The following is a 52,343-nucleotide window of genomic DNA, read 5'->3' as shown; positions in this document are numbered from 1 at the left end:
TTCGGACACCTGAGGCGCCACTTTCTGGACAGCTCCACATTATCATGCAAATTATAATATTGTATTTAAAATAGGTCATGTGACCTCCGATTAAGGGCACGTGGCACCGGTAAGCCCGTGTCTCTGCTTCATTCGTTTCCGGGAACTCAGTGCGTCAGCTCTTTGTACCGCTCATTTCTCCGTAATCGGAATTAGTGAAATTGTGTCAGCTCATTTCTAAACCCTTATTACGGTTTATCGGTCCGCTCATCAATCATTGTGATTGTAATTATCTCGGTCTGCTCAGTGACTGATTGTGACTACCTATTATTTTTTATTGACAAATACAGTGTTTTTGTGAAACCACGTGCACGTGTTCTACTCATTTTTTGACCCGCTCATTCCACTTACGCAATCCACTCAAATCTCGCTCATCTATTAATTATTCTCACCGATCCAGGCATCTTATCGAACAATAGTTAATATGGAAAATATATAGTTATGCTTTAGCTATCCATGCACAATGCAATCAATCAAGTGAGACTATATACCGCTGAAAGATTGTGTTCTAAACTGGCCCGTTTTACAGCGGATAAACTTTTTACAGAGACTGTCGCGCGACAACAACCTTAATCATAATAAATTAGCTGGTGCAAATTGCATTCCCCACTGACAAATCATTGTATCATCAAAGTAACATTGTTTTTTTTATATGAGGGAAAACTTGGTATAACGTACACAAAAGTGAAAGTTTAATACAAAACACGACCTAATTGTATAAGATGTCGGTATGACCTACCTCACCATCGATTGTGCGAAGGAACCACAGTAAAAGAGACTACCAGGCAGGTAGACTGGTGTGGCCACTTGAGTACCTGTCATCATCATGCCTGAAACGGTGGTTAAGAGGTAAAAATCAAGAAAACCTCAGTTAGAAATCATGGACGATCTGGAGCAAGCCACATAATTGCTCAAAGGTATTTTCAAAGGAATCCATGTCCGTTCTTTATTGACTATAGTGGCAAGTGACTAAATAATCCTGCAATGGCAACGGCAAATGGGAACAATCCTGAAGACGACAAAATTGCGACAACGTTGAAATGGACCACCCCAACCATGAGTTCGTCAACATCAACAGCAGAAAAGGTAGGCCACTAGGGGTACATCTGCTCCCAATGCGTCCCCATTGATTACACAGAGTTGGCAGGAACCATGGTGTCAGCAGCAACACTTATTCAACAAAAATTATGAGATGGCTTTTAGGAGTTGCCACAATTCACGAAATGATTTCTTGTTGTCCAAAGAGCAAGCGTCACTAGCCTCGAAGGGTCCACTCCATTCCACAAGTGAGTGTTCCAATGAATAATAATTCTCCATCGCCAAAGGCCGTCAAAAATTTATCGGTGAGGAACGTCAGAAAAATGCGTAAACATGCAACTTTTCACATTACTAAGTCTTTGTTTCAAAAATTTCTATGGCACTTAGGCAGAGTGCCGATGGCACCAGGTTACGGATACTCCCGCTGGAAGCATTCCTTCTAAACACATTGCTACGTATATGAACATACTTCCCGCCGCACCTTGGAATCGTTGGACAACGAAAAATCAGACCTACCAGACACTGTCGGTCATATCGCTATCAGACCAAAAAAGTATATAAACGGTTGTCTGTCGTTTTATTAATTGTTCAAAAAGGCGTCAACGCTGCGCAACCAGCTTTTGTTGCCAGGATAGGCTTCAATCCTTAGTGGACAACTCCTTTTTTCTGCATCAGCCTGGTCAAGTGCTGGGTGTACAACTGAGCTTATCGCAAGCGTGCAGCTCAGTGTTCTCTCACCACCCAGTACTGACCTAGCCAATCTCTAAGCGTTCGACGGAGTTCATCCCGAGTGAACAGCTCAAAATTTTCTACAGCAAGCAGAGCCAAGCTGGCGAATCATTCAGTATTCAACTGAGTTCATCTCTAGCGGCTAACTCAGAATTTTCCATGACCAGCCTAACCAAGCTAGTGAATTGCTCAGCAGGCAGGTGAGTTTACCCCGAGCGTGCAGCTCAGGATCCTCACGATTCGGACGCCGAGCAGGCCGAAGCTAGTAAGTAACTGAGTGGACAACTTACGCTCATCGTCATCAGCAACATCTCCAAAGTCTTCATCATGTCATCATCACTATCACTGGTTAGCATGGTTGAAGCACACCTAAATTCATCACTGCTAAAAAACTAGCATATTTTTGGAGTTTTTTCGAAATCCTATGCCGAAAGGAAACACCGAGAGATCGTTCCCTCCCTTGTGCCGTGTTTTTGTAACCACAACTCTAATCGCACACAAACAACATTGACAAAATTTTTTTTTATATTTCTTTCTACCTCTAGCCTTGCTTTTATCTTGGAATTTTTTACTTTTCTGTATTTCAAGTGAAATGCTATAAATTAGAAATCTAATCAAAGAGAAAGTTAAGGGTATCTTCCTCTTTGTGTGCTGATTCCTCAATTAATAATTTTTGTATACGTCACTACTAAGTACCACGCAATAGGTCGCCTTAAGTAACATGTATGAAAGCCTTTTTCCTCCGACAATAACTATCATGAGTAGCTACGGTCAAGTCAGCTTAATGTTTCACCTCTTATTCGAAATTTTGACGCATTCAATGACCCAGTCTCCACAACACTACTATGGTATGTAGCCGCGAGAAAAGGCGACTTGTCCAGACAATCGCATGTTCTCGAGGGATAATGATGTACAATAAAAATAGTCATCATCCTGCATCTCGTCAACTCAAAATCGGTGCCAATAAAGCCTGAAGATCACTCAAGCAAAACAAATGCATTTCAATCCCAATTAAAATAATATTGTACAAAAGTTCCATCATTTGTGGCATGTAACAATACAAGGATTTAATTAGTTTTAAGAATATAAATTTTCAATGTCGGATACTACCGAGTCTTGGAGAGTTATCCCAAAATGGTGTGGAGTTTTTCCGTATGTCATCTTAGTATCGGAAGCACAATAGCCAAAATGTCATGGACAAAATTTTATGCCGCGAATACATCCGCAATTATAGGCCAGGAGATGCCAGAAGTCTCCATTCCATTGAAAGATATTCACTCGTTGAGGTCCCATCCCGTTTCATTTCGATTAAGAAGAATATGGCCGCAGTCGTCACATATCCCAATAAATGCTGCGAGTCGTTAGTACAGTCAGGTGTAAATTTTCTGCTGGACTTTCCAAATAGAAATGGGGAAAATCGTCGGCGGCCAATTGTGTAAATATTCCATGAAGAAGATTCTAAGGAAAAATGAAATACCAACTATGGTATAAAGTGAAAGCATAGCATCTTTAAGGTTATCAGGAACATTACCGTTGCTCGAGTTGAAAAGGGGATGAAGGCCTTAGACATTCTCCTAGAGTCAATTGAAAAACAATCGAAAATTTCCTAGAATTCGGAATATGTAATTTTTATTCATGTTCGACGTGTTATGGATTCGATCCAGCCGAGTTGTTTTGTGGCAAGGCTCTATGCATGTCGCTTCTCAAAGCTAGAAAGTTCGTAACTCACTCTTCGTGTTAACGATTACACCAGTGGGAGTTCAAGGGAGGTTCAAGTCTTTGTCGAGCAGCTGAAGGAACTGGGCATCATTACGATATATTTGATATTAATTAAAATTTATTTAGTACATGATGGTAGCGTCATAAGTCATAAATGATCATAATCCAAGCATTTTCTTGCTAATGTTGAATAATCAACAGTTATCGGTATTGTTAAAAAACATCAAATATTAAATCTACTAGAAAATAGTGGTAACTTTCATGAGAACCTCTGCCATTCTCTTTCTTTAGTCGCATAAAAATTCCCCAATTAAAATTCTCGACGGCCGCTGAATTCACTTTTTCTTATAGAAATCTAAACTTGTCCACACATGTATACCTTCCGGGCGTTTACATTTCCCATCCCCAGTTCCCCCTGTACCGCAATTACGCCGAGGGCCGAAGGGAAAACCTCATGGAAAAAAACCTTGGCCAGGTACAGTCGTTTCTTCCGAGACTAGCGCTCGTACGATGAAACCTGTCCAAGTTAGAGCGAATTCTATCTCTAAAAAACCCCTGGCATTTTCCCCGACTGGGAATCGAACCCACAAATCTCAAGTGCCAACCCCCTACGCTCTAACCACACGGCCACCGCACTTTTACCGGTTACTTTTTCTTATAGTTTTCTCGCTGTGAAAAATTGGCCACATCTGGCTTATGTGACTACCACTCACATTTGGTTTTGCAAAGCGGAATTTTTCATTGAAATTTCTTAAAAGTTTGGTCCGCAATATGAAACAAACACTTTGCTAACGTTATAGTGGGAATATAAAGATTAATGCGGTTAGTAATAGGATGGAAAGAAACCGTTAAACTTCAGTGTTGTCGTTTGTAACGCCCAAAAGAAAAACTACCGGGGAACCAAAATTTCTCACTTACGGTTCATTCCCCCCAGGATACGAACTTAGGTCTCCCAGTTAGATGCCGAACATTCTTCAACTAACCTATTTTCAATCTCGTCGATGATTGAGTCGCTACTTCTGCACAGTATGAACGATTTTTCAGTTTGCTCTCTAAAATTACACAAGTACCAGCTGATTGCAACTGCACCATTCATTACGAGCTTTTTCACAATATTGGTGATTTACTTTACAAAAATTTTACGGAGGACTTCTTGCGACATCCACTCCAAAAATAGTAAATATGGATATTTACACTGAGCATTGCGACTTTCGTGTTCCCTGCACCGCTTTTTATCTGCTTTATAGTGTGATTCAACTAGCGAGAATAGACCTTGGACCTGATGATACGCCATCTATTGCCAATGGTCAATGATGAATATGCGGTTCGTCATGCGATCCCTACTCTACTTCGCCCCTGCAATTTACCATTCGGGCAGTTCGCCAGGTGACGACCAGTGGTATAGTCGATTATTCGGTATCTCGCCTCTCAGCACCGCTTTTTAGTTCTTTTGTTGACTTTTCTCAATGCTGATTTAACTAACTCTCTAACAAATAATTCAATTATGAAAAATGAAAACAGACGATTTTAGTCGGAATAGCATTTTAATCCGCCATTGTTGTTGTTACATTGGTCTTAGAAAATTCAAGAAAGATTCAAAAGCAGTCATATTTTGATCTCCATTATCCATTATCCATAATAGTATTACTTCCTTGATAAAAGTATTACTACCTTGATTGTTACAGACCATGAAACAGCATTATACCTTCCGCACTTCAACTGCCAATTCCCAGTCGCCACTGAGATTTCATTGGAGAGAATAATGCACCGACTTTGTACGGGTAGTTACCCCTCCTACTACAATATTGATCATATTTCTTCTAAGTAAATGTGCGTAAGAAAGTGCTTGTTGCTTGATAGAAACATGTCTCTCTTTTGGGGTGGAAGCGCGAATATATTTATAGATCTCTATGCCATATGACATATTGGCGGAAATTTCTCTTTCTTACACAAAATGAGATATGGTGCAATGGATTTTGAAAGCGAGAGATTATGAAAATTGGTTAGTCCAATGGGTTTTTTTTTTCTACATGCAGAAGTCGCAAAAAACCAAAACGACCTTGCTCTCCTAATAAAGCGATTGATTGCTAATTCTATTTTGATGACTTATACCATATTGATTATTAGAAGCAAATGAATAGGATAAAGCATATGAATGAGGAAAACACCTGAAGTGAATAAAATGTACCTCCCGTTCTTCATACAAACTGCTTAGAAGCATAGCGATTTTGTTAACATTAGCCTATTGAAGGGAACCAGATATCTGATATTCATCAAATCAACATAATGAAATTCAAATATTTTTCAGATAAACTGAACGAACTATGCACAAATCAATTTGATTATAACTGAGATGGAGAGAAATGGCTCGGTGAACATTCCAGATATTCATAGTAGACCAACAAAATGGTCGTAAATGCTGAACTAGATTCTTAAGCCCATAGATGGAATACAAGTTTTTTGTTACTAAACCGTAAGCTGACTTTTTATACACTGACGTTCAACCGAATTTATTTTTTTTTCAATTTGCCTGCCATCCTTTTGAGCAGGACTTTGGCAAATGTGATTATGTGGGGTAGTTGACTATCTCATATTGCAAACGGGACATTTCAGGATAGAGGATCGATCGATCGATTGGTTGACACAATTCAAGTCTTTTATACTTTACTGGACCGTTAACTACAGAAATAAATGGACGAAATTATTTATATCTACGTTTGGCAATCAATATAGCGCGTAAGCTGAACGAAGCTCAAAATCGTTGGAAACTCAGCGTTGATATTCATCAGGATAAACCAATTTTTTTACTTTGCCTATCTTCACACGAACAAATTATACATGTATTTCTTATGCATTTCAGACACTGGAGCTCTGGAAATATTCATCTCGCGTTCTCTGAAAACTACTGTCAAATGATTAGGAATTAGCTATTTCTTCTGAATATTAGGTTAGACTTAGATCAAGTCACATTGGATTTCTAGATATTAGATATTTCGTTTCTTAGAAAGTCCAGTCTTCCGAGAGCTTTAATTCAGCTGAAATGAAATGTCAGATCGAAGAATTGTGTTGGGTGGTTAATGGAAGATGCTGTTAAGTCACAACACTAAGACAGTGACTGTGAGATACACGTCTTTCATTCATTTGCACAATATAACAACCCAGGCGATGCTAGCATGGACAAGGGAGTCAATACCAAGAATTACACGAAATTCCATCTCATAATACAATTCAGGAAGGACCTTCGACGGTTACGCAGGCCGTTGAAAAACAAAAGCCATATGGATCTTGATCATGATTATAAGGGAGCTAGAACAGATGTGCCCCATATATAGCGCAGGGGCTGCCAGATTACTGTATGGATGAAGATTATCAGTAATTAGCATGAGTAGAAATGCACTGTGTCACAATGGAGCGGACACCTGCGTCCCGATGATAATGTATTGCAACGATAACAGTTTACCTGTTCCATTTAAAACCAACTTGCTCTTACGCACGTCCAACGAAGTCAAGTGACTGAGAATTTGTGATAATGACACATAATCAAGCTGTTTGAAATTTGGACACTAATTTTCGCAACGGGGCAGCACCGTGCGGATAGTCCCCAATTTATATCAGCCAGACGTACAAATTTTCAGTCCAGCGTGAATCTAAGTAGAGTTGTGACACAATAACTTATTCAGTCGACAGTTAATTTCCCGTTTCGGTATCTATATAGATTAAGAGTCTCACCTGCTTCGCTTCACTGCGGGTTTACAAATCAGAAGTCGTTTGATATTCTGATGGACTACTGTTTAACAAATGTCGGAAAATCTACTGTTTACATCACAGGTATTTACCGTGAACAATTGGTCACATTCGACATCTAGGCATGATAAAATAGAGAGGTGAAAGGATCGAGGAATTTCTTAGAGCAGTTGTGAATCATTACACTGAACTTGTAATCTCCAATATATACATACAGTCATCGAAGTTCCGGTTTTTCAAGCATCTTTGTGCGGTCAATATTCTTAAAAGATGCGACATGTGCTGAGCACCCACCATAAGACTTATCCCATCCCCATTATGGGGGACAATGAAAGCGATGAAATAGGTAAGGCCCTCAGTCTACTCATTTACCCCCTTTTTTATACTAGTTTTATTCAATTAATTATTTTTAGCCTCCATTCTACAATTAGTGTCATGAGGATTCATTGATGATGCCTACTCTAGAGAAGGACATCATATCGCACTGTAATTCTCCCTGTATGGAGAATACTATTGAGCGATTTCCCGAAGCTAGTCTCCGCTCTTCCTTTAAGTACAACTCATAGTTTCCATCTTTTATCGCTCTGTCTCTGACCACGCCATGTTGAAGAAATAGTAACTACTGCGAATCTTAGATGTGCCTACGTGAAGCCCTTCCAAGACCCACAACCCTCTCGAAGCATGTAATCCATGTGCTAAGAGCATGTCGTCAGAGCAATAAGCAGTCGCCACTTGATCCACAGATGAAGAGTTAGAGATAGGAGAAAGTACCAAAGTCATGTAATTGCGATCGACATATTCATTGAGAGAGTCAGAGTAGAACTGATAAAAGTGGTGATCGGTCAAGATCCTAGCGAGCACTTAATGAAAACAAGCTAGAACTGAATGACACGAACTTCCTAACAACGAAACTGGAGATGAGAACCTGAAGAGACTCTACAGTGAGTCTGACGGAGATACTGTTCACATTTCAGCTCATCTGCAGATAGGTTCAAGATAGCTAGGTAATAAGACCGAACACAATCCAACCGTTACTTGTGAGCTGAGTAACTGGAGTATATCCCCCCTATTTAATGATGATGTGCTTGATCCCACTAATGACATCAGTACCAATGAGCAGATCTATAGGAGTAGTCAGTTGTCAATTTGGATCTGCTATATCCAGATCCTTGATACGATCCCAGTCGAGATCTCTTGCTGCGAAGGTCGAAGATGTAGATGTAAGGTGATCAAGAGAATGAGCTGTCATTTCAATGTGTTTTGCTGAGTAGAACCTGCTGAAGTGTGAAATTAATTTCACTAATCGTTGAGCCAAACGACGAGTCCCCTACACAAGAAATGTGAATCGAGCTACGCTACTGTTCCAGCGTCCACTGATGCAAGAGAGATTTCTAGATCAACGATAGCTCTGAATCTCGATCGAGGAATAACCGTATTTGCCGATGTTCAGAGCGTTCATTTGCAGATGCTCAGAGCTAATGAGCAGGACTAAACTTGTTGACAATCAAGAGATCTATGAGTAGAGGAAGAGATGACCGTTCGGAATTGGACTCCGCATTACTGTGCAGTAATAGCTGGTGTGGTCTGGATGAGCTCCTCAATACTGGAATAAGACACAGAGCAAGTGAGCAGATCAAACTGACTGCTGAAGTTGAGGGGCGTCTGATGAGAAATGTGTTGAGCTTGAGGTCGCCGATGAGAACGATTAAGGTGAAAAAGAGTGTAGTGCTTTTCTTGGAACATTCTGCATGTGCAAGCAGTCAGGCACAATTGACAGCTGCGCGTTCCAAAGTCATTGTAGCACAAGTGGATACCTGATTTCTAGCGATGAGCGATAGAGCCTGGCATTAACTGCAAGAGGCGATGTAATGTTCCCTCTTGGAGTACAAGCAAGGGTACCCAGCGTCAACCCAAGGTGTTGATTGAGTGAACTGTATTGAATGCCCTGAACTTTCAGATATCTAAGAGGACTGCTGACAAGAACGAGCAGATGCCACCTGGTTAACTTCAGCGCTCCGCTTAGTCATTGGCCGAGTTTGGATATTAGGCTGGGAAGGATGAGATGAGTTGGTCGGTGAGAGCGCCGACGATCCGACCTCCAGAGTCTCCATGGCTCAACGACCTTGTAAAAATTCGAGGAAATGGTCAAGTGTGCGATACTTAGTTGATGAGCCGAAATGATTCTTCCGTGCCTCGAAAAGCTTATTCAGTAAGCGACGAGGGATCACATGAACGATTACTGGACCCCTATGATCAATTGACTGATATACAGCTTTAAGGGCGCTGAGGATCCCACAAACTGAGCTGGTCAACAAGTTGAGATCCGAGCAACTATGAGACTTCATCTGCGCTGTATCCAGAAGGTGGTCAATGTCGCCTAGCGATTAACCAAAATTCTCAACAGGATGCTAAAGCAATTCTCAGAAACTGGCAAATTGGAAATTAATTTCCGAGGTTCAAGAGAGAGACATAACCAGAGGTAAGGCATCCTCTCGAGCCTCTCAATATCTGACCTATTCCTCACCAGCTAATGGGAAAAGATCTGCATGGCTTTTACTCCTGCTATATGGCTGAGAACTGTGGCAAGACGATGTCAGGTAGTGCACGTCAAATATTCACTACTGTGCTCTCGCATCACTGTCAAGTGTATTATTATTTATTTTATTTGCTCAACTTATAATCAATAACAACGCAAAATTGGCTATTGTGTCAGAAAAACTTGTAAAATATTTACACTTTGAAAAGACGAGACCACCAAACCCCTTTATTGTGTCCCGAGCTCAATCGTCTGTACGGCCGAAGGGAAAATGCCATTTATTCCCAAATAGGCGCTTCACGCGTAGGAAATTCAACTAACACTAGCCGATTTATAATACTGGTTACCAAGATCAGTAAATATTCTACTCAGTATAGAAAATTATGCACCTGTAATCGAGAAAAGTGTGCACAATTGAAAAAACCAGTGAACTCATAATTCTATTCACTGTGTTTGGATTGGAATTATTCTTCTGGACGAAAACGAGTCCAATTTCTTAGTGGTATCAGCATGTCACTCAATAACTAATGAAAACTTCAATCACCTATTAACTCAGTTCCGTGTACGGGAGGAAGTTCTCAACTTCCACCAATTTTAAGCTTTTAACTAACAAAATTGAAAGTGAAAAATTATTCAAACCGATCTAATGTAGTGATCGACAACAAACTGGTAAATATATACTGAAATTACCACTGCGTTTATTACTATCATTCGGAAAGCCCAAATCGAAAGCAAGAAGTTGCTTGATAAATTCTTTTGCAAAACAGTGGATAACAACAGCCTTCTGTCTCAAAGATATGCTGCATTTTTATGGGTGCATAAAGGCCGTAGATACATGAGACCTAGCCCACCCTATTCTTCAACATCGAGTAACTACTGTTTTCATCATAGAGTCTGCAGAGAAATAAGTCAAACAACACCATTGAAAGTTATGCTCGACGAGTCGAGCGGAACAAGAGAATTTCAATGAGTGCAGGAAACTTTCAATGAGTGCAGGCATACATGGGAACAAATACCACGTGATGGTCCCTACGTACCCATCTGATCGAGACATCATTACCTCATTTTCATTACAAACATTACTAAAACGTTCCAGTAAAATGAAATTTGTCCGTCAAATTGGTTGCTGTAAATTCGTTGAACTGATTTGGATGTGTCGCACGTGATCAGTACCATATTTAACTTTTTGGGATTGCCGTTCAACCGTGCGTTGAAAGCAAAACCAGTCGATTCCCTGCTTATAATTTCGCCTGTAGTGAAAAGATGAAATGTCGATGACATCGTTCGACGAGAAAATCCAACCCAAATCACCCAAAGAACTCAATGAGCTAGTAAAGTAGAAGAATTATACCTTGTGGGTAGTTTTCCCTTCGAGAGAGGCACAAAAACTGTACAATGTTGCAACTACGCATCTCATCAGAGGCAGTCACGCAAGACAAATGATTCTTGGACAATCATCAGTCCTCGATTCTTGGGGTATTCCGGGATACAAGATTGGATCAATTCACCTTCACTCCAAGTTTACGGAAAAACGATGATTGGCTTACCACCAAAAGAGTAATCTTATGAGAAATCGCACTGCTATTTGCTGCACGAAGATTGATATTACCTACATTCAATAATAAGAAAATATTATGTCGATGCCTGTGGTTAGAGATGCCGTGTTAGGATGATCACTGGCTTTATCAATAGGGCAACGGTGGATTGAATTCTGCGCGTGCTTATGAGGGCGGGTAGAATAGAAAATTCCAAAGTAGTTTGTTCTGAAAGCGGTTTCAACGGTGAACATTCATGGCTTTTCAAATGCCGCATAATTCGCTACGGCCGGAACCCTAAATTTACTATCGGAAGCGCAGAATTGACAGCTGCCGTGATCGTGTGAAACTCACCAGGTATCAAATAGACCAGGCATGGGCAAAGTGCGCTCAATGAATTAGCCACTCGGAATTGTACATTTCAACCAGAAATGAATCACAAAAGATTGGTGAAAAGATTTTTTAATTTTTGTTAATGTAGTTTGAACATTTCCTAAGAGGTCTTTAAACATTTTGAAACTTTGTTTACCTTGAAAAAGCACAAGGAAACAAGGAATTTGAATTCCATCATTTCATGTCTTACTGACTTTTTGTCGTTATATCGATCCCACTGTTAAACATTTGAAAATTCATCAATTTCCAGTTAACCACAAAAACTGATAATTACTGCAGAAGGACATAAAAATAATTAGCCGCAGAGGGTGATCAATTTTAATTAAAAAATGTGAACAGATTAAAATATGTGTGGTCTTGCCGACAATTGTGGAGTGAGTGCTTGCCAGACAAATATTTGGGATGTATTCCAATATGAATATTAAAACAATAAATGGACTCAAACCAAAAATGAAGTTAAAAGAATTCGTTCATACAAATCATTTAAGAGAAATTTTCTTGCAGAATTTTAATGGTAACATCGTTCTGAGTTGTCTTGTTTGGCTCATATATTGGCAAAAAATAAGAAAAATACGTTGAAATGTGAGAAATAATTCTATTAATTTCAAACCCAGACCTTTCAATGAGACATTGGTATTGAAAAAAAATTCTAAAAGAATTTAGTCACAAACTTACATAGTTTTCAGTGAAATCTAATATCGTTTCAATAGAAGTATTGGGCGAGTCCGATGATAGTTTCCGTTGAATTGTTTTTGTGCTCTCGAACCCAAGAAATTTGACTAAAAAGAAATTCCTGAGGAATTTCTCTTCAATATCTCAAAGATTGTTTTGGGCATATTCAAATGGTCTTTCTCCAAGAGTCTTGGAGCAAGACATTTCAAAACAAGGGTGGGTAAACATACATGCCTAAAGTTGCCTTAAATTTGAACGAGAATATTCTAAAAGTATTGTAAATGCATGACAATTTTTCATTTACATGAAATTATGAGATGTCAAGTTCATAAGTTGAAATGCTGACTCGTACGATTTTGGGCAGTTCCCAATTTTACGAAAAAGATGGATAGTGCAGACATCCGGTAAACCAAGTTCAGATTTATCACGAGATAATTCATTTGCAACGCGACAAAGAGCTTTTACACCTAATTTCAGATAACATTTGGCGACAAATTTCCGAAACAAATGCGTATCCGAATCTATTAATTGTTTATAAAGGAATTGTTTGTTTGTTCGGTACTTCATATTTATGTGCGGCTGGATTTTTATATATGAAGCAATTTAAATCGTCAAATCGCACAACTTTATAGGACTCTACTTTCAAAGATTCAATATTAATTGCAGAAAGTAATTATTCACCGGATGTAGAAAAGTTATTAGCTGCCATGGAATTCCACTTTTCTCATTAATGATTGTTTATGCAATGCCGCATGATGCATGGCTTAATAATCGGGGCATGAGGTTTCTATGCTGCTGTGCATGCAATTTTCTTATTCTTCCAATATTTTCCGCTATTCCTTCCCATTCCTCAACCTCCTTTCCTTCCAACACTGAGAGAAGCGAATGGTTTAGAAAATTATAAAAAATCTAATCGCTAACGATCAATTAGTTTACGGCTAAAATTTTTTTCAAATTATCAACACATTTTGTTCTCATTCTTTTCTCTCTGCTTTCCTGGCGGAATACGCCTACCACCTTCCCGTGGTTTCCGTTGAGCAGCTATGAAAGATCCTCGCCAAGAGTGGACCATACTTATTAAAAAACCTTTTGTTACGGCGAGAACGTCAAAAAAATGTAGAGCACTGGGATGTGGTTAAGGAGAGATTTGAGAGTCATAATTGTGACGCGAGACGCACTGGGTTTTGTCACAGAGAAATTCTTATATATTTCGAGTCAAACAAACGTAAATATTTAAAAATATGCCTAAATAATATGCGTCACATTAACCGCGAACAATACTGATTAATTTGAGCACGGTAGAGTATATGGTTTAATTGAGATTCGCACGATAATTAGAGATACAATTAGAGAGCGTTAGGTAACGTCGTTAACTTGAGAACACGCGACAGGTGGAGAGAGCGTTAATAATAATTATAATCGTTAAGAAGGTCAGTGCCACAGGTGCGTAATTAGGGCACCTATATAATCGCACGGTCGGTTAACCAGAGACGGTCCAGGAGGTGCTGCCACCCCGTGGCCCGATGAAAATGAGGCTTTCGCCTCAACATTCTCCCCCCCGTCAGGAACTTCGTTGCTGACAGAAGGAGTAGAGACAATCCGAGATAACCTGTGCATCCGAGATAAGCTAGAACACTAAATAGAGATTAATCAAGTTGATAGAGACCAGCTTTAACTGGTAGAGATCGGCAATAGAACCAGTTTGGAGATCGGCCTGGTCAACGTCGTCGAGGCGGTCCGGATTGTCACAACTCTGGAGAGACCGTCCTTCCCAGGGTGTAGAGCTGTGACACGAGCAAGAGGCCACTTGAATGGCGGGAACCGCTCGTCGTAGACAAGTACCAGGCTGCCGACTTTAATTTCATTGGACGGATGATGCCACTTAGAGATGGACTGAAGCTGCTGCAGATACCCTGTAGACCATTGCTTCCAGAAGAACTACAGCTTCTGCTGAATCAGTTGCCATCTTGAAAGCCGTCCAACGTTGAGATGTTCTAGGTTAGGCTCCGGGAGAGCTATTGGAGCTTCTCCGATGAGAAAATGTCCTGAGGTGAGACAGGACACGTCAGCAGGGTCTTCCGAGAGCGCTTGTAGAGGCCTGGAGTTGAGAACTGCTTCAATCTGGGTCAGCAGCGTTGAAAGTTCCTCGAACGTGAGAGTGGTATCCCGAACCGTTCGGGACAGATGATACTTCACTGACTTGACCGCTGCTTCCCAGTTCCCTCCAAAATGAGGGGCTCCCGGAGGATTGAACGTCCACCTCGTTCCATCCTTGAGACATACTGCAGAGAGATGCTGGAATTCCTTGGTACCAGCAGAGAACAACTTCTTCAATTCCTTGTCAGCTCCGATGAAATTTGTGCCACAGTCGCTGTAGAGATGTCTGCAGTATCCTCGGCGACTCACGAACCTCCTGTAGGCCGCGATAAAGCCGTCAGTAGAGTAGTCCGTAACAGCTTCCAGATGGAGAGCGGACGTGGCCATGCACACGAAGATCACTAACCAACCCTTCTGGGTCTTATGACCACGCCCTTTCCACGTCTTGATTGACACTGGTCCGGCATAATCCACACCAGTTTTAGAGAAAGCTCGATCCGATACAAGACGTGCCATTGGAAGCTGCCCCATCAGCTGCCGCGCTCTGATCCCACGATGTCGCGCACACTCAACACACTTGAGGATGAATGATCTTACTGGTAGACGACCTCCAATAATCCAGTAGCACCTCCTGAGATGCGTCAACGTGAGCTGAGTTCCGCCATGCAGCGTGCGCTGATGAGAGTCCCTGATGAGAAGCTCTGAGAGCACTGATCCTTAAGGGATTCTCGCCTGATGCCTACTCTCTGGCGCTAGAGCTGAGAACTTCAGACGTCCGCCCACTCTGAGAACTTTCTGTTGGTCGATGAAAGCAGTGAGCTTAGTCAACGGATGAGACCTTTTCAACTGAAATCCGTGAGGGATAATGTCACACTCGGCTTGGAGATGAAAGGCTTGAGTCGCCTTAACCCAATAAAGTCGAGCTGCTTCCATGCTTTCAGGGCTAAACACCGCCGGAACAACGACGTTCTTCTTCCTATCGAGTTTACGCATCAAGTTCCCTGTAACTATTTGACAAATTGCTGTGATCCGCAGCAATTTGTAGAGAGATGAGTATCGCGAGCAGAGACCCCAGAGACTAGACCTTGCGAGAGAAGCAGTTAAAGTCACCCCAGGCTTCTCCTCGAGATCTGTTGACGGGTCCAACTTTGCGCTCCCTTTTGGCCACTGAGAAGAATCCTTTTGTAGCCATTTCGGACCCGTCCACCACAAATGATGGGCATTGAGTTGAGCTACTGAAATGCCTCGAGACGCGCAGTCAGCAGGATTCTCCTTTCCGCTGACATACCTCCAATTTGCTTCCTGTACGAGTTCCTGAATAACTGCTACTCTATTATGGACATATTCCTTCCATCTGGAAGGATGAGCACAAATCCACGCAAGAGCAACAGCAGAGTCCGTCCATAAATGTACCATCACCGTACCACGGTTGAGCTGATCCATAACGTACTTTGTGAGCTTAGCTAGGATGACGGCGGCGTTGAGCTCGAGACGCGGAATAGTGAGCTTCTTGAGAGGAGCCACCTTGGTTTTAGCAATAGCTAAAGAGATGCTGACACCATCCGCACTCGTCACCTTCAAATAAACCACCGCAGACATCGCTAGTAGAGACGCATCAGAGAAGCCATGGATTTCCAAATGAGATTCCTTTCTACAGCCCAGCCAACGAGGGATCGAGAGTTGTTCCACTTGAGATAGTTCTTCACGGAATTGAGCCCACTTCTGGGCCAGATGTAGTGGCAACTCATCATCCCAATCCATTTTTTCCAACCAGAGATGCTGGAGAAGAGCCTTCGCACGGATCACTACCGGTGATAGCAACCCTAGAGGATCGAAGAGTTGAGCAATCTCGGACAATATAATCCTCTTCGTAAACTTCGCGTCGGCTGAGAGATGGATGGAGAACTTCAATCGATCTGTGTTGGGATTCCATTTCAGACCGAGAATTTTCGTGACGGAATCCTCTAGCGGCTTCAAACTCTGAGAGAATCCTCCAGGCAGCAGAGAACGAAGTAGAGATGGACTATTTGAGTGTCACTTCGCTAGAGGGAATCCGCCGGCCCAGCAGAGCTCCACCACTTGCTGAGCTACGACATGGAGATCATCTTCTTCCTCAGCTCCACCACAGATATCGTCTACATATCTACCACTGGTCAACGGTGAGACGGCCAGAGGGAAACGATATCCCTCGTCCGTGACCAGTTGGTTGAGAACCCTACAGGCGAGGCATGGAGCAGTCTTAGTCCCGTAGGTGACAGTGGTGAGCTGATAGGTGCAGATCTGACCCCGAGAATCACGCCACAAGATTTGTTGAAGAGCCCAGTCTTCCCGATGCACCTTGATCTGACGGAACATCTTCCTGATGTCCGTCATGAAGATGTACTTGCTCTGTCGAGACCAGAGAAGCACGTCAGAGATGTTCTTTTGTAGTTTGGCTCCAATATGCTGAATGTCGTTGAGAGACACTCCTGAGCTAGTTTTACTGGAGCCATTAAACACTACTCTCAGCTTTGTAGTTTCATTACTTTCCCGGAGAACGCAATGATGAGGAAAGTAGTATGTAGGAGCAGAAGAGTGAGATTGCCTGAGAGACGAACACCGACCGGAATCCTGATATGATTGCCCCCCTTCAGGAACCCTCAACCCTCCTGAAGCCGAAGCTCCATGTGCCAAGGTCATCCCGTCAGGTTGACAATCCAAGACTCGAGAAACGCATGAGACAGGCACAACCGGAGCACGCACCATGTGCCCCAACTCTTCATACTCCTTAAGAAAATCACTATAAAGCTGTAAAGAACTCTGACCTTTTCCTAACCTCCTGAGCAGGCTCGTAAGACACGCCTTTGCGCGGCCTAGAGAATCACCGAGCTCTGAGGGAGAACGAACTAGAGGCAGAAGAACAATATAGCGCCCTGAGCGATCTAGAACATGGGTGCGCTGGAAGAACTCCTCACAATCTGCCTCTTCTTTCGTGAGACCGCTTTCATTGCCTTCAGGTTTTGAGACTTCCTCCTGCTGCCAGAACGAGGTGAGAAGGTCGCCAAGTTCCTCGTTGCTGACAGAGACGTGATTTGAGCTTGCCGCTGAGATTACTGCGGATGTAGGTCCAAAAACCACCCACCCGAAGAGAGATAACATTGCTATAGGGGAGTCTGATGGCCCCTTGATGATTTACGGCTCCACAATCGATCCAAAGAAATCTGCGCCAATGAGAATGTCAACAGGTCTTGGTGTCAGATAATCTGGGTCGGCTAATTGCAGTCCTCTGAGATGATCCCAATGTCGAGGCTGAGAGACTGAGAACGAAGGCAATGAAGACGTGAGATGATCAAGTCTGTAGGCCTTGACAAGAATCTGATTACTCGAATGCAGAGACTTGAGAGAGAATCGAGAAAAACCATTAGAGGAAGATTTTCATCGGCTAATACCAACAACCGGTAGCACAGCTGGAGAAACCATCAAGCCGAGCTTATTAACGAGGTCTTTTGTAGCAAACGACAGCTCTGAACCAGTATCCAACAGCATCCTAACCTCGTGAGAAGAACCATCATCCGAGACGAGCGAGGCTAGAGCTGTGGCGAGAAAGACACCTGGCCTGAGCTGTGGAGAGATATCACGATTGATCGATGCTACAAACGGAGATTCATTCAGCAGAGTCGGCCGTAGAGAAAGATCATAGAACGGCGAGGACTCTGGCGCAGTCGTTGGCAGAGCAGATCACTGTGGAGACATGTCAGGCGTTGAGGAAGTGGACTGTATCGACTGATTGGACTGAGATACCTGCGATGTGTGAGGAACCTGCTGAGTTGGACGAGGCTGAGAAGATCCTTAAGGTGTCGGTCGAGGACGATTGACATGAATCATCGAATGATGATTCTGACGACACACGACACTGGTCTTGCTGAGGCTCCAACAATTCTCCTTATTATGTCTCCCCAGACAATTGAAGCATCGACGCTTGAGCACTACAAATGATCTCCTTTCTGTAGGAGATAACGCCTTAAATTTCGGACATTTGTCGAGAGAATGCTCATCCTCACACATCGGACAGGCACGGAAGCACATATCTGCCCAATCCTGAGGCTGAAACCCCTGAGCTGGTCGAGACGTGTTGATTGTAGAGGTTTTCACCGATGCAGGCTGCGAAGTTGGACCAGCGGAGACGTTGAGCACCTTGGTAGGCTGGACTCCTTGACTTGGTGGGCTTCGAAGCCTGTTGAGAACTTGAGGAGAGAGATCGTGAGACGACTGATTGAGGCATGCATTTCAATCCACTCCCTGGCCCTGGCTCTGCTGAGAACGAATTCCTTGAGCGCTGCATAAGTGGGAAACTCCGTAGACGAGCCTATTTTAATCTCCCAATCCTCCAACGTCTTAGAATCTAGCCGACTTGTTACCAGGTGTACAAGCATGTCATCCCACTGCCTGACAGGACTTCCGAGAGACTCCAAAGCATTCAACGCTTCAGCTACAGAGTTGAGAAGTGCGTTATATTCCCTGGCTGAGCGATTGATGACCTTTGGAGTAGAGAAAAGCTTCTCCAACTGGGTGGAGATGAGCAACCTCTCGTTGTCGTACCTGGCCAAGAGAGTATTCCACGCTGGCATAAACGAGTCTTGCATCACTGGTAAGGTAGAGATGAGCGGCTTAGCCTCGCCAGTGAGAGAAGTGAGCAAATAGTAGAATTTCTCCACAGTAGAGAGAGAAGGATTCGCGACCACCATTGAAAGAAAGAGATCCTTGTACGGAGTCCACTCCGAAAAGTTCCCTGAAAATGTGGGTAGAGAAATCTTAGGCAATTGCCTATGAGTCGCTTGCGTCGTTTGAGCAGTCATTGATGGACGACGAAAGGACTCAGAGAGGTCAATTGACTCGTCCAATCCTTTAATGAGTCCCATAAAAGTCGTTCGAGCAGCTGAGTACATCACGAGACATTTATTGTTTACCTCCTCCTTCACGTAGGCATGGTCGAGAAACTCCTCATTGTCCTTGGCTGTCAGCAGTTTGAGATGTAACGCGTCAAACATGTTCCAGTGATTCTCCAGCATGTCCAGTTTTGACTGGAGCTCAGTCACCGTGAGTTCCTGCACACTTTCTGCGACAGATTCTGCATTCAAGCTCTCAATGAATTTCGCCCTACTGGCCTGGATTAAAATTCTCCCCTTAAAAGACATGCTGACGCTAGAGAATTGCAATGGAGCGAGAGAAGAGAGAAAAGGTCAAAGCAAAATCGCACAAAGCAAGCAAGAGCAGGGAAAACACAGCCAGCAGCAAATTCAGCAGCTAAGAGTTACTTGAGAAATACAAAAAAATAACTCAAAATCACGTAGAGAAAAGCAACAGCTTCACACTCCAGGCAGCAGGGAACAGTAGCAAAAGCAAGAAAAGTTAATAAAAGAGAATAATATTATTAACTTCCCTTTGAGAAGATCTGGTAGCTGTAAAGATGTTCCGTCGGCAGAACTGTAGGCCTAAAATCGGTGGCAGATACAGTAGGCAGTGTTCTCCGCTGAGGGTGTGGCCAAGTGGGTGGAGCCTCGTAGAGCTAGAAATGCACGGAGCGGTAGGCGGAACGGTGGGCGAAACAATTGAGTCTTGACGTAGCTTAGTCTTTTTCCGCGGTTTTCACTCAGATGCACTCCAAAAACTCAGTTTTTCACAAAAAACACTTAATTAACCACTGAATCCGGCTCGAAGGACCAAATGTTACGGCGAGAACGTCAAAAAACCGTAGAGCACTGGTATGTGGTTAAGGAGAGATTTGAGAGTAATAATTGTGACGCGAGAAGCACTGGGTTTTGTCACAGAGAAATTCTTATATATTTCGAGTCAAACAAACGTCAATATATCAAAATATGCATAAATAATATGCGTCACATTAACCGCGAACAACACTGATTAATTTGAGCACGGTAGAGTATATGGTTTAATTGAGATTCGCACGATAATTAGAGATACAATTAGAGAGCGTTAGAGAACGTCGTTAACTTGAGAACACGCGACAGGTAGAGAGAGCGTTAATAATAATTATAATCGTAGGCAAGGTCAGTGCCACAGGTGCGAAATTGGGGCACGGATAAACCCGCACGGCCGGTCGGGCAGAGTTAGTCCAGGAGGTGTTGCCACCCTGTGGCCCAGTGCCATATGAGGCTTTCGCCTCAACACCTTTAGATACGTAATTTATTGATTGAATTTTAAAGAACTGTCATCTCATATTTTTTGGACTTTCAATAAAATAATTATTCATTATTAAGGTAACCAAGGAATAATCAGTTCCTGGCACCATGATGTTTGGACATTTGTCCTCCATATAACTAAGGATTTTTCACGTTGAATTGGAGAAAATTTGTTCGAATTGTTAAAAGGTAAGGTTTTTTAAATTAAAAAAGCGTGCGGCGCTCTCTGTGTCTAACTGCCCCCACTTCCTGCATGCTGCTACTACTACCCTGACTACGCTGGGCTCACGTAGTTGGGGTATTGTATTTCTAATGATGGGTCTAATAGAGTTTTATGGCCCCGGCTCCGAAGGTCTGACTTTGCACAGGCCTGGAATAGACCAATTGGAATGATGAAATAGGATTATTTTTTATAGACGGATTCAGCATATACTCTATTGGATCAAGTCACATCCATCAAGGTGTGAGGGGTCGATGCGAAATTGAGCTCAAAGTATTCACGAAATCATCGGATATTTCATGAAACTTCGTGCCTGGGAATGAGAACCATCGGATTCTGCTTTAAGAATAGGTACTGTTCAACAGTTGGTTTATTACATATTGTGCTAAAAGGAATTACGGTGATTGCGTAAAGATTTATTAATATGGCCATCAAAGCGACCAGTAGCAGATTAACAGTGGACTTTTCAAGAGAGCTACTGCGAACTGCCTCCTCTGCTGTTGCACGATTCATACTCGTAACAGCGATACATCTCGAAGATTAAAAATAAGCTAGACTATACTGGATCAAGTTGATATGAAAATCTCGATAGACCGGGGAGCTAAGAGGAAAACAATGTCATACCAAGTCCCATTTACTTAGGAAGTTAACGCCATTATTAGCCAGGCCACGGAGGTTTACGACGTCTAGGACGTGTTTGATTTACTCCAATGACCGATGAAAATTAACTTGAGGTAATTGTGTTGGCGGAACCAAATTTTGCTCCATGCAAGGATGCATATGGAACAACATTTCATGAACTTTATTCGGTTTTCCACCGAGTGCACTCATACGCATACACACTCATGAAACGCTACGCGTTTCTGCTCTGATCGCTCGCCTCAGATGGCCTCTCACCTCAGATACATGAGGCGCCACTTGATGGACAGGTGTAATTGACCATTGCGGCGATCGACACCTCCCACTTTGTGGCTTATCACTCACTCTCATTTGCATATCGACCATTCGAGAGCGTTTACGCACTTTTCTAAGAACTTAGCATTACATCCTTTTAATCATGTCATTTCTATTTAATTTGACCCTCGATTCGCCAGAATTTGTGAGGCGCTTAATTTCTTTGATTGGCTCAATTAATTATAATAATTCGAAGTGTCTAGTGACTTTTTATTAACAATTAAACTGACTCTTTGGGACCAACGTCACGTGAGTGTTTATTGGACCTTCTTCGTATTTTCAAGTCATCCGAACATATCTAGCCCATCTAATAAAAATATCCCTAAAACAAGATCTCGCTAATAATCCAGATTAATTCAGCGTTCTGACTTCAAGACCGTTGGTGATCCTCGATTCATCGATAACATCGCCAGGACTATCACTAAAGCAGTTTACGACTAGACTTCTGGGGTGTTTGAAGCTGGTTAAACCCTGCTTTCATTAGTTCTGGAAACAGTAATATAGTAGTTTTCTCCGACAGTATCAAACAATCAAAAAAAGGAATTATCATAAACATGAAATACAGGTTGGTTTACTAGTTTTAATCATCCATGAAAGATTCTCACCATTGAAGTGCCAGGTATACATGTTAGGAAAGACTTGCTAAGCGGAGAATGAGAATTTCGTGCAGCCAATTCAACCTTCCAGCGACCTATGAAAAAACTGACGATCATGCCGTTCTACCATTTAGAACAGCAAAGCTGTGACCAGTTGTGTTCAGATTTTTATTCCGAACTTAATGTTTGCAATTATATCCTCACAAATTAAGGCCTACGCTGCCAGAAACCACGGCGAGAAAAATACAGTCTATTCGGTCAATCCAGTTCACTCAGTCTTAGTCAGCTAAAATTTTCCCAACCGTGTCCTCATCGTCAGCGTTTGGAATTCTTTTCAGAGTTCAATCCATTTTTGTTCCACCACGACTATCCATCCTCGAATTATTTGCTTCAGGTTATTGGATCAAGGTATCGCTCCACCTCGGTATGTTGGGCAAACACTTGATGTCATTTATTGAGCTGCTGACAATATCGTCTAGATATGAAAGCATTTTTATAGGCAATTCCTCATAACGAAAGAACTACAGGTAAAATCTTCCTATTGCTGTTGTTATTGATACTATTAGTGCCTATGTTTAATTGAAAATTGACATTCATATTTCAACTTTATAGAAGGCCCAAAATGATCCCGTTAGCTCGCGAAGTCGTCTTCTGCCCGTATCGGTCGTACTACAGCTCAAGGAGGAAGAAAAATCGAATTAGAGTAGGTAGCCTCATTAAGTAGATAATGCCTCTCTCTGAGCTCTCCCTAACAAAGATCAGCAGCCGCCTGAGCCATATTACATGAATAATCATATTGGGGAAAGACAATATCTCGAGTGTAGACAGCTTACTTTGATGAAGTAGCTGGCACCGTTTTGGTTCGAGCGGATGACTGCTTAGACTACTGAGAATGGAAGGATGAGTAGTGATAATCTCCACAGCACTGGCAGCTCAGCCTTGAAAGGCCATTCTTCACACAATGACGTACGAGATAATTGTAGCAGATGTCGCGACCTTCATATATCTCCATACGAGCTGCGGTGAGCTGTTTGAAGATTGAGCCGAACGACAGATACAGGTCCACCTTACATAGAGCATGGCTGCGTAACTTTTCCGGCTGGAATTAAGCCATGAGCCGACCTTTGTTTTGGGTCAGGTTGAGTAAAAATTGTGTGAATCGTGGCCTAGTTTGACGTTCGTGGTGGAGTCTGGGAGTTCAGTCAGCTGGACCCTTCAGACATCGCAGCTGGCAACGGCACTCGTGCTTACAAGTTAATATCAATGTTCTCCATCGCTTGACTTCTCCCTGTGGTGAAGTTTTCAAAGTATGTGCAGCTGGAAATTTCGGTGGAGTACCCGCTCGAGCATCACCACATTTTGAGCTGAGCCTTTCAGAAACAATATGAATGATACCGTGATCTGACGGCGGTATTAGATTCCAAGCCATTGTAGCACATTATATGCCTCAGAAACTAGAGTCACCACAAACTCTGCTCTCTAGCATTATGAGTTGTCATCGGTGGAGGGCGGAAGAGCTGTTCCAGGTGTGTAGAGATTAGCCATCGCTAGCTCTCTTAGCAAGCGAAAAGCAGATCCCAAGCGGTGGAAAACGACTCATCCGAGATGATCACGGTGACGATGCCGCGAGCACGCTCCTGGGTGAGAGTAGTGCGAAGATACTGCTTCTTCCTCACGCTTGAAATATCAGAGTTCGAACCGATTAATAAACACAACTGAGACTCTGAATCGCAATCGGCAATCAGTGGCCGGAAGTTATCCTATTACTAAAGTCGGAATAATCTTCAAAGCCTAATGGATACCCAATTGGCCAATCTTTGGTCTGTGTGTAAGTCCCAGTAGTGAGAATATTCCCGGTAACCATACAAAGTGGCATGCGAGTTTAACGGAAATGGCTGACCTGCCAGAATTGGCACAAAATTTCGGTTTCAAATTTTAAATATTAAATTAAAAAATGTCAATTTGCAATGGATAACCTGGAAGAATACAGTTCGGAAATGGTTTTCGGCAATTTTTATAGTTCTTCGAGAATTGCAGCTGTAAATATGAAAAATAAAAATTTGACACGGTCAACCTTGGAATATATTCCTGAAATTTCCATTGCAGGTTTTCATATGCTATTTTTCATTTTCAAATGAAACTCAACCTCGAGAAATGAATTTTTACATTTATGCAATGAAGAAATAATCGCTCTCTTTATATCTGTCGTAAACCGTACCTTCAAACTTGTAATTTCGATGAAATGATAGAATTTGTAATGAGAAATACGTTGCAGGTATGCACGTGTCAAGTTTTTGTTGCAAAAAATATTTCGTATTAAAAAATTGTATTTGTATTTCAAATTATGATTAAGATCAAGATTAAGAAACGCGGATGATCGGACCGGCCTTACCAGTACCACCAAATCGAAATTAGAGTTATTGTAGCTCGGCTTGTTTGAGGAACAGATTATCTGTCTTTGCTACCAGTATTAACAAATCTGTTGACTTCTTGCTCTCACTTGATTTGCGGTGGGAAAGCAGTGCCCCACCAACGCAGTTTCGTCGGTGCTATCGCCGCACTGTCATCCAGAATTTGTAGACTGTTCTCTTTTGCTTCATTGTAGAATCTGCACCACCAATCAGAATTCGCGCCGACGATTTTGCAGTGTTCTTTAAATTTGCCATGTCCTGTGAGCAGCCGGATCGTGATGGCCAGACTTTCCCTGTCCATAGCCAGCAAGTGTTTAGATCTTTTCTTGCTGGATCCAAGCATGGCTGTCCTGGCCTTCCTGCAGGTCTTTTTGACTTTCCAGCAATTAGGTTGCTTTCGTGTGAATTTTCCCTTTATGTGGCTTTTACCCACGGCCTAGCGGACTCCCACTGGCGAAGCCTCGTCTGCATCTGTTGTCCTTTACTTCGCCAACCCGTCTGTCATTTCGTTGCTGTGGATCTCTTCGTGATCTGGGACCCAAGCAAGAGGTACCCTGTTGCTGGTCCAGTGTTTCTTTAGGCTCTCAATGGCCAACTCAGAGTCAACACTGGGCTTAACGAGAGCTTTTATAGCGCCTTGATCATCTGACCATACGAATATTGTTTTTTCGGTTGTCATCCGGGGCACCGGCAGCTCTGAGCACTTTCTGAATGCCAGAACTTCCGCTGGGAATACTGTAACCATTGTCCTTACAGACCAGCTCCGCTTATAGTTTTTCCCTGGCCCATACAGTCCTTCTCCAAAGCAACCTCTGTATCCTAAGCCATCTTCCAGCCTTTTCTCTTGGTTTTCGCCATGGATTTGTTGTATTGCTTCTACGGTGATATTCGTTCCGCCGTGGCCTTCCTCGTGCGTAGGTTACCGCAAGAGTTTTTTACTTTGTGCCACGCTCTCCGCACCAGGTCCCTTAAGATGGCTAGGGTTGTGTTCCACCAGCTCACCTGTTTGGTTCCTTTGATGGGGCGCATTGAACAGTTGTTATCAGAACACCTTCTAATCCACTCTCCGAAGGATTCGGCAGTATATTCTAGTTGCTCCATGTTCTCGAATCTGCTGGGTACACCCTGGATTCTCAGTAAGAGCTCCTTTTTGTACCCCGTCTGGTCTGGTTCTGTCGGGTCTCTCCTCCGAATAGACTCTCCTCTGCCACTCAGCTTAAGGCGTATTTGACCATGATCAGAGCCCGAACGTTCTTTGGAGACCCTCCAGTCTCTAATCAAGTCTATTAGGTCTGCTGTGCATATGGTCATATCCAGCACCTCCTGCTTTCTGCAGTCCATGAAGGTCGGCTCCTTTTCCCTGTTCAGGAGTAGCAGGTTGTTAACGATCAAGAAGTCGTGTAGGGCATCTCCCTTAGTACTGGTGTTTGAGCTTCCCCACCCCTGATGGTGAGAGTTTGCGTCGCAACCAAGCTGGAGTTCTGTTCCCTCGTCTTTCACTCTGGCTATAAGCGACTCTACCTCAGGTGTTGGGGGAAGTCCTTCGGAGTCGTAAGGTAGGTAGGCTGAACCTACCATGCATTCCAACGTTCCATTCTCGCTCATTTAGGCTTTCAGCTTGGCTACGGCCAAGTCTCATTTGCTGAGGTGTGATGTGAAGGTAGCTTCCATCCCTTTGACCAGGATGCATGCTATTATTTTGTGTTCCCTGGGGCTCACGTGGACTAATCTCCTACAGCCTCCCAGACCTCTGATAGTCACATGCACCAACCGCGCTTCTTAAATAAGAGCTGCTTGCATCCACGCAAGTATCCCGCATAGTATGGCCGAAGCACTTTTACCCTTATTCAAGTTAATCTAAACGATTTCGATCGACCCGTGAGCCATTGGAAGGCTCACTTGTCTGTCTCAGTCGCTCCTTGTCCCTCAATGCGGTTCTTATCGAGCATCATAATCGATGCTCTTTGAGTCTTGCAGTGAGGTCTAAAGTTGCAGGCTTTTAGACATTGCGGGGTTTTCTCATTGACAAGAGCAGCAAAATGGGGGCTCGCGGCTCCGTTGCTCACCTAGATGAAGCGGTCTCACTCCAGAGGTTGCCTGTTATAGGCGTGTGGGGGGGGGGGGCACCGTTAACCACGGAGCGTCACCTGCGTGACACTGCCCTTGATTCATTAGCTAACGCCCTGGATTGAAGAGTAAGTCTGCAACAGGGTTTTGGGCATGTATTTACACGCCCTATCATCACCGTTAGCCAGCCTTGTCCACCATCCCTTGGCCAGGTCAGAAGCATCCCTGCCCGTGTCCTCTCGTGAGCTGGCTAATCAATGCTCCTATCCATCGCCTGGACACGTGCCCGGTTGGCACTCGACCTTGTTCTCCGCACCCTTTAGTAGTGTTTAGAGCACCCGGGTATATTTCAAAGTCAAGACAAGAAAATTCCTGTTCGATAGCAGGGCTACCCTCTGTCGGTATCGGTCGAAGCACGGCTCAACGAGGAAGAAAAATCGCATTGGAGCAGGGAGCTTCGATAAGTTCGTAACGCTTTTCTCGGGTTGGACGCTCCTCCGGCGATCCGTATCCATACCCGTACCACCCTAGCCCTATGCTCCCCTAACCGCTCTTTTAATTAAGTATTCGTCAGGCGCCAGGTGACTTTGGTAACCCAGTGCCACCCCTGGACGAGACCGGGCTTTCAACCTGCGGCTCGAAGAAACCCTTAACTGCGTTTCGATTTTTACGCCAGGTCCGCTAACTGGCCCTCGATGCTCCCACTTACCCCTGTACTGCGTTTTATCAGATCCGCTAACTGCTCTCCCCGGGGTCGCGAGGCTAGGATGGGGTTACGTGCCCGTGCTGCTCAGGATGTAGGTTTTGGTGAGAGCGCGGGGTCCGGGGATCTACTTAACTGCGCGTGATTGATCGTTTATTATAATTTTATTCTCCTGCTTCAGGTGTCACCGGGTCAGGCGGGATCTACACTCACGCTCACATTTTACACTCTGCACTTGCTTTGTCAAATACTCCTAGTCAATACTCTCGTGTCGGCGGCGAGGGGACGGGGCTTACCTGTGGTGGCCCCAGCCCCTGCCTTTGGGAACTAATTTCCTCCCCCCCCCGGGGGGGGGGGGGGGGGGGGGTTGCCCCCGGTACCGATAAAACTTCCCAGGGTTGTTCGGGGTTACGAAGCCTCCTAGGCTACCCTTGTGGCCACTCCTCGGCTCGAGGGTCCTTCCGGGCCTCGCGGGCTAGGAGGGCGGGCGTCCCGGGCACGACCTCGCGGGCTTCAGGGCCTCGCTGATCGACTCCCGTACGCGTGAGCTCCCCATCGCTGCCCAACGTCGACTCTCTCTCACGACTCCGCGACCGGCGATATCCTATGTCTCCCCCCTCTTCGCGAGTTGCTCAGGAGCGGAGAAGGGTCTGCGCGGCTTGCCCCCGGGAGAGTTTTCACCTGGTACTTTTCTCTGCCGGGTACCCTCGCGACGATGTGTTTCGTATCGCGACGAGGCCTCCCATCTTCGGTGGTCCATCCCCCCGACAGTTGGGGGTGCGGGTCATCACTCCGACTTAGCCGCGTGTCTCCTCCTCCACAGATTTGTGCCTGGTCTGCCGTTTATCTCGCCTCTCGCGAGCCGGGCCCTCTCCGGGCGGGTGATCTCGCGGGGCACGTATTCGCCAGATAACCCCTGGCAGCTCCACGATATCCTCCGGTATTTCTTTTCCGCTGTTTCTCTCTATCCTTTTCTGCAATAACTCCTTCCCTATTCATTTTGACCTAATTCTTCACACACTCACCCATTCCTCCGTTCCCGTCTGACGGTATTTTATTTTACAATTACATTTTATTATTCTCACCTGCTTTCCTCTTTTATTTATTCATACGGGTGATCAACATTCACGGGGTTCATCACACACCCCCCTCCTTAGACGAGGCGTATGACGAGCAGCACTCGTCACTCCTTAGCGTAGGCTAGGTACCGGGGTCCTTCCCGGGTTCGGCTTGGTGCCGGCGAACTCCCGCCATCGTGGGACCCTGGGGTGGTCGCGGGCAGCTAATGCCTAGGTGGCTAGGTCGTCTTCGATGGGTCGGGGTTTCGGCAGTCCTCTTGGGCCGCCACCGGATGGGGCGGCTTCGTCGGGCTGCCCGCCGCTGGTGGATTTTATTTTTCGGTAGGTGGTTGGGCGGTATCCTGTGACGGGGCGATAGGGTGGGCGACACACTTCTGGGTCGGCCGTCACCGTCTTTTGTGGGCTTAGTCTCGGTACCCCCTCGGGGGAACGGTGGCTAGCCGGGGTTTGGGACGCTCAGCGTCGATGGCTTCTGGCCTCGGAGCGCTGGCGGGCCCTGCGGCGAGAGAGATCCTCGCGGAGGTCTTGCCGATGGTCCTCTGGGTTGGCCTCAGGTCGTCTGCCTCTCCCGGCTCGCTCCCGTCGTCGATAGTCCTCCGTCTCGGTGATTGGCGGCACGTTGAGGCCGAGGGAGGGCACGTACTGTCGCCGGGCCCTCCAGGTCCTTGCGCAAGCAGGGCAGTTGCACAGGCGCTTCTCCTTGCGGCCGCAGCGACGGCAGAACTCGCCCAGGGTGGCCGGGCACGTGGCGTACCGGTGGTGAGGCGACTTGCAATTCCAGCAGACAGGCGTCAGGGTTGGCGGCCTGCTCACCGGAGGCTTCGAGGGGCTGCCCTGCTCGCCGACGCCTTAGTGGGATGCCGCTGGGGTGGCTTGGCCGGTGGTGGCGTGTTCGCGGCGTGGCTCGGTGGACGCGGTAGTGGTCGGGGCGGAGAAGGCCTGGCTGGAGCGGGCGCCGGCCCCAGGTGGGTGTTGGCCAGCAATGATCCGCTCGATCGTTCGCTGGCGTCGCAGCCGTCTCTTCGGGCTGCTCGAGAGTTTGGCTCCCGGCTTGGCTTCCTCCCCACCGGTAGACCCTGCCGCAATTCCAGCCGCCTCTGGGTGGGTGGAACGGGGGTTCTCCTCCATATCCTTTGCGTCGGCACACGAGACGGTATGCCTTGGGCCGCTGCTCTGCTCGACCTCAAGGTCCATGGGGCTTTCCGTCACCGGGTGCCTCCCGGGCTCACGAGGGAGGTCAGGGGCTCCTGGCTGACTCTCCAGGGAGTGGGGCCGTTGCAGGTGCGGTATGGAGGCGTCTATGTCGGGCTGCACCTCCATGTCGGAGGGCGACCTCTGGCCTTCTTCCCCCCTCGCTTGGTCCCGGTTGGTGCTGGCGGTAGTTGACCTGGGAGGGTGGGGCGATAGCTCCTCACCACCGGCCAGGTCGCACTGGACTCCGACCTCGGTGGTGAGTACCCCGACGGAGATGGTCTCGGTAGCTGCGTCCCTCGGTATCTTCCCTGGCACTTGGATGGGCGCGTTTTGGGGACCGGGATATCCGGCGATGGTGCCTCGGTCCAGGTACCAGAGCTGCTCGGCGAGGCAGCAGTGCATCCCTGCCGGCGTCGTCCTCAAGACCTACTGGATGAGGTCCTGGAAAAAGGTGGAGAACTGCTTCCCCAGCCAGCGCATAGCGATGGCGTGCTGCTGCAGGGGTGCCCATAGGGGGCCTGTGGGCATGGGCACCAAGAACCGTAGGCTCCCGGCAGCTCTGATGGCCCGGTCTGTCTCCTCCAGGATGGAGCCATGCTGGTCCCTGCGTCGGTGGGTGGCCCTCACCACGAACTCCCATAGGCTGATGTCAAAGCCCGGGACACACTCCGTTAGCCATCGAAGCAGGCTGCCGTGCTGGGCGAAAGGTCGCCAGAGGGGCCCGTCCGGGAACGAATCGCTGAATTCCTCGAGGTGCGCCTGCAGGAGGTCGTCCAGCGCGTAGAACGCGTTGGCGTCGTCGGCTCGCTGGGCGCGGGCTAGTGCTTCTGGGTCCGGGGTTCGCGTGGGGGCCGAGAGGTCCTCGACGATAATGATGTCGCCGTCGGAATCCTCCCTCAGCAGCAGGTCCTCCATCTCGCTGCTGATCGACCAGTCCTCCGCGGGTAGGTCGCCTGGGCAACTCATGTCGATTCTAGAACAAATGGTATAAAATTTATTTCGGTACCTTATCTCCGGGTGCACGGGGGTTTTCCTCGGGCCACACGTAAAACTTCAGGTCGTGGGTGGACATTTTGCCCCTGGGGCGTCCGTGCAGATCCACGAGCTCCACGACGGTAGGGGAGACTTTCCTCTTTATCACCCATGGCCCCTGGTATAGGGTGCATAAGGAAGCGGTGAAGTTCTTGGCGGCGTTGAAGAGCGCGTGTCTCCGGGTGAGGACTTGGCCTCCCTCTTGGTAGGTGCTGGCCCTTCGCCGGAGGTTGTAGTAATGGGCCTGGCCCCGGTGGGCTTCTTCCAACGCGTGAGTGATGACTACCCTGACGGTGTCGATTCTCCTCATGCGGGTCTCCCACTCGGCTGGTAGGGGAGGCGTCGCCTCGACACTCCCTACCTCCTTCTTCCAGGATCTTGCCGGGATGGGTTCTCGCCCGAAGTTGGCAAAGGCGGAGGTCATGTTGGTGGAGCAATGATGGGCCGTGTTATAGGCGAAGCGGAATTCATACAGGTGTTCATCCCACTCCCGATGGTCCTCGCCCAGGAACGCTCGGATCATAGTCTGCAGTACTCGGTTGACCCGCTCAACCGGGTTGGCCTGGGGATGGAAGGGCGGGGTGGTGTGTAGCTGGATTCCCGCCTGCTGGGCCGTCGCTTTCAGCTCCCGGTTGACGAACTCTGTCCCATTGTCGGTGAGCAGGATGTCCGGTGTTCCCCACCGGTTTATCACGACACCCTCCAGGCACTCCCTGATTTTCCTCCCGGTGGCCTGTCGCAAGGGGCACACCTCTATCCACTTGGTGTACAGGTCCTGGACCACCAGGATGTAGCAGAATCCTGCCTTGCTGCGGGTGAGTGGCCCCACTATGTCAGCTGCTACTGTGGATCACGGCCCTTAGATCCTCCTCGGGTTCATCAGCCCGGTTGGGCGGGAATGGTCAGCTTTGGTCAGCTGGGACCGATCACATTGGCTCACGAAGGCTAACACATCCCGGGCCATCTTCGGCCAGTAGTAACTCTGGGCCAACCTTCGATATGTTTTATCGGTACCTGGATGGCCTGCCTGGGCTGAGCAGTGGCTCTCCTCCAGGACTGGCGCGCAGTATTCCCTCGGTACGACCAATTTCCAGGCCTCCAGGTCGGGTATCTCTCCGTCGTACATCTCGTTCTACGGGTGGAAGTACAGCTGATTCCCGTCTACCCTCCAATCGGAGAATTGGAGAGGGCGGCGCTCGACGTCTCGCCGCCGTCGGAGGTAGCACGCGTCTTGGATGTGGCTCCAGTTGTCGTCGGCCTTCATGGTCTGGAGGTTCTCCGTGGCTAGGAGCCCCTCCGGGATGCGGGAGAGGGCGTCTGGGACGTGATGCAGGGCGCCCTTGCGGTGGATCACTTAGAAGTCGTATTCCATCAATTCCAGTGACCATATCGCCAGTCGGCCCGTCGGGTTGCGGAGCTGGTGGAGCCACCGGAGGCTGCTGTGGTCCGTGATGACCGTGAAGTGGTACCCCTCCAGATAGCAGCGGAACTTCCGGATGGCCTATATGAGGGCTAGGCACTCTTGCTCGGTGGTGGTGTAGTTTTTCTCGGGGTCGATCAAGGCTCTGCTGGCGTAGGCTATGACTCGCTCTTCCCCGTTCTATTCCTGCGTTAGGACCGCCCCCAGTCCTACGGTACTGGCATCGGTCTGGAGGACGAACTGCTGGGTGAAGTCGGGACACGCTAGGGTTGGGGGCAACGCTAGGGTTGGGGGCAACGCTAGGTGAGTCTTTAGCAGCTCGAAGGCTCCGTTCTGCTCGGCGCCCCACTGCCAGTCCTGGTTTTTCTTGGTGAGCCTGGTCAGTGGCTCTGCTATGCTGGCGAACGTCGGTATGAAACGCCGATACCAGGAGGCCATCCCCAGGAAGCGCCTTAGATGCCTCATCGTCTGGGCAATGGGGTAGTCGACGATCGCCGAGGTCTTCTCGGGGTCGACCTGGAGTCCCTTCTCGTTGACTATGAACCACAGATATTTAACCTGGGAGCGGCAGAATTCGCTCTTCTCCCGGTTGATAATTAACCCGGCCTCTCTGATCTTCCTTAGTAGCCGCTTCAGCCTCTGGAGATGCTGGTCGAAACCCCTTGTGACGATGATGATGTCATCCAGGTACACGATCACATGTGGATACATCTCCGGCCCAATCAGACGGTCGATTACGCGTTGGAATGTGGCCGGGGCGTTGATCAGCCCAAAGGGCATCCTCCTGAACTGGAAGAAGCCCCTCCCGGGCACGAGAAAGGCGGTGACCTCCCTGGACTCCTCCGTCAGAGGCACCTGGAAGTATGCCTGGCTCAGATCCAAGGTGGTGAGGTACCGGGCCTGCCTCAACTCATCGAGGATCCCTGTCATATTGGAGATGGGGCAGGCGTCCTTCTTGGTGATCTCGTTGACCTTTCTAAAGTCGATACAAAAGCGGTACTTGCCGTTTGGCTTCTTGACCATTACCACGGGGCTGGCCCACTCGCTATGCCATGGCTCTATGACCCCGTCCGTTAGCATCTTGTCCACGTCCCGTCACATGATTTCTCGGATGGCGGGGGTGATGGGCCTGGCCTTTTGCTTGATGGGCGCGTGCCCTCCGACGTCGATGGAATGCTCCGTTACTGTGGTGACGCTCAAGGTTGCGGTAGGGCCTGCGAGGCTGTCGTCTAACAGGCCTTCTAGCTAGGCTGTTTGCTCCCTGGTCAATGTCCTCAGGCCGCAACACAACAACACCCGTAGGGGCTGGTGAGCCGGGGTAAACGGGTAAACCGTCTCCGGGTTTTCCCGGTACCATCGAGCCTGAGCCTGGAAGTCGATGACCATCCCGGTATCTGCCACTGTCTCCAATCCGAGGATCACGTCCTCCGTCAATGGGGCCAGGGCGAGGGCTCCGAGCTGGATCCCTCGGTCATCGAGGTAAGCGGTGGTGTGATATTCCTCCACCGCGGCCTCCTGCTGGCCAGCGGCTAGTATGACCCTCCTCGGCGGCACTGGCTGCGGGCTCACCCCCATGTCTCCCAGGTGTTGGATCACTTTCTTGCCACCAATGATTGCGACGCGCCGGAATCAATCAGCGCGCGGAATGGCTGGCCCGTGATGACAATCGTTGCATGGAACGCTCCGGTGGTCTGGGCGGTTGCGCAGGAGCTATTACCCCCGGGTCCGCCCGCTGGTGAATCGGCGAAGTGGACGTGTGGGGTCTCTCCTTGACAGTGGGGACACCTCCGCGTGGAAACTCCCGATTCCCCGCATAGGCGCCAGAATTGTCGCAGAGGTTCGCGGCATCCCCGATACAGATGCCCCTTCTGGTGGCAGTTGAAGCATTGCGCCGTCTCGGTACTGGTCTCCCTAGGGTTCGGCCTCGGAGTCATGGGACTCGGGCCGACACTAGGTGGGGTGGCTGCTCGCCCCGGGGGAGTGGTCACTCGGGATCCCCGCTGGGCTCGGTATGCCGTTTTTCCCTGTTGGCACTTCAGCGCCTTGAGCCTCTGCTCTAGCCAGGCCATCTCCTCTTCAGGGTCCCCCTCGCACTCGGTCTCTGTGTCCAGGGTGATATTGCCCGCCGACGTACAGGCGGCTGGCGATACGTACGTCCCCATTCGCCTCAAGTGGAGCTTCAGGGCAGCTCGCCCCTTGTCTCTTGGTGGGCGATAGGCGTATCCTGGGCACAGGGCTGCCTCAGGCGTGGGGGTGGCCTCCGCTTATCCGTGGAGAAATAGATCCTCTCCTGCCGCACCGTCCTGTCCTCCAGCTCCTCGAGGCTCGTCTGCAGGTCCACCTGTACCCAGACTCGGTAGGCGGGCAGCAGGTTGGCGTGGATCGTCTGCACCTGCTCCTGCTCGGTCCATGGGGGATTCAAGCGGGCCATGAGGCCTCGCATGCAGGCGAAATATTCCCCCACGGGTTTCTGGTCGCCTTGGGTTCGGCTGTCGATCTCCCGGCGCACCGTGCGTTGATAGTCTGGGTCGCCGAACCTCTTCCTCAGGGCGGCAGTGGTCTGGTCTCATGTGGTCATTCTGCCCACGTGGGCCCTCCACCAGGTCAGCGCGATATCCCTCAGGTAGAAGGGGAGCACCTTCAATAGTGTCTCATCGCTCACTGTGAAGCAGGCTAATCCCTGCTCCACCCGGTCGATAAAATTCTCGATATCCTCGCTTCGGCGTCCCGTTAAGGGGGTGACGTCCCACTTCTGCATGAGGATTAATAACGCGCCAGTGGCCAGTGACCGTTCTCGTGTTGGCCTTGTGGGGCCCTTGAGTTCCTCCTCGGAGGTCATCCTGAACTCGTTCGGTTCCGGACGCACAGGTCTCCGATGCTGGCGGTAGTCCAGGTCCCTCTCCCTTGGCTGGTGACCTCGCGGGGGCCCGGGGTACTGTGGTAGGTCGGCCTGGCCTGGTGGTGCCTGTCCAGGCCATGGCGGCCCTGGAAATGGCGGCGGAGGCTCCTGGAATTGTTGCCTCGTGTCCGATCGGACCGGTGGAGGCTCCAGGAGCGGTCGCGGTGGTATTCCCTGGTATTATTCTGGGGTGTCCTCGAAGGCCAGTGGGGGGTCCCTCCCTCGCTCCTCTGCTCGGCGAGAGGTCCTAGTTGACCTCCCCGAGTGGGTGTCCGAGGCGTCCGAGGGGCTGGGCTCCTCCACTCTGAGGTCGGGCAGGTTAATGCTCTTCTTCGGGCGTCCCCGCCCGCGCCGCTGATCTTTCCCTGTCGGGTCTTGCTCTTCGGCCATGGTCCGCCGCGTTAGGCCCTGGGGTGACTCAGGCTGGCCAAAGGTTTCCCCTGGGCTGGCTCAGGTCTCCTCGGCTGGTGGCTCGTCGATACCTTGGTATTATCTCCCCCCGCGGTTGGCACGGCGACTCGGGCCAACGGCTTCCGGGGGTGTCTCCTTCGGGAGCCTGGCTGAGGGCTAGCTCTGAACAATGTCGGTTGGCCCTCGTGCTCCCTTGGGTGATCTCGTAATAGCCTTTCGGCTCGGCCTGATGAATTTCGCTTCCGACCTTCTCGGACCGTGGGTCGAACTCCGCTCTTCGGCAGGTCTACCCCCTCTGGGTCTCTTCGCTATTCACTCAGGCCTCCTTGGCCTGTTGCTGCCCTTATGCGTGGCCGATCTTTCCCTTGGTTATCCCCCACCCCCCCGGGGGTTTTCACTGGTTGATCACTATAAATAATAGTCGGTACTTACCGGTAATCCGGACAGGGGTACTCTCTGCTGCTCGGTGAATGTAGCTCCTTTTCTATCTCGTGCGGTGATCCTGGTGTTTCGGGGTGGTTGGTGTATGCGCGTTGACTCTCCTCGAAATTCGGGTAACGACTACTGGACTCGGCGTGCCGCGTCTAACGGGACTCAGGGTGTCCAGTGTCCAGTCCCCCGCTCCGGTCTCGAGGGTGTCCAAAATTTTTCCTCTGGGATTTATTGTCTCGCCTCATTTTTCTCGGGGGGTCACCTCTAGTGTAAATAAAAAAAGGCAACCCGATCCCTTGAGTTCCGGGAATTATTTGGCCGCCGCTGTTGTTCCCTGGTCTCGGTGTTGTCAGCGGGCCACCCGTGCTGTAAACACGGTTGACTCTCGATGTAAACACGGCGGATTATTTCTCCATTCCTTGTTTCCTCTCGATCTTCAATTCCGATGTTGATTTCGACAATCTTTTGATCGTTATTACTCGGCGCGGTAACTTCGCCCGTCTTTAGTGGAGATTAATTCTTTTCTCCTTTGTTCCGTGGAATTTTCGAGGCGCGATTTCTTTTAGGTAATCCTAATCCACGTCGTTAATCTGTTGCCATTTGCGCTCGGTATTTATGACCTTGTTGATCGCACGCTTCGACTCAATAGCGTCTATTGCTTGAGTCGCCCGTCGCGGTATTTATCCTCGTCGTTATTTCCCCGAAGTACTCGTTGCTCGGCGTCGTCGGTATTTATCTTGGTTTATTTTAAATTAATTTGTTCTATCCTGTTCCTCTCTGCCTTCCGTCTTCCTCCTTCTGGCTGACCTCTCTCTTTCCCTCGGCGTTGAGTGTGCGATCCCCCTGGGCAACTGCTCGGTGATGGCGTCATTCAATCCTTCTGTTGTTTCGTTTTTCTTCGCCAATTACCCTCCTCACGCGTATCAAAGCCGCCCCACGTCGGGCGCCATTTTGTAACGCTTTTCTTGGGTTGGACTCTCCTCCGACGGTCCCTGTCCATACCCGTACCACCCTAGCCCTATGCTCCCCTAACCGCTCTTTTAATTGAGTATTCGTCAGGCGCCAGGTGACTTTGGTAACGCAGTGCCACCCCTGGACGAGACCGGGCTTTCAACCTGCGGCTCGAAGAAACCATTAACTGCGTTTCGATTTTTACGCCAGGTCCGCTAACTGGCCCTCGATGCTCCCACTTACCCCTGTACTGCGTTTTATCAGATAAGCTAACTGCTCTGGCCGGGGTCGCGAGGCTAGCATGGGGTTACGTGCCCGTGCTGCTCAGGATGTAGGTTTTGTGGTGAGGGCGGGGTCCGGGGATCTACTTAACTCCGCGTGATTGATCGTTTATTATAATTTTATTCTCCTGCTTCAGGTATCACCGGGTCAGGCGGGATCTACACTCACACTCACATTTTACACTCTGCACTTGCTTGGTCACATACTCCCAGTCAATTGTCTCGTGTCAGCGGCGGGGCGACGGGGCTTACCTGGGGGTGGCCCCAACCCCTGCCCCTGGGAACTGATTTCCTTGTCTCCCGGGGGGGGAGCTAGGTTGCCACCGGTACCGTTAATACTTCCCAGGGTTGCCCGGGGCTAAAAAGCCTTCTGGGCTACCCTTGGGGCCACTCCTCAGCTCGAGGGCCCTTCCGGGCCTCTCGGGCCAGGGGGGTGGGCGTCCCGGGCACGACCACGCGGGCTTCAGGGCCTCGCTGAGCGACTCCCGTACGCGTGAGCTCCCGATCGCTGCCCAACGTCGACTCTCTCCCACGACTCCGCTACCGGCGATATCCTGTGTCTCCCCCCTCTTTGCGAGTTGCTCAGAAGCGGAGAAGGGTCTGCGCGGCTTGCACCCGGGAGACTTTCCACCTGGTACTTTTCTTTGCCGGGTACCCTCGCGACGATGGGTTTCATATCGCCACGAGGCATCCCATTTTCGGTGGTCCATCCCCTCGACAGTTGGGGGTGCGGGTCATCACTACGACTTAGCCGCGTGTCTCCTCCTCCACAGATCCGTGCCTGGTCTGCCGTTTATCTCGCCTCTCGCGAGCCGGGCCCTCTCCGGGCGGGTGATTTCGCGGGGCACGTATTCGGCAGATAACCCCTGGCAGCTCCACGATATCCTCCGGTATTTTTTTTCCTCTCTTTCTCTCTATCCTCTTCTGCAATAACTCCTTCCCTATTTATTTTGACCTAATTCTTCACACACTCACCCATTCCTCCGTTCCCGCCTGCCCGTATTTTATTTTACAATTACATTTTATTATTCTCGCCTGCTTTTCTCTTTTATTTATTCGTACAGGTGATCAACATTCATGGGGTTCATCACAAGTTAATGAGGCCCCGTCCCCTGCTCTTACTAATGAACATCAGGAGCATCACGAGCTCGATGAGCCCAGGTTGCCAAGCCCTCCTCTGAATGGCTGCTATTGCCATTAGAGATCATAAATCGTCGGTATCTAAATATCTGAAAGAGAACGCTTCAGCTGGTTACATGGTGAGCTGATTAATGACGTGAAGCTGAACTTTCTTCTTGATGATCTGGCTGAGCAGGTCCAAGCGGTGAAGTATGCGAAGAGATCTTCTTTGAAGTAGAGAAAAGATGTAACCCCCTCTATCTGCCCGCTCCTGGTTACGCGTTTATCGTGCATAGCTTCAAGTTCAGGAAAATACATCTCTCTGGTCTTCATTGTGGGCTCCAAGCTGGCCTGCCCGAACTCATTTTTTCTTCGGAGATGAGCTCATCATGAGTACATTCGTACAATGAAAATCTCGACATCTTCAGAGCGATCGTAATCTCAAAAGATGTATTATTGGTTGGAGGGGATAATAAAAAAAACAACAGAATACGCCAAATGAAAACACCAAGGCACGACGCTGTGAAACTAACCGAAAATGCATGATAACAAGAGATTAGCTGACTATAAGCAACCCAATGACGAACGCGAAGAAGTGCGCAAGCAAACAAATCCAAAAACCCGATGACATTTCAAAATCAAAATAAAAAAAGAACTGACAAAAATCCGATGGACTTAGGGGATTGATGTGAGCAGCAGCAAGTACGAGCACAGCAGTGTGCTACTATTGACGAAGAAAAATTACTCTTTAATTTTTTCCATGTGTCGACACGACAGATTCATGAAACGGTGTGACCCCAATTAATTAAGCACCAGTGGAGAACCACCCGAAAGGTAGTCCCACATTTCCTTCTATGTTAATTCATTCCAGAAACTACTGTGTTGATTTCATCTTCTGCATCCTGCAAAAGAAACTGTTTGCCGTTATTTCTGCCTGAGGAGCAGGAGCAAATGGAATACTTTCTGAAATTGGCAACATTTTTTTACCCAAGTACCGCAAATACTCACCTTCCGGCCGCTCGTCAGGGAGCAAAGTGCGAACTTTCGTCTGTTGGCATTTTGAAAAATAGCAGGGCGGGAAAAATGACTTTTCGTCCTTGATGCACAATAAACTATTTTTAATCAAATAGAAAAAATAGAAATAAAATCCACTCATTCTTGGGTTGGCGAGAATAACGACAGCAGAAGTTTACGACTGAAGTTTAAAATAAGATTCAAAAAATCGAAAATGGCCAACTTCAAAACAAGATGGTCTTTTCTTGTGAAAGATTAGAATTTCATCGAATTTAGCATCTGACATTTACGTCAGAAAACTTATTCCAAAATGGAAAATCCCGAAAAAAAGGACCTAAAAAGTTTTGGACAATTTACGAGTATTTCGATATGAAGAAGCCATTTTTTTGAAAAAATCCCGTCTTGATGATAAAAATGTTTGCCGTATGAAGGACGGCGGTGCTCCATATATAGGCAACAAAAGTGAATAGAAGAAATGGCTACGAGCCGGATAGCTCAGTTGGGAGAGCACCCGATGCATAATCGGAAGGTCCCGGGTTCAAGTCCCGGTGTGGACTATCCATTTTTACAGTAATTTTTCTCGCAAAAATTTGTAAGAGTATTTTTCCCGGGTCAACACTTCGGGATAATCCTCAAACTATTCTGGCTGCCGCCTCTATCGTTCACGATTGGGCGCCAGCCAGGTTTTTCTGGAAAACCTGACGGAAAACCAGCCGCGAAGGAATTTCGTCAACTCCGCGGACTTTCGGTGGCGGGTCTCACAATGCCGAGCCAGCATCAGCATGACACGGTAGAGTGGGCGAGGTTCACCAACGTACAAGTAACTTCAATCACTACCTTCTGCCGTGCTCACGGCATCGTCAACGATATCTCTCGGGGAACGTATCCCTCAGACTCTCGTGGAGGGATATGACCATCCCTCTCACGTGGTACTTTCTCCTCTGGGGTGGCTCAACCCCAGACAAGACACAGATTACCTGCGAATCCTTCTCACCCCGCAGGGCGCCGAACTGCTCGAGGCACATGCGACGTAGGTATCCGGAGACCTTTCTCACCCACCTAACGTCCACCCCAACTCGAGAGCTCGGTAATAGCAATCTCATCGCGAGTCAAAACTAGAGTTACTTCCCATGGAGGCGCGTGTGACCGGACCGACGGGAAACACCTTGAATCCCAGCCCTTAGTCCACCCCAACACCATGGATTTCGCCCTAGAGATGGATCTCTGTAGCCGCGGACTCTCGTCCGTAGCCTCAAAGTAATCCATTTCACTGATCGGGGACACATAAGTGTCCCCTTCTCTCGCTATTCCAAGATTCCTTGGAACCACGTACCCTTCATAATCCCGGCAGGGATTATTGCCACCAACTGATCCCGAGCTCCTAAAACATCCGCTCGAGACCAGCACTCAACGCGAACTGTCCTGAAATCTACCAGGGGCCGGATTTTTACGGCACCTCGTCGGCCTATTCGGTACTTTAAAAAAGTACCAGGAGAGGGCTATGGTTATCAAAAAATTAATGATACAATTCCCCCTATAACATCGTGTAACATAATACTGATATTAAGGAGTACGGTTAAATTTAAAAATTCATCCAGGTACAGAGTGCTTCAGTATCTTATTTTTTAATTTGGGTAGAAAAATTTATTTTTTATATATAGAAGTGCTATGAATATTCTGGGAATAGTGGGAGCTGCCGCCGTCTTACTCGACGAGGAAGACTGTGATGAACAGAAACGCATAAGAATTGCAAATAGACGACGAAATATGATGATTCGACATTTACCAACACCATTTGAAACCCTGAATCAACGACAATTCCTCAAAAAGTTCAGGTAATATGAATCCCCATTTTGTACAATGATTTTTCCCTGGCAATATCCACAAGATCAAGGAATAATCATGTCTTCTACCCAGATTACCAAAAGGACTCGTTGGATGGTTGTGCGATGAAATTTCACCGCATATCCCCGATGAAGGAAGCTCTTCTCAAATCCCAAAGAAAATCCAAGTAAGTATGAGAAATAGAAGCCATCAATCGACGATATCGTAAATATGCCGAGTGTACGGAGCAATAAGCCAAGCTTTTCACCAGAAGCCTGAATGTTTATACGAAGAAACTGTCCATCCTAGTTTTACTAAAGTCGTTTTTCATGCGCAATAATTCCGTCCTCGTCGCAAAATGATTAAAATGCATTCCCATCTTTCCACGACTCTCCTGTTAAGTTGAGTCGAATTTTTTTTTCAGATCTTAAGTACCCTAAGATTTTATGCAACAGGAGAATTCCAGGAGAATATTGCCGACGCGTCCTATGCCAGTACCTGTCAAAGTGCAATGAGTACAATAATTAATAATGTAACTCTTGCAATACTCACACTGCAGGATGATTGGGTGAAATTCTCAGTTGATCCTCAGGAATTAAATAGGATCTCTGAAGCGTAAGAATAATCATATCTATATTTATGAATAAATATCGTCATCGTGCTGCGAAAAGATCGTGACAGCCATGCAACGCATATAAGAGTAAATTCAGCCTTATAAACTTCGCGTTCGTTACAGTTTCCAAGAGCACATTGGCTTCCCTGGAGTAATTGGCGCCATCGATTGTACACATGTTGCGATGCGAGCACCTATTGAAGAGAAATGGGTTTTTCTGAATTACAATCGATACTATTCGATTAACGTCCAAGTTACTTGTGACGACAAATATCGAATAACATCGATTGATATTTATCCCGGAATTACTCATGATGCCCGAATTTGGACACAGTCAGAAATCAAGAGGACTATTGACCAGCGTAATGGTAGAGGCCCGGGACATTATTTCTTAATCGGTAGTTATGACAACTGGTTATGTATATCTCTCTTTATTTCTTTTAAATTTCAGTAAAAAAATACAATTGTAATTTGTAATGTCCTTATTTATAATAATTTTCATTTTGGAGATCTTCAAAGTCCAAGTCTTCCACATAATATTGGTAGTCTACACTGTGAACAGAAAAAAAAGTATGTTTCAGTCGATTCAGGCTATCCATTGCAGCCGTCACTTCTCACACCTATAGCAGATGCTCAACCAAACACGCCTGAAGAAGCGTATAATAATGCATTCACTCATACTCGATCGACTATAGAAAGAGTGTTTGGTATGCTGAAGGGCAAATGGAAATGCATTTAAAAACATCGCACATTATTTTATCAACCAGAAAAATGTGTTCAATTTTTCAAAGCGTGTGCAATAATGCACAACTTGCTGATAGCATATCGGTAGGAACAAAACATAACATACGAGAAATGAGTGAGGAATAGTTAATTATATATGTAACATATGTTATGAAAAAAAATGACGAAGCAGAAGATGATAACGAAGAAGAAAGTGACGGAGAGGATGGTGGCCTAATTGACGATGCCAATGCTGATTACCCAGAAGACGACCAGGAGATTGGCAATAACAGGAGGAATCAGTTAAGAAGAGGGCAGGAAATACGCGCAAATATTGTCCAACAATATTTTGTTCCCCATTAGTTTCAAGCATTTTTGTCAGTGCTTTATCACTGTAAAATATTTTTTTTTCAATAAATACATATTTATTAGTTATACCCAGGATCATCGTTGTCATTATAGTCAGTTTCCATGCCTGCATGCACGTGTTCATCCACTTTTTCAATGTCAGGAGATTGATTATCAGACGAATTGGTTACAAAATCATCCTCCAATTTATCAAGTGAAAGTCTTGTTTCAGATCTACCGTAGAAATTCAGAAAAGATTAGAAGAAGATATTACACAACGACCTCACAACAACTCACCTTTCTTTCTCTCTTTCATTCTCCTTATTCCTCATCTAAAATATGTGGATAAAATTATAGAATTAAGTAATCAATACTACAGTGATGAAATTAAGTAAGTTAATTTACTTGGTAAGTAAATAATTGATAAATAAATGGATTTAATGTACGAATATCTTCAGTAGAATTTAAATGGAATTGTTTGAGAACAGAATAATAAATCTTGAGAAAGAATCAAGAGATCATCTCCATACCACATTCAGATATTGCGCGTTATAATGAGGTCCGATGATTTTCTTATCGTCAGCTGTAGCATTTGTTCTATTATATTTTAGTTTAAGCTCCATTCTTTTAAGTTTATTTTGTTCCTAAAAAATGGAAATTATGTCCCAATTAAAGGGTTAAGAAATGAAGACAACTGATACCCATAAATTCCTTAATTACCCGTAATTCGTTTCGAATTCCAATGAAGACGTGAATGGCTTCAGACATCAATCTATTGGATTCCTGGGTAAGTCAACAAAAAAAAAATATATCAGATAATAAAGGTATTTTTATGAATCTTCAATAGAAGTATTTAAACAGGACTGACTTTCAAGTGTTGGTTGCTTTCAGCTGTCGTTGTAGTAAGTTTTTCGAAATTTTGTTGACGAAATGCGTCTTTTGTCATGAGGGTATTATCCAGGCCTAAAAAAAATGAAAGAATGTGTATGTGAATAAGATTCCCCCTAGTAGAAGAATTCTTGCTTACGTTTTTGCTTAGGAGTACTCAGAATCACGTGGCTGTTTTCCTGTTTTTTTAGCCCTGCTTGACCATTTGATAATGACAAGCCACTACTGGTACCAATGACTGACAAAACCTTAGCAGATAACTCTGACAAAGGGCTGGTTCTAGTTACATTTCCCGTCTTATTGAGGGCTTTTACGCGATCGGCTTGTTCAGCTAGGGCTTTTTTTTTCAACCTGGACCATGCCTGCAATGATTCAATTATGAAATTCATAATTATAAATTACAAAAATGAATTTCATGAGTGAAACATAAAAATATACATTATTACATTGATTACTTGTGTGACGGTTCTTTGGATACCACAGTTACTCACGTCTCGTGTCAGCCTGTAACAAATCAATAATTATCAAAATAACTTGCATGCAAATCATCAATTTTTCGATTCCTAATAATTCATTATCTTACAGCACCCACAGCTTTCCTGATAATTTCACTGCTTGAGGTCCAATATTACCATTTCGAGCGAACTCTTTGTGGTTAATCATAAAATCAACTATCGCATTTAGCTCCACTGCAGTGAAGAATTGTGTTTTTGTTTTCCTGCAATTCAATTCGATGATTGATTCGTGCTTCTTCTTCATTATGGAATCTTATAACGGTGTGATTGGAGATGATAATGTCAAGAATATTTCCCAACCCCATTTTCAAAAATTTAAATTGATATTTTTGGTAATTTTTGAATTATGAACCTTAACTTCAATGTTCAATGGTTATATAGAATACTTACAATTTTTCAGCTTGCTTGACGGTTTCATCTGTGATTTTCGTGAGTTCTTCTTCGTTCAATTTATATAATAAATTCCTGCATGGAAATAAACAATCAACATTCAATAAAACATAACCAAAAGCATCGATAGTGGTAATTCGATAGAATACTCGAAAAATAGACTCCAGTAATAATAATGGATTGGTAGATTTTGTAAATGAAAGTATCATGGATGGTTTATGAACATACAATGGACTTTCCCCAGTTAGTTTAGAATAATTCATCATAAAAAAGTTCCATAGAATTGGTTCGCTTTTCTGTTGATTTATGCACTGGCGGACATCACACTGGTGTTGTTAATCAAAAATATTTTGCTGCTGAGCTTAGCAATTCTGTTTCAACTGTTTCATTATTCAAGGAAGTGAAATTTTAGAAAGACTTTAAAATATCCATAAAAAGTCTTTGACATCGTCAAACCTAGGTTTAGTCTGGTGTATTAGTGAAGAAAATTGCGTGAATGCGGAAATACAATATCACAAGGAAATTTAGTTTGAGACTTTAAAATTCCTTTTCCAGAACATTCATGGGTAATTTAATGAGATGATTTTAACGGAATTCCTCAGAAAAATGAATGAATATATAATCCACACTTTTATACATGCAATAATAACTCTGAAGTAGTACATTGATAACGCATAAAGGATAAAAATGAAAAAAAAGACAATATATACAGTGTTCGTATGCAAAGAAGAGTGCATTATGTTAAAAAAAACTGTTAATAAATGATGAAAAATGAACATATGCATGAAATGTCAAAAAAAAAATAGAAATGTTACATTTAGAGAGAACTTCGACAATTTGCCTTTCATTCAGTTCATAAATGTATTAAAGGCTTTATTAATGGAGGTGTCCAATATCCCTCCACACAGTGCTTTCAAGTCCTATGTCCCTCCAGGATGAGCCGACTGCGAAAAATTGCCATCTACGGAGTAACGAAAAACGAAAATGTGTTACCGAAGTCTACATAACTGCCATTTATTAACAAGTCTACTGTGACACAAGGAAAAATTATCGATTACTTTGATATTAATCAGCAGTGTCTAAAATTCAATTGGTATTTGCTAATTCAAGATTCTGTAAAGGATTTTCATACTATCTAATCTGCACATAGAATCAGTTATTTTTTGAAATTCTTGGTAGGAACAAATCCAAAAATAAAAATTTATTCGTTGGTTATTGAACGCACAGGAATCGGTTGCCATTTATACACCGAAATAAGCGGAGAATTTAATCAATTGAAGCATAGTCACCTTGTTGAAAATTAAGACGATCGTTGAGGTCGAGGAAACTGCAAATATGTTCGATGCAGTCGGTAGATAGGAATAAGATTGATGCCTTAAACTGCTCCATGTCGTTTTAACCTCCGATAAAATAAATTTTAAAAGAATGATTAACGATAAAATTTTGATATTATTCAATAATTGAACATTTTCATACCTTGCTTAGTTCACAATCTTAATAATTACAATTTCTATTTTTGAAAGTAGATAAGATAATGTTGTGTTATCCTTAATATTTATAACAATATACGTTATATATTATATATATAAATTATAAGCGTAAAGGCTATGCGAAGTTAGTCGGTTAATGCCATTGAAAACGTAGGTATAATGGGAGCGTAGTACGATGGTGATTTCGTGCTGTGCAGCCCTCTTCTGGTGAAAATTTTAAGTACTTTTCCGTGCCCTAAAGATCCGGCCCCAGGGCCTTCTCCCCCTAGTCTGAGCATCTCAGCGACTGTGGGTCATCCGTTACCCCACAGCCACCAATCAACTCGACGGGATCCCGGGGGCGCTAGTCCTTTCACCTAGCCGTTGGTCCCTGGTCTAAGTCGGCGCCCTTCGGAACCACCCAGTTGGAACGCCTGTACGTCAGCCCTGGACTCCCTAACACAGCTGGGTGGATTTCCGAATTGGGAAACAGCAATCGTCAGTGTCATCATAGTGTTCGGAAACATGGTCTCACCCTACCACGTTTCTTCCCACTATGTGATCGGTCTAACTCACCTTCGGAGCGGCCTGATTGGCCGTCGTCCGATGTCATACTCATCTTTCGCTCAGCTCTTTCAGCCGGCGTTAGATGTCGTTTCCCTTCACCTAGTTATTTTACTAGTGATATTCTCTAGTAACGAGAAAATCTCGTTACAAATTATATGGAGAATTATCCTGTTCCCCTTCCTACCTCATCCAAAATCCTATCCAACGATAATCTTTGGCCATATCGTTCAAAAGTGGTGGATTTGGGATGGAATATGACGTATATATGTACATGTCAGCAAATCCTCAGCAGACACTATGGGCAGAATCACCAATTATGCAAAGATCACGCAGAATTTTGAAAGTAATGGAGAGCTTTATTCAACACACTTAACTACATGTTCAAAACGTGACTGTTTGTTACGGTAGCGGAGTGCTCGGTCTGCAACTAACCGAGCCTAGGCAATTATTTTTTGTTGATCGACTTCACCACAGGATTTTAACGGCGACGACCAATTACCAGCACAGTCAGACTCGCTGAAGGCGTAAATTCCGCAGATCTAGACTGACTTCCGCTCCAGCTCAGGCTCCAAGACGAAGGGCGCAAATCTTCATTAAGGTCAGTTCCAAACGGAGTAACGGTGAACCCCGCCTTGGAGACGAACTAATATTGAGCAGCTTGATGTCCGTGAGAAGATCTCAATGCGCGGGTTCAGAAGATGAAATACCGCTGGTCGAGACTGTTTGAAGGGCGAGCTTAGCGATGGGCCGTTGAAGAGTATAGCTAGACATCTTGATGGACCCACCCTGGTGGGTTCATCTCGGCCATGATAGAAATAGGTAATTCTAGCAAGAGACCTCTTCATTGGTGGAAATCTGTCGTCGGTGAAGTGGACTATGGAGCTGATCTTAATGTCGTGGTACCACTGAGAGATGGACTGGAGATACTGAAGGTAGCTAGTCGACTAGCGATTGCAGACGATCTAAACTTTATTCTGGATGAGCTGCCAATGAGTTAATCGAGTGATGTTCAAGTGATCTAGTTAAGATTCAGTCAGAGCTGTTAGCGCATGTCTAATCAGGAACTCTCCTGGACTGCCCGCTGAGACGTCATGAGAGGCTTCCCAAATAGGCTCAGGTGGTCGAGAATCGAGCACAGCTGCGATCTAAGCAAGCAGAGTGGTTAGTTTCTCAAATGTGAGCAGGTCTTCTCCAATCGTCCGTTTGAGATGGAACGTAACCGACTTAACTGAACTGCTGCTTTCAACTTTTCAGCAAAGTGAGGAGCGCCTAGTCGGTTGAAAGACTACTTTATGCCGTCATTGATCGAGAGATGAGCAATCTGTTCCGATTCCGTAGGAACTTTCGGGTAGGAGCTACAAGAAATGATGACTAGAGGCGCGAGAAATCCGAGAGGGCTGTAGAACTGAGCAATTTTCACGAGAACTATTCGTTTTGAGACGGAGGAATTCTGCAATACGTTAGTTGAGAAGACAAAATTATCTGAATTGGGTTGCCAAGACAGTCTGAGTATACGACTATCTGAGTCCTTATATGTACGCTGGTCATTGGAGACGCTGTCAGGATCGAGCCATTTATGAGGAGCTGCGCTATTACTGCCCCATTTTGCGAGAAGCATTCCTCCGGTAGCTTGGCTCATCCTCAGCTAGCCGGAGAAGAACACAGTTTGCGCGGAATGGAGCTAATCTAGTCCCATACATGACGGTGGTCAATTGATATGTTGATATGGTCTATAAAATCTGCTGCAGAAGCCAGTTATCTTCATTAACTTTAATCTGAAGGAACATCTTTATGATGTCCGTCATAAAGATAACTTTGTGCTGTCTAGTCCAGAGAAGAAGATCCAATATATCGCGCTGCATCTTGGCCCCTGTATGGAGAATATCGTTGAGCGATTTCCCTGAGCTGTTCTGCGCTGATCCATTGAAAACAACTCTCAATTTCGTGGTCTCGCTGCTCTCCCTGACTACACCATGATCAGGAAGGTGGTAACTTCTGTGAATGCCAGATGGTCCAACTTGAACCGCCTCAGAGACCCTCAACCCTCCTGAAGCCTGAGCTTCATGTGCTCATAGGGTCATCCCGTCAGAACGACAAGCTGAACCGAAGACGAAGAACTGGAAGGAGAAGAAACGACCAACCTCATATGATCGAGATCAACATATTCCTTGAAAAAGTCAGAGTAAAGCTGAAAACATCGCTGATCTTTCGAAATCCTAACGATCATCCAATGTAGACAACCTACAGCTGGGCGATACGAATTTCCTGACGGCGAAACTGGAGAGGAGAGGGGCAATCGGACAATGTAACGACCTGAGCTGTCTCTAGAGTGAGTCTGACGAAAGTGTTATTCACAGCTAAACTCGTCAGTTGACAGGTTTGAATGAACTCGTCCAGGAACTTCCTCCGAACCCAAAATTTAGGAAAAAGATCTTCGAGCTGATCATTGGAGATCTTCTCAACGCCAAACACATCTGGCTACGTGACGTGACTCAACTCCTCTTGGTAGAAGTCACCTTCGATTGCATCATCTTTCCCATCATCTTTCCCGCAACTAAATCATCAATGGTACCAATCAATTTGTAGATTCCACGAATTGAGAACTCGTCCCACATTTTATTTTTCAATCTTCTATTAAAGCGTTCGGATATCGATGCATTGACGTTGCTGAAGATCGAGTACATGTGTATGTTACGCTCTTCGATAAGACCTAGAAAATTTTTATTGTAAAACGATTTGCTTTGATCCACATGGAGTTTTTTGGAATACGCCCCACTTGTAAGATGAGACGCATGGCATCATTGGCACTTTTTGATTCAACACGAATGGCCCATGCATGCTTGGAGAAAATGTCGATTACTGTTAGAAGATATCGGCCTCTCCTCGCTCAGTGAAATTTGCCTGCACTGTTGGCCGCCTCGACTAGGCAGTGAGACAAGACCGGTATCAGTACGTGTACTGAGTCAGATCCGTCGGATTTCATGATTAGTACGCGCACGAATCCCGAATCAGGTGATCTGTTGTTGACAGTTTTGACTTTCGGCCGGCGACGAATCTAAACAAGTCAGATCGAGTTGGTACAGGCATAAGTAGTGTGGGGATATACTGGCATAGCAAAGGAGTCCTTGAATAAATGCGTGCTGCTTAAGATGGGGGTGATCAAAAACTCAACTAAGCGATTGAATGAATTCAGTAAACCAAGTGATAAACAAAAAAAGAAATCGGTAAAAAGCAAAGACGGCAAGCTCCGTAAACCAGTAATCTCAGATCCAGTATTCTCAAAAAAACTAAATGTCAGTAACGATAATGAAGCACCGTGACCCTACAACAAAAGTTGGTAGGGGAAGATAGAATGAGCAGGTAATAGAATATATAAATGTTTTGGCGTTTGAAGCCGGTATATTAATGGTATTTATGAATTCTAGGATGGTTATCAATGGCATCAGAAAGTGTTTTTACCAAAAAATAAGAGAGAAGCTTATTGCAAATGGTGCCAAAAAGGTTTACGTGCCCATAAATCAGATCTGGACGTACACACACGTACAAATCGTCACCAGCAACGAGCAAATGAGCTAAAGTAAAAAAAAAATTTAAAACAATGTGGTAAGATATTTAATCTACTTGCATTCCTTGATTGAGAAATTACTCACAGATCACTTCGAGATTTCGAAAATTTATTTCCAAAGAACCCCCTTCAGCATTAGTCTCTGTAACTAAATATTTCATCAAGATGGTCAACTGTTTGAAACCTGCATAATGAGTTTTCTATTCACCACTGCACTTTTCATCATCGATGGACTGTAATTAGTGTAGTTTTCTTAAATCTATAACGTTAACATGTTTTCAGGCATTGGTATAAAGAACGATTTTCTCTCTGGCTCGACGAATTTTCAGACTCAAGTACCTCAAAGCAATAGTCGCTGACTCAAATCCACATATCATTGCTCTACATCAAGTTGGTTTGGATGCTGCTGCAAGGGCCTTAAATAAATCAAATGATTGAATCGCTAATTCCTCCCTGTCGATCGAGGATGTTGATTATGGTCTGAAATTTTCTGATTGTGCTGACAAATACATCGCTAATAACACAATCGCATGGCAGGATTTGACACCAGCGAAGCAGCGTGGACCAGCATATATTTTGAGGCTAGTCAGTGAAAAGCTGGAGCGATGTCCACACAATATTGAGATTATTGAAAAAATCAATTATTCACACTCTCAATATGCCTAGCACAAACAGGATCTGCCTCTGTCAAAAATCTGCTCTGGGTAATTGCTCGTTACTTTTTTTTACCCTAATTTCTATGTCAATTCGATTCTTCCGTGATACTTATATATTGTTCATTTAATATTTTAGATGAGGCCATCGATTGAGATGAAGTGGAATCCCAACTGAGAAACCATGTGACCCTTAGACTAACCAATATTTGGCCACAGAACAGACGCAGGCGTTATTTCATAGTAAAATATATGAGAAGAGTGAAATTCAGAGAGATAAGGGAGATAAGGACCATACTCCCACACTTCAAGTACTGGATGTGGAGGAAGCCAATCAAAGGTTTGACGTGCTGGCTTAATTCGAAGAACAATGTGTCTAGTTACCACTGATCAACTAGTAATATGATGATAACCCTCGTTACGCAATTAATATTATTTAATAAGAGTTCATGCTTTGAAATTGCTTTATAATACATCAACAAAACTGAGCAAATTTGATATATCCGTTTCCTTCCTATTCAAATTATCTCTCCCTAAAATGGCAATTTTTTGGCGTTTTCGGATGCTGCCAGTGGCGGGCTCTGGCGGTTTCCGCCTATGGCGCTGGCGAAAAAAGGCTTTCTACCATTTGGTGACCCTGATCACATAACCTCTCCCCTGCTAAGCTCCAATTGCTTTCAGCAGTACGTTTAAATCCATCACCGTGTGAACCTCTCCTTCCAGCAGTGGCGATCCTGCTGCTATGTGACGACTGCCTTTTGAACACATCAACACTCATTTGCTATGCCAGTATATCCCCACACTACTTATGCCTGTACTAACTCGATCTGACTTGTTTAGATTCGTCGCCGGCCGAAAGTCAAAACTGTCAACAACAGATCACCTGATTCGGGATTCGTGCGCGTACTATTCATGAAATCCGACGGATCTGACTCAGTACACGTAGTGATACCAGTCTTGTCTCCCTGCCTAGTCGAGGCGGCCAACAGTGCAGGCAAATTTCACTAAGCGAGAAGAGATCGATATCTTCTAACAGTAATCGATATTTTCTCCAAGCATGCATGGGCCATTCGTGTTGACTCAAAAAGTGCCAATGATGCCATGCGTCTCATCTTACAAGTGGGGCGTATTCCAAAAAACTCCATGTGGATCAAAGCAAATCGTTTTACAATAAAAAATTTCTAGGTCTGATCGAAGAGCGTAACATACACATGTACTCGATCTTCAGCAACGTCAATGCATCGATATGCGAACGCTTTAATAGAAGATTGGAAAATAAAATGTGGGAGGAACTCTCAATTCGTGGAATCTACAAATTGATTGGTAC

General features: G+C 45.8%; 7 protein-coding genes across 7 annotated transcripts in view; 1 reads left to right on the top strand and 6 right to left on the bottom strand.

Annotated features, from left to right (window-relative positions):
- The window catches only part of LOC105272616 (uncharacterized), a 15,214-nt gene extending 5,940 nt beyond the window's left edge, over positions 1-9,274 (top strand). The window contains exons 5-6 of the mRNA XM_011314816.1: positions 8,779-9,075; positions 9,227-9,274. Of these exons, the coding sequence (XP_011313118.1) occupies positions 8,779-9,075; positions 9,227-9,274 (345 nt within the window). The remainder of the gene's footprint in view (positions 1-8,778; positions 9,076-9,226) is intronic.
- Positions 9,275-14,343: 5,069 nt separating this feature from the next.
- Positions 14,344-15,018, bottom strand: LOC105272615 (uncharacterized). Its single transcript, XM_011314815.1, has one exon. The coding sequence runs from the start codon at positions 15,016-15,018 to the stop codon at positions 14,344-14,346; it is 675 nt and encodes a 224-aa protein (XP_011313117.1).
- A 201-nt stretch (positions 15,019-15,219) lies between these two features.
- On the bottom strand, positions 15,220-16,263 carry LOC105272614 (uncharacterized). The gene has a single exon (XM_011314814.1). It carries the CDS (start codon positions 16,261-16,263, stop codon positions 15,220-15,222), a length of 1,044 nt encoding a protein of 347 aa, XP_011313116.1.
- Positions 16,264-16,536: 273 nt separating this feature from the next.
- LOC105272613 (uncharacterized) lies at positions 16,537-17,640 on the bottom strand. The gene has a single exon (XM_011314812.1). The coding sequence runs from the start codon at positions 17,638-17,640 to the stop codon at positions 16,537-16,539; it is 1,104 nt and encodes a 367-aa protein (XP_011313114.1).
- Positions 17,641-25,735: 8,095 nt separating this feature from the next.
- LOC105272612 (uncharacterized) lies at positions 25,736-26,464 on the bottom strand. Its single transcript, XM_011314811.1, has one exon. The coding sequence runs from the start codon at positions 26,462-26,464 to the stop codon at positions 25,736-25,738; it is 729 nt and encodes a 242-aa protein (XP_011313113.1).
- Positions 26,465-30,328: 3,864 nt separating this feature from the next.
- Positions 30,329-32,060, bottom strand: LOC105272611 (uncharacterized). Its single transcript, XM_011314810.1, has 3 exons — positions 31,865-32,060; positions 30,955-31,777; positions 30,329-30,875 (listed from the first exon to the last, which is right to left on the bottom strand). Exons 1-3 carry the CDS (start codon positions 32,058-32,060, stop codon positions 30,329-30,331), a joined length of 1,566 nt encoding a protein of 521 aa, XP_011313112.1.
- A 10,320-nt stretch (positions 32,061-42,380) lies between these two features.
- LOC105272609 (uncharacterized) lies at positions 42,381-45,213 on the bottom strand. The gene is made up of 11 exons (XM_011314809.1): positions 44,991-45,213; positions 44,763-44,837; positions 44,441-44,575; positions 44,304-44,361; positions 43,997-44,219; positions 43,838-43,932; positions 43,690-43,752; positions 43,500-43,613; positions 43,267-43,301; positions 43,060-43,203; positions 42,381-42,450 (listed from the first exon to the last, which is right to left on the bottom strand). Exons 1-11 carry the CDS (start codon positions 45,026-45,028, stop codon positions 42,381-42,383), a joined length of 1,050 nt encoding a protein of 349 aa, XP_011313111.1. The 5' UTR covers positions 45,029-45,213.
- Between the last annotated feature and the right edge of the window lie 7,130 nt (positions 45,214-52,343).

Source organism: Fopius arisanus, unplaced genomic scaffold (genome assembly GCF_000806365.1).
Source record: "Fopius arisanus strain USDA-PBARC FA_bdor unplaced genomic scaffold, ASM80636v1 scaffold00219, whole genome shotgun sequence".
Classification (NCBI taxonomy): Eukaryota; Metazoa; Arthropoda; class Insecta; order Hymenoptera; family Braconidae; genus Fopius; species Fopius arisanus.
The sequence above is the reverse complement of the archived record's forward strand: the minus strand, read 5'-3'. Positions and strand labels throughout refer to the sequence as shown.

Coding starts and splice junctions, on each gene's coding strand:
- LOC105272609 (XM_011314809.1), bottom strand. CDS start 45,028: ATGATGAATTATTCTAAACTAACTGGGGAAAGTCCATT. Junction 43,753..43,837: donor AAAGCAACCAACACTTGAAA/GTCAGTCCTGTT, acceptor TGACTTACCCAG/GAATCCAATAGATTGATGTC. Junction 42,451..43,059: donor AATGACAACGATGATCCTGG/GTATAACTAATA, acceptor TTCTGTTCACAG/TGTAGACTACCAATATTATG.
- LOC105272613 (XM_011314812.1), bottom strand. CDS start 17,640: ATGTTATCTCTCTTCGGGTGGGTGGTTTTTGGACCTACATCCGCAGTA.
- LOC105272615 (XM_011314815.1), bottom strand. CDS start 15,018: ATGGCACGTCTTGTATCGGATCGAGCTTTCTCTAAAACTGGTGTGGAT.
- LOC105272612 (XM_011314811.1), bottom strand. CDS start 26,464: ATGAGCGAGAATGGAACGTTGGAATGCATGGTAGGTTCAGCCTACCTA.
- LOC105272614 (XM_011314814.1), bottom strand. CDS start 16,263: ATGGATTGGGATGATGAGTTGCCACTACATCTGGCCCAGAAGTGGGCT.
- LOC105272611 (XM_011314810.1), bottom strand. CDS start 32,060: ATGTACGACGGAGAGATACCCGACCTGGAGGCCTGGAAATTGGTCGTA. Junction 31,778..31,864: donor GTTAGCCTTCGTGAGCCAAT/GTGATCGGTCCC, acceptor CGTGATCCACAG/TAGCAGCTGACATAGTGGGG. Junction 30,876..30,954: donor ATGTCCACCCACGACCTGAA/GTTTTACGTGTG, acceptor CATTTGTTCTAG/AATCGACATGAGTTGCCCAG.